This window comes from Tiliqua scincoides, chromosome 7 (genome assembly GCF_035046505.1).
Source record: "Tiliqua scincoides isolate rTilSci1 chromosome 7, rTilSci1.hap2, whole genome shotgun sequence".
NCBI classification, from domain to species: domain Eukaryota; kingdom Metazoa; phylum Chordata; class Lepidosauria; order Squamata; family Scincidae; genus Tiliqua; species Tiliqua scincoides.
This window is the reverse complement of record NC_089827.1, coordinates 5250397-5321175: the sequence shown is the minus strand read 5'-3', so window position 1 is coordinate 5321175 and position 70779 is coordinate 5250397. Positions and strand designations below refer to the sequence as shown.

General features: G+C 46.6%; 1 protein-coding gene across 1 annotated transcript; it reads left to right on the top strand.

Moving 5' to 3' along the window:
• The first annotated feature begins 10226 nt into the window (after positions 1–10226).
• CERK (ceramide kinase) lies at positions 10227–55391 on the top strand. The gene is made up of 13 exons (XM_066634031.1): positions 10227–10358; positions 25003–25116; positions 28167–28289; positions 30734–30859; positions 33881–33944; positions 35198–35343; positions 39639–39713; positions 41131–41283; positions 42783–42888; positions 44597–44667; positions 45885–46096; positions 48301–48509; positions 49616–55391. The coding sequence occupies exons 1-13, from the start codon at positions 10229–10231 to the stop codon at positions 49683–49685; spliced, it is 1599 nt and encodes a 532-aa protein (XP_066490128.1). The 5' UTR covers positions 10227–10228; the 3' UTR covers positions 49686–55391.
• The last annotated feature ends 15388 nt before the right edge of the window (positions 55392–70779 follow it).

The following is a 70779-nucleotide window of genomic DNA, read 5'->3' as shown; positions in this document are numbered from 1 at the left end:
CCGGGGCTGCAGAATGAGCCCTTCATAAAGAATATGACACAGCAGAACTTCCAGCTTTGGTGCAGAAGACAGCGGCCAAAATGATTATCGCGCTGGGGCACCAGGGCTGGCCTTAGAGCAATGTCACCTATGTTGAGACATTGGGCCCCACTCTGGGGGGGAGGCGCACTGGTGTGACGAGTGGATCTCCCACTGCTGCAGTCAATATCTGACAGCCTGGGAGGGCAGCGCGGCGAGCAGAGTGTGGGCTTTCCCACACTCCACCCTCCTCTGGGACTGAAATGAGCCTCCCAGTCACCGCCAACTATTTCCGGTGCCATGCTTTGCGCATAGCACCACGAGTGTCTGGCTTGCTGTGGCTGCAGTTGCTGCGGCTGCCTGGTGATTGGGGTTCCCCGTGTGAGCACCTCACATTGGACCCCGCTTGTTCTGAGGCGAGCAGCCCGGTGGGACACTTATGCAGAAAAGCTACAGGGTTTGAGACTCTTCAGTCTAGAAAAAAAGGTGCCTGGGGGGGGGGGGACATGATTGAGATGTATAAAATTATGCAGGGGAATGGATAGAGTGGATCGAGGGATGTTCTTTTCCCTCTCACACACCAGAACCAAGGGACATCCCATAAAATTGAGTGTTTGGAGCATGAGAACAGACAAAAGGAAATATTTCTTTACCCGGCGTGTAAATTAGTCTGTGGAACCCCTTGCCACAGGATCTGGTGATGCCATTTGGCATAGCCTTTGAAGAGGGATTGGGGAGATTTATGGAGGAAAAGCCCATCACAGGTCACAAGCCATGATGGGTCAATGCGACCTCCTGGTTTTAGATGTAGGCTATTTCAAAATGCCAAGTGAAATGCAGTTATCTTGTTGTCTTGTGTGCTCCCTGAGGCATTTGGTGGGCTACTGCGAGATACAGGAAGTTGACTAGATGGGCCCTTTCCCAGATCCAGCAGGCCACTTCTTACATCCTTTGCTACTGGAGCCAGTGTTCATCATCCTTAGCAGTAGGAACACATTAGATGGGAAGGCACGTTAGCACGAGTCGTGGCCTTCTGAAAGAACCCATGAACAACCATCCCCTTGACCTACAGCAACCAAAGAGGAGATGATGAATTATTTCTGCTTTCAAAAGAGATGGTGCTGGTTCTACTAACAGGACAAAACAACTGGCCTCCTTTGAATTGGCTGTTATTATCCTTTGAAGGAACACTAGCACTGGTTTCCCCAGAGGTCGCTGCTTATTGTTTCATTATGCGATTGTAATGAGAGATGCTGGAGGCCGCTAAGCAAGGTAGCTGATAGAAGAGAACAGCTGGGTCTCAGTAATCCCTATTTCAGAGATCAAGAACTGCATTTGTATAGCACTCCGGCTCTCTGTATGGTAGAACAATCAATCTAACCAAAACATGAGACTTGCCAAACAATCACCCTGATTATTCACAAGGTAGCAGTGGAATCAATGATAACATGCTGGTCTGTGTAATATCTACACCCCATAGCTATCACACCAGCCTGACAATGGTCCTTCCATGTGGTTTGAAGTAGGTCTTCTGAGCAAAATTGTCTGCTGAAATACAGGATCTTTCTGGGTAAAATACAGGTGCTACCCTTATTATTATAAGGCTTAGTTAATGGAAAGCTTTTGGGTAGGTTTATGGTGACAGAAGGTGAGGATCCCACCCTGAATTAATGGATTTGGATGTAATTAAAGGAATCGTATACGTCAGTTGTTCCCACCAGCCCATCCTGGTGAGACCTGACCAACAAGCCCCCAACCCACAGAATTATACCATGGACACACTGAGGTGCTGTGGCGTCTTCATGTGGAAGGACATCTAAACAACCACGTCACAAGAAATCTAAGCACTAGTTTTAACTAGTATTTAATTCCTGTGGCAGTTCAGGCAAAACACCACCCCACAATTAGATGTGGATTGTCTAAACAGGCCCCAAGAGTAAGAACTAACTGGTCTCAGAGGAGAACATCACTCATGTTCCTTCATGAGTCACTATTCTGAACAAGCTGTCTCTGAGGACCCACTCTCTCCAAAGACTGAGGGCCCAATCCTATCCAACTTTCCAGCACCAGTGCAGCCCCAAAGTAAGGGAACATATATTCCCATACCTTGAGGAGGCCTCTGTGACTGCCTGCCTGCCACAGAATACAGCGCATGCTCCATTGGCACAGTTGCGCATGCACTGTACCATAGATTAGGATTGGGCCCTGAGTCAAGAGATGAGTTTGTCAAATTAGAATTTAAAAAATACTCACTCGGGTAGCGTCAGGGACGCACTTTGATAAGTCGGGGAGAAGAACCTGGTGAGGCTTTGACAGATTTAGGGTTGGAACCTGAATTTGTGGAAGGCCTCAGGTTGAGTCTGGTTTTTGGGGGGAGGGGGGGCAGGTCAAGAGGTGAGGCAGTGAATCAGGATGCGTGAAGTAAAAAAATAGTTCTAGTCCTTGACTCAAAATACCTCGACCTTATTCAACAATATACTGAATACAAAACCCATAATAACAAATTGATAAATATGTGATGGCTGGCAAATGGAAAGGGGAGAGGAGAAAGCCCTGTAGACTTTCATGTGGAAGCCTCTACTCTGTGAGTTCTTCAAAGGAGCTTTCAGTCACAACATGCCGTGTGCCACAATGCACAGCTTGGACATGTCTGGTGTGTTTTGAATGTGTGCATGTACCCACGATAGCCCTGCCAAATTTTAAACCAATTCCTGTGTCTCTGGCTGCCGCTCCACCACAGCACATTGGCCAGTGTAGCTTATTTGCATGTTCTCAAAAGGTCTACCTGCCTATTTCTGCAAGTCAGGTTGCTGCTAGAGGCCCAAGAGAGATCCAGGGCAGTTTTATCTGGTCAGCTGGCAACCCTAGTCTACGGCAATAATTTCCATCCCTTCATCTTTCGGAGGCAGTGATGGCTAACTATGTGTGATGCTCCCAATGTCCTTAGACATCTGAGGCGAGCAGAAAATGAGAAAGAAAAGCAGCCTGCTCAGTCTATGTGCTGAGATGTCAAAAGGTGCCACGTGGAAATATCTTGGTTCTGCAGATTTTATGCAAGCCATGGAGCTCATTTGCATCCTTGTATCAGTGATTCGGACAACTTCATACGCAGCTGTCATCCTCTTTACTCCAATATTTGGACGAACTACAGAGCAAAGATTATTCAGTTCAAACACAGCCTGCTTTACTCAAACTATATCTGATTGTTCCAAGGCATCATTAGTATGGGACAACTCATTGAGTTTTCTGTTTACTACGTTGCATATATGCAACAGGGACAAAATGTGTACACCTGTGGGCTAGGCAAAAATAGGTTAAGGCTCTCCTTTAGATTTACATGGTACTTCAACGAACAACTGACAAGCACCAGTTGCAGCCATTCATATTAGCAATCAACCTGAAAATGAGATGAGGCTACAACAGTGGCGTAGCTAGAGGGGGTGCAAAGCACTACGTTTTGCAGGGAGCCTCGCCGCAGTTTGCAAACAGTCCCTCCCCTTTGGAGTCATTCTAAGTGGGGGGAGTAAAATAGAAGCAAACACAAAGCCTAGGTTAACTCATGGGCAGTTCCTTGGAGGTTGACTTCAACAAGAGGAGGCAACGTTCCACCCATATGCTACTAGCATCCTATAAAACTATAAAACTTATAGCATCCTATAAAACATTGTGGGCAATGGCTGTAGCTGAAAGGACTGTAGCAGTAAAGGATGAAATTGGTAACTGCAATCTTGCAATCAAAGGGTGGCAGAGCCAGCCTAGATTAAATTACAGTCAGTTCTCTTTATATGTGAATTTGCTATCTGAATTTGCTTATCCCTGACGGGCAGAATTACTACCTAGGTACCTCTTGTTATCCATACCTTTGTTCTCACTATCTGCTATGCAGAGACCTTCCGGATGCTGCAGAGACCATCAGAATGATGCGAATCTTGGACCCCTTTAAAATGGCCAGCAGAAGCCGCTGCCCCCCCAGTATACCCCTTGCACCTAATCCCATTGATCCCATAGGATCAATGGATCATTCTGTGCAAATTCACTATCCACTAGGGCTTCCAGGAACCTCACCCTAGCAGAAAACGAGAACTGACTGTATTTGCTTAACAAGCCTTTTCAGCCACTGGTTGCTCAGCTCCTGACATGCAACTGAAATACAGGACGCAATAAGGGCAAAGCAAGATGGTGCTTTGCCCAATTGTAGACTCAACCACAAAGTGACTGAAGCAATTAGTTTATCATTTGGGTTTAACCAGATGTGATGCTGGTGACCCTGTTGCTTCCCGGCTTGCACAACATCTCATTAAACCCTAATCGGGAGCTTACACTATCAAAGCAACGAGAAGGAAAACAGTTTCCAGGTTTCAGATGCCCTAAGTAGGTTCCCTGATTAGGCCAAGACGGGATAAATGGATTATATTGTGTGTTATAGGGAAGGATAATGGCATTAGCATCCTCTCTACATTTATTAGCTGCCTCTAGTGCTACGCACAGTTTCCCCAGAAAATCTAAACCTTGCAAACACCAATTGATTAGCTCTTTAATGCTGTGAAGAGCTTTGGTTAATCAGCTAAACTTCATTTCCAACACAAGCAACACAAGTTCAAATCATTTTCATTCCGTTCTCTACAGAGTGCCCTTCTGATTAACATTTTTGTTCCCTACACGATACCTTGGCATGGAAGACAGGAAAAATACCAGTTACTTCGGCATCTAATAAGGGGGAGAAAAGGCGAAGTTTAACGTACACCACAATATATGGCACAATATAAAATTGAAAGCTTGCATGCCCCCTAATTTAACAATGCTACCATGTTTTTAGATGGTCTTTAATGTGTGGTATGTCTAATTTATTGAAAACAGAAACAAAAAAACCCCATTCTACACTCTCTACTCTTAAGGCCTTAAGAGACAAAAACCCAACTTCAGACCACACAGGGAAACATCTCCATAGTAGAGATTGCCCACATCTCATGAACTTTTTCTTTCGAGCTCTGATTCATTCATAAGATATCCCATTTAGTCAGCAGTATAAAATTATGCATGGAATGGACAGAGTGGATAGAGGGATGTTCTTTTCCTTCTCACTCAACACCAGAACAGGGGACATCCACTAAAATTGAGTGTCAGGAGAATTAGAAGAGACAAAATAAAATATTTCTTTACCCAGAGTGTCATTAATCTGTGGAACTCCTTGACACAGGATGCAGTAATGGTGTCTGGCCTAGATGCCTTTAAAAGGGAATTGGACAATTTTATGGAGGAAAATTCCATCACAAGTTACAAGCCATGATGGGAATACCTCCTGGTTTTAGAAGTAGGCTACCTCAGAATGCCAGGTGCAAGGAAGTGGCAATAGGATACAAGGATCTTGTTGTTTTGTGCACTCCCAGGTGGGCCATTGTGGGATGCAAGAACCTGGACAAGATGGGTCTTTGGCCTGATCCAATGGGACTCTTCTTATCTTCTTATTAGGGGTTGGTCAGCTTAGATGCTGGCCAAGAGTCCATGTCCATCATAGAGTTCACCTGGCTAGGCTGACCCTTGAACCCAGTGCACCATCAAAGGGTGTGCAGGAGCATCCTGAGGGGTCCAGTCACATGGCTCTGTCACAGCACCCACAGTATCCAGGAGAACATAAGAACATAAGAACAGCCCCACTGGATCAGGCCATAGGCCCATCTAGTCCAGCTTCCTGTATCTCACAGCAGCCCACCAAATGCCCCAGGGAGCACACCAGATAACTAGAGACCTCATCCTGGTGCCCTCCCTTGCATCTGGCATTCTGGCATAGCCCATTTCTAAAATCAGGAGGTTGCACATACACATCATGGCTTGTAACCCGTAATGGATTTTTCCTCCAGAAACTTGTCCAATCCCCTTTTAAAGGCATCCAGGTCAGAATCTGTCACCACATCCTGTGGCAAGGAGTTCCACAGACCAACCACATGCTGAGTAAAGAAATATTTTCTTTTGTCTGTTCTAACCCTCCCCAACACTCAATTTTAGTGGATGTCCCCTGGTTCTGGTGTTGTATGAGCAGACATTGCACTGAAGACATTGCACTGAACATTTTGTTCAGCGAACAACTCTCTGAGCAGTGGTGTAGCTAGAGAGGGTGCAAAGCACTAAGGGTGCAATCCTAACCAATTTTCCAGCGCTGGCATAGCTGTGCCAGTGGGGCATGTGCTGCATCCTGCAGTTGGGGGGTACTCTTGGAGGCCTCCTCAAGGTAAGGCAGTGTTTGTTCCCTTACCTCACAGTTACATTGCCCTTATGTTAGTGCTGGAAAGTTGGTTAGGATTGCAGCCTAAGTTTTGCAGGTGCCTGAATGCGCCATGCAAGCCAGCAGCGGATGTAGTGCTGGGCAAATGGGGCAAATGCCCTGGGCGCTGGGTCCGTGTGCCTCTAGGACTGCACGGGAAGCCTCACTGAAGCTTCTGATATGGTCAGAAACTGCACTTCTGGTTTTCTGGAAGTGCAGTTTAAGACCATGAGGAAGCCTCAGAAGGCTTCCCCGGTCTGTCCTACGGTTCAACGAGGTTCCATCATGCTCCAAGGTAGGAGGGGGGCAGCTTTGCATATGGGGTGCAGCATCTCATGGGGGGGGCAGCTTGTATGGGAGATGTATGGGTTAAACCAAGTATGGAGTCCAAATATATTTGTTGTTACAGATTTCTTAGAGGTTTGGGCTGAACCAGTTGGTCTCCTTAATTTTTTTTCTCCCTTATTCACAAGCACAGAGCGTTAAAGACAAGAATGATCCCTTATCTAAACTAGTCATTTCTGAAAGATGTGCTCGGTCACAAGAAATTCACTTCTTCTTTTTGCTATGCAAACAGCTTTGAAAACTTGTTTTATTAGAAAGTGGTCTTCATCCTCAGAGAAATTACTGACTCCTATGAGTCCAACCAAAGCACCCATTGTAAAAAGAAGGTTACCTACATTTATCATGGCATCATTCACCAGATCTGGTTTTCTAATGAAGTGAGTCATGATGCCTTCTTGACCTCTGGTGTGCTTGAATTATGCAAAGAACTGCCATCCCCAGTAGGTTGATTACTATATTTCTGCATGAGTCACTACAACAGGTTAGCTCAGGGCCAACTCTTGGAAGAGGTCAGATAAAACAACTTGCACCTGTTCACTCTGCACCTGTCCCACTACCCCCATCAGCCCCAGTCACTCCTCATACAGCTCCCAATCTGAAAAAAGGCTGAGCCTGAGAACCAAGGAAGTGTCTGGAGCAGGGGTGTCCAAAGATTTTGGCAGAAGGGCCACATCATCTCTCTGACACTGAGTCAGGGGGCCGGGGGGGGGGGGAAGAATTCATTTACATTTCAAATTTGAATAAATTTACATAAGTTTACATAAATGAATATATTAAAGATGCTTATATGAATGAATGAAGGTCTTGCAATAGCTCAAGGCCTATAAAAGGCCTGGCACAAAGCAAGGCCAGCCTTTCCTTTGCTGCCACTGCTGCATCACAGACGTGAAACAGAGAGCAGTGGAGGAAGCTCTCATCCCACAGCTCACGCGAGAGGTCAAACAGTTGCCCTCATGCTGAAAGCAGTTGCGTCAAGCCAGTGCAGGCTCCAACAAATCTCCAGAGGGCCAGAGGCTGAGGGCCCCTGAGGGCCGCATTGAGAGTCCTCGAGGGCCGCAAGAGGCCTCAGGGCTGGGGTTTGGGCACCCCTGGTCTGGAGGAAAGAGAAGTTCCTTCCCTTCTCAACACAACACCAACCAGGGGACATCCATTAAAATTGAATGCTGGGAGTTAGGACAGACAAAAGAAAATATTTCTTTACCCAGTGTGTAATTAGCTTGTGGAACTCCAAGTCACAGGATCAGGTGATGGTTTCTGGCCTAGATGCCTTTAAAATGGGATTGGACAGATTGATGGAGGACAAGTCCATCAAGAATTACAAGCCTTGATGGGTATGAGCAAGCTCCTGATTTCTTCAGAATCTTCAGAATACCAGGTGCAAGGGAGTGGCAACAGGATGCAAGTCCCTTGTTGTCTTTTGTGCTCCCTGAGGCATCTGGTGGGCCACTGTGAGATCCAGGAAGCTGGACTGGATGAGCCTTTGGCCTAATTCAGCAGGGCTCTTCTGATATTCTTATGTATTCCTGCTAAGCATTCTGGTATCACCTCTTTGTCTTATGTTCTTATGCGTGTCATTAGTCTGTGCAACTCCTTGCCACAGGATGTGGATATGGCATCTGGCCTAGATGCCTTTAAAGGTGATTAGAGAGATGGATTGAGGATATGTCTATCACAGGTTACAAGCTATGATGGTTTGTGCAACTTCCTGGTTTTAGGCTACCCCAGAATACCAGGTGCAAGGAAGTCGCAACAGGATGCAGGTTCCTTGTTGTCTTTTGTGCTCCCAGAGGCATATGGTGGGCCACAGTGAGACGCAAGAAGCTGGACGAGATGGTCCTTTGACCTGATCCAGCTGGATTCTCCTTAGGTTGATCTGTATTCCTGCTAAGCATTCTGATACCACCTCTTTGTCTTATGTTCTTATGTGTGTTATTAATCTGTGGAATGCCTCGCCACAGGACGTGGTGATGACTTCTTGTGGGCTCCCGGAGGCGCCTGGTGGGCGAGGGTGAGCTGCAGGAAGCCAGACTGGGTGGTCCTTGGGCCTGATCCAGCTGGATTCTCCTTACATTCTAAGCATTCTGGCATCACCTCTTAGTATTATGTTCTCATGCATGTCATTAGTCTGCGGAACTCCTTGCCCCGGGGTGTGGCGAGGGTTTCTTGTGAGCCCCTGAGGCGCCTGGTGGGCCAGAGGGGGATGCCGAAATCCGGGCCGGGTGGTCCTTGGGCCTGATCCAGCTGGATTCTCCTTAAATTCTAAGCATTCCGGCACCACCTCTCAGTATTATGTTCTCATGCATGTCATCAGTCTGCGGAACTCCTTGCCCCGGGGTGTGGCGAGGGTATCTTGTGGGCCCCCGAGCCGCCTGGTGGGCCAGAGGGGGATGCCGGAAGCCGGGCCGGATGGTCCTTGGGCCTGATCCAGCTGGATTCTCCTTAAATTCTAAGCATTCTGGCACCACCTCTCAGTATTATGTTCTCATGCATGTCATCAGTCTGCGGAACTCCTTGCCCCGGGGTGTGGCGAGGGTTTCTTGTGGGCCCCCGAGCCGCCTGGTGGGCCAGAGGGGGATGCCGGAAGCCGGGCCGGGTGGTCCTTGGGCCTGATCCAGCTGGATTCTCCTTAAATTCTAAGCATTCTGGCACCACCTCTCAGTATTATGTTCTCATGCATGTCATCAGTCTGCGGAACTCCTTGCCCCGGGGTGTGGCGAGGGTTTCTTGTGGGCCCCCGAGCCGCCTGGTGGGCCAGAGGGGGATGCCGGAAGCCGGGCCGGGTGGTCCTTGGGCCTGATCCAGCTGGATTCTCCTTAAATTCTAAGCATTCTGGCACCACCTCTCAGTATTATGTTCTCATGCATGTCATCAGTCTGCGGAACTCCTTGCCCCGGGGTGTGGCGAGGGTATCTTGTGGGCCCCCGAGCCGCCTGGTGGGCCAGAGGGGGATGCCGGAAGCCGGGCCGGGTGGTCCTTGGGCCTGATCCAGCTGGATTCTCCTTAAATTCTAAGCATTCTGGCACCACCTCTCAGTATTATGTTCTCATGCATGTCATCAGTCTGCGGAACTCCTTGCCCCGGGGTGTGGCGAGGGTTTCTTGTGGGCCCCCGAGCCGCCTGGTGGGCCTAGAGGGGGATGCCGGAAGCCAGGCCGGGTGGTCCTAGGGCCTGATCTGGCTGGATTCTGCGGGCGTTCCTCTGTATTCCTGCCGGCACCGCCTCTTCGCCTTCTGTTCTTCTGCGCGCCCCGAGCCTACGGGACTCCCTGCCACTGGGTGTGGGCCCCGGGGGGGGGCGCCTGGCGGGCCAGGGGAGACGCCGGGGTGCAGCGGAGCAGGGGGAGGGCGGGGCCGGGCTGCCCTGGGCAGCGCACGCCCCCGCCCTGCCGCTGCTGTGCAGGCACTGCCAGGGCTCGGGGCTCCTCCTGCCCCCGCGGGCAGAGCCGGCTCGGGCGCGCCCAGCGAGCGTGCGCACCGCCCGCGCGCATGCTCCCTGCGCGCCGGGCAGCAGTCCGAGAGACGCCTGGTCCCGGCGCCGGCCGCGCTGCGCGGAGGATGCTGCTGCTGCTGCTGCTGCGGCGGGCGGGCGGCGGGGGCCGCTGAGGCCATGGGCGAGGCGCCGCCGGGCCGCCTCGCCTCCTCGCTGCTGCTGGGCCGGCGCGCCCGGGAGGTGGTGCTGGAGCGCGGCCGCCTGGCCTGGAGCGACCCGCGGCCGGCCCCGCGCGGGGCGCAGCAGGGTGAGTGGCGCTGGGAAGGAGGCCCCCGGTGCAGTCCCCGTCCGCGCGCCTCTCTGAGCATGGGCAGAGTGCCTCTCCTCCCGCCCCCACTGACGCTCCCTCTCCCTCCAGTGCCAGCAGCTCAGGGCACCGGGGATGTGCCGCATTCTGCTTCATGAGCAACTCTGAGCATGGGCAGAGTGCCTCTCCATCCGCCCCACACTGAGGCTCTCTCTCCCTCCAGTGCCAGCAGCTCAGGGCACTGGGGATGTGCCGCATCCTGCTTCATGAGCCTCTCTGAGCATGGGCAGAGTGCCTCTCCTCCCGCCCCCACTGACGCTCCCTTTCCCTCCAGTGCCAGCAGCTCAGGGCACTGGGGATGTGCCGCATCCTGCTTCATGAGCAGCTCTGAGCATGGGCAGAGTGCCTCTCCTTCCGCCCCACACTGAGGCTCCCTTTCCCTCCAGTGCCAGCAGCTCAGGGCACCGGGGGTGTGCCGCATCCTGCTTCATGAGCAACTCTGAGCATGGGCAGAGTGCATCTCCTTCTTCCCTTACGCAGACTGTCTTTTTACTCAGTGTCAGGTGTTCAGGACACCAAGGATGTATGGAATCATAATTCAAGGGCAATTCTGAACTTGAACAGAGTGCCTCTCCTTCTTCCCCTACACAGGCTCCCTTTTTTCCCCAGTGCCTGGAGCTCAGGCCACCAGGGGTATATGTAGTCGTAATTCATGAGTGACTCTGAACATGGGTAGCACACTCTCCTCTTTTGTAGGCTCCCTTTCCCCCCAATTTCAGGAGCTCAGGACACCAAGGATGTATGGAATCGTAATTATTGAACAACTCTGAGCATGGGCAGAGTGCTTCTCCTTCTTCCCTAGCCACCATCTGTGGACAGTTCTGGCTTTCATGAAGCAGGCATCACTCCCAGAGGAGGATTCCCCCCCCCCCATGTCCAGTCATTTGCACAGAAAGGCAACATTTTTTTCTGTGTTGGGGAGGATTGAGAATAATTGGAAACAGGCAAGCACAGAACAGTTACTCTGTATTGTGTACTGAAATATTGTGTACTGTATATTGTGTACTGAAGTGGTATATAAATACTGTTAATAATACTGAAAACTGTTTTGGTCCAAACTGATGGAGAACAATGCAAGTGTTGTGCCTGTGTGCGCATTTAATTGTGTGTGGACTGATGGGGGGGGGACTTTCAAAACTTGCACTTTTTGTACCTATTAAAAGTCCTACTTATGGGTCGAATGTGTCTATCATTGGACCTACTGAGCAAGTTATGACTTGCTTTGGAATCAACACACATTCAATTGTGCTGCCATTTATAGAAAAGTTCTTGCTTTCAGTAGACAACCAGAATCTGCAAAATGTTATAACTCTACTTGTAAGGGGCACTGAAAGCAATCCATGGAGACTTCTCCTAAAGAGGCTGGACCAGTCTTTGTTGCCACCCAATCTCTCTTTCCTGGAGGTCTTAGAGGCCTGTCAATTCCCTTCTTAGAATAAAAAAAGATATAATTTTTTGTCAACATTAAGTTCCAAGAGGAATTTAGGAAGTCTGTTTTGATGTTGCTGCTAAACTATTATGTACCATAGGGATGATTGGGGGGGGGCAAGAACCCTTCTCTAACAGAAAGCCCCCCTCCCATTGCTGTCCAGTTGCTGAACCATAAAATAGAAATTAAAGACTGCAGTCTTTGCCTGCAATCTTTACTGTGGATGGTAGTGCCATCAAAAGCAGTAAGACTTACTTCAGAGAAAATATGTTTAGGATGAAAGTCTTAATGTAAAACACAATTGTTCTTCTTGCAGAAATCTGACATCCAAGACAAAGTTCACCCCCCCCCCTCATTTTTCAGGTTTCCTGATTTGTGGGGAATTCACTATCCGTGGGGGGTCCAGGAACAGATTCCCTGAGGATACTTAGGGCCCACTGTATAATGCATGTTTTTGGCAGGTAAATATTTGAATTTCCATCAAACTGCTGCAAACAGTATTTGGACAACAGTTGCTAAAAGTTGACGGAATGCTGACTTCATCAGCATAAAGGAATCCGTGTTATATGACACTTAACAATTGGTCAGCAAATAAAAACACTTGACCTTGTAGGGTGTCAGCTTTAAACCCCCCCCCCCCCCGCACATAAGAATGGCCTAGAGCAGGGGTCTCCAAACATTTTGACCAGAGGGCTGCATCAAATATGCATGGTGTTGAGGGTCAGAAAAAAAATTTAAATATAAAATTTGGATGGAACTTAGATGAGTGAATAAATGAATGAATGGGCTCATTCATTCAATCTCCCTGGCCCTCAGAACACCCTCTAGACACAACCAGAGCATAGCTCTGGTCATGTAGAGTTGAGTGGGCCAGAGGCTTTCAGGGGACAAGAGGCTGGCTGCGGGCCGGATAGAGGCTTGTCGTGGGCCGCATCTGGCCCCCGGACCAGGGTTTGGAGACCCTGGGCTAGAGCACAAGCTTTTTCTCTTTGCAGTCTCTCAAGAGCTTGTTTGCACAATGTAGGTGTTGATCATTAGGCTCCATTGATCATCTGTGAGCATTTGTACTGACGTGGGCAAATATGTCCTGTGATCGCAGTGCCAAGGTCCATAAAAATTGTTTGCTGATGGTTGTATGAGTGACTGCCGCGCTTTGAACTTCATTGTCCATACAACTATGTGTGCACAGATCAGTATTTTTTTTTTTTTTTGAACTTGGAACTTTTATACAGCCAGAGAGGCACCAAGTTCCTGCCCGTGGACTGTGACTTTGTAGCAGCCTTGCCTGTGGCCACAATCAGAACTAATGACGTTGACAAAAAATGTATTGTGTAGGAGACCAACTCATCGAAGAAAAGCCAGCCAGTGAAATATCTTACGTTGTGTTAATTCAGTCTTGTCATTCAGTTGCATGATCACTTGTGGTAACAATTGCTATCATGCAACCAGATGTGTCCTCGTGGCCAGTCGCTCTTCCTACACCCACAGTAGTGCTTCTAGTATTTATTCAGGGCTGCACTAGGATAATTGTATGTTGCTTTTTTTGGTAACCACAAAAACTTCCCACGGGTTTTTCAAAGAAATGAAGCTCCCCAGAACCTAGAATTCACCTCTACTACCTTCCGCAGCCTCGGTCACTGCTAAACCAATGTACAAAAATGGTTACCGAACTGGGGCACCTCTCTTATATGGAAAGGCTACAGAGTTTGCGGCTCTTCAGTCTTGGGAAAAGACCTGAAGGGGGACATGATTGAGACATACAAAATGATGCAAGGGACGGATAGAGGAGTGTTATTTTCCTTCTCACGCAACTCAGAGCCAGGGGGACATCCACTAAAATTGAGTGTCAGGACAGTTAGAACAGACAGAAAATATTTTGTTACCCAGCATGTGATTAGTCTGTGGAAATCCTTCCCACGGGATGTGGTGAAGACGCCTGGCCTAAATGCCTTGTAAAGGAGATTGAACAGGTTTCTGGAGGAAAAGTCAATCACAGGTGACAAACCGTAATGGGCATGTGCAACTTCCTGGTTTTAGAAGTAGGCTAACTCAGAATCCAGGTGCAAGGGAGTGGCCACAGGACGCAGGCATTGTGCTTCCTGAGGCATCTGTTGAGCCACTGTGAGATACAGGAAGCTAGACTCGATGGCCCTTTGGCCTGATCCAGCAGGGCTCTTCTTATGTTCTTATACCCTTTACCCACAATCTTAACTCCAGCTAGTTAAGGAGTTAAGATCATGCAGGAGATCTCAAAACATCTCAGTTCAATTGCACTCTTGGCAGATCCTACTCTTCTCCTGCTCCTTGCTTGAACCAGGGACAAAGCACATATCTTACTTGACTCAGCTTCAGGTTTCAGTTGCCTCTCCCAGAGCTTCCAGTTGAGTAGCAGACAATCCCCCTACAGCAGCTGTTCCCTACCTTCAGGCGACCATGGATCACCGCTCCTGCACTTGGGTCAGTTGCACACCACGGAATGCGCAGCCACAGGAGGGTGTGGTGATGGTGTCATTGCACCATCGCTAATGGCTGCTGAATTGCCACGATTTGGGGCCAGTCAGAGCCAAGGGAGAACAAGGCGGCCCACACAAGGCCGGTGAAGTGACAAGCACATGGCGCTTTGCTTGTCTGCTGGCTGCCTGGCCCAGCCGGCTCACAGACCACCTCCTGTGCTCCCATGGACCACCTGTGATCTGTGGACCATGGGTTGGGAACCACTGTCCTACAGTGTGGAGGATGGCTGCCTGCCACCATTGGTGCTCTGCAATGCAGAGAGGTCCTTGGTGTGTAGCTTCCCCTCATTCCGCTGGTCTCGTCCCTTGTTTCCAAAACTTGCAAAGGCAGTGGCAGGCTTGTCAAAGTATGGCCAAGAAAGGCCTTTACTTTAACCTAGAATTTCAAGCCATTCTTCAAATGTATTTGGAGTTGGAACTCGTAGCCTTTGATGGGCCTTCCATACTTCTTCCAAGCCTGCTTCCTCATATTTTTGAGCAGGAGAAATGTCATATGAGTGATTTTCTGTGAAATAACTGAAGTTGGCTTAAACTCCATTCACATTTGACTTGCCTGGTCAGGGGCCAGGGCCTTCGGATCACTGTGGAGATTCAAGAGCTTCCTTTCTGCATAACAAACCCACAAGTCAAATACACACACACGTTTTTGCCACTGCTTATAGCAGTGTCTCATTCCTCATCTGGAAAAAGGGAATATTAATGACCTACCTCTCAGAGGTCTTGTGAGTGCTGATTTAAATATCTATATAGCTCCATCCTCAGTATCTGCGTGGGATCCGTTCCCAGACCCCCATGGATACCAAACCCATAGAGATCTGCAGGGAAGCCCTTAGAGGACCTTTGGACGTGGCCAGAAGTGCCTTTCAGAAAGCACTGGCAGGTCTTCTGAAGCATGGGGAGGTTGAGTCCAGGAGATCCTCTGAGGTCCTCCGTCATGGGCTTGTGATCCTCAGCGAGTCAAATCTGCGGATGATGAGGCCTGCCTGTACCTGAAAGTCTTATACAGTTTTTAATAATAATAATAATAAATAACATGGATTAGTGCTTTACTACAGGGGTGTCCAAAGTTTTTGGCAGGAGGGCCACATCATCTCTCTGACACTGTGTCAGGGGCCGAGGAAAAAAAGAATTCACATTTAAAATTTGAATAAATTTACATAAGTTTACATAAATGAATATATTAAAGATGAACTTATATGAATGAATGAATGAAGGTCTTGCAATAGCTCAAGGCCTTGCACAAAGCAAAGCTGGCCTTTCCTTTGCTGCTGCTACTGCATCACAGATGTGAAACAAGAATCAGTGGAAGCAGCCCTCATCCCGCAGCTCACGTGAGAGATCAAATAGTCACACTCATGCTGAGAGCAGTTGTGTCAGGCCAGTGAGGACACCAACAAATCTTTGGAGAGCCAGAGTCTCACTGGAGACTGTGGACTCCCTGAGGGCCGCATTGAGAGGCCTCGAGTTGCCACAAGTGGCCCCAGGGCCGGGGTTTGGGCACCCCTGCTTTAGTAGATTGCATTAACATGGCAAAAAGGTAACCTTTTCCTATTAAAGCTGCAAGGAGGGCCAGTCCAAGGAATCCTAGCACCTGAGGCAGCACACCAAATGCTCCCCCATCCCACTTACCTAACTGACTCAGGGCCCAGTCCTATTCAACTTTGCAGCACTGGTGCAGCCGCAAGAAGTCCTCTGTGACTGCCCCACCACCACTGGATGTAGTGCATGCACACCCCATTGGCACAGTTGCACCTGCACTGGAAAATTGGATAGGATTGGGCCCTCAGGCTGCAATCCTAACCACACTTTCCTGGGAGTAAGTCCCATTGAATACAGTTGGACTTACTTCTGAGTAGACCTTCCTAGAATCGTGCCCTTAGTCAGTGTCCTGGATGGAGTGGGGCACACGAAACATGCTTTCTTGAAATTCAGTGCTGTAATATTGAGCAAACGGACCATGGTTTTGCATGGGTCAGCAGAGTTCCAGCTGGTCTTTCCGGCATGCCTTTTCAAATTCCTTCTGTTGCAGCTTTAGAAATGGAGACAACAGAACTTATGCGAGCAAAGGGTTTTGTTGTGTTTTATCTTGTCTGTGCTCTTAAGCCATAACACCCTTGTGCTTTTTACAAAAAATTCATGTTCAGTTTCATGTCTGAATTGAACAAGAGGTTTTAAGCTGGATGTTGTATTGAAGTTTAAAAGCCGTTTGATGGACAAAGCTTCATTGCAACAGAGGCTGCCCCCGTAACCCGCCTCTTGAAATAGTCTGTGCCTTTTGATAATGCAGTCTTTAAAGGGGAAACCAGTTTCTTCAAGAATTCCCTGCCCCCATATTTAATCTCAATTTCCTTCTGTACTAATCCCAAGAAAAGTCTGGTCTGCTTCCTAGTACGTTTTGGTGGGTGACTAGTTCCAAATCTGCTTGGGCTTGATTGGAAAATAAGTACTTAAGTTTACTGTTGGATAGCGTCTTATTTAACGAAGCTGAGAATTTGAACTACTGTGTAACTTATTTAACCAAAACGTTAAATATTATCAAAGTAACACTGCTTTTCCCCCCTTGTACTGAGTGTAACGTTATGGTAAACAGGAAGTTTATTCTATAATCAGAAGAAAATTTAAGTAGAGCTATAAAAATCCTTAAATAGCAAAACATGACATTTCAGGTGGGGGGGGGAGGAATTCCTGAAGATAATATAGGTCTGCCCTTTTTATTTGCATGTTCAGATCTCTCAGATTTAACTTACCGTGGGTTCCAAACCCATGACGGAGGGCCAGACCTGAGCTCCTGGATGCGACTGGAGGTGTTCTCTGGTTGCGTCTCGGAAAGGTCTCCGGAGGTGCCCAGAAAGGCACCTCCAGTTTTTATGGCCTCTACAGAACATCTTCAATCATGTCCGGAGGTCACTGGATCCGCGGATTTGCTTATCCGTGGGTTTCAGTATCTGAAAGGGGTCTGGGATAGATTACTGAGGTTCAAAAGTATCTCAGAGCTGAATGTTATGACCCTCTGCTGAAGTAACCACAGTTTATTTACAGAAAGTGCAACTGTAAGGGAAGTTATCATTTTGTGTGTTCTCTTATATAACAGGGTGAGGTCTGGGTCAGGCCTCCCCACATTGCAAGAAGTGGTGAAAAGTGGTTTCCAGTGCAAACCTAGGTCTGTTTACTCACTGTGTTCGGTGAGATGTACCATTGTGCTAATACAGCGATTTTCAACCTTTTTCATCTCACAGCACACAGCACACTGACAAAATTGTCAAGGCACGCCATCAGTTTTTTGACAATTGACAAGGCACACTGTGTTGCTGGCATGGGGATCACATGCCCCAATAGCCCTATTTAATGAACAGGAACTTGACCAGAAAGAAAAGAATATCAGTGTGATCCATTGAAACTAGCGGAAGCACTAGGAAGGGAATGGCAACTCAAGGCTTGCTACTTGGCGATCCTTGGTGACTATCCCCTCCGGGTGTTGCTGCAGCCTGTTTCTTTAACTAGTGGAGTCCACCACGTCACCCAGCCTTTCTAGTTTCAAATTCAGTCCCGTCCCGTCCCCCCAACACACTTATGCTCAAAGGACTGGCTGTGTCTTTTCTTTGTGTTTGAGTGGATCCTGGCAGCTGGCCAGTCTAGGTTCGAGACCTGCAGATGCGATACAGTGTGGGTCAGGAGGGCTTCTCTGTACCTCCTGGATAGGCTGAGAAGAATCTTCCAGTCGTGACCAGGAGGGAGGCCTTCTGAGATTTGGGGAGACTGCATGAGGCATCCCCACACCTCAGAAGGTGTCCCAGATGCAACTGGAATACAGGGAGGGACAATGAGTGAATTTCATTATCTGTGGGTATCAGTTTCCTCGGGGAGTCCAGGAACAGATCCCTCCAAATACAGAGATTGAACTGCATTCCTTGCTTAGCGGTCCATTCAGTAGAATGAATGGTTCCAAACTTGTTTATGTTCTCCAAAAACCACTGAAAATATCATTTTATGTGGTATTTGGGTTTTGTTTGGTTTTTCCATGAAGGTACTAATTTACTCACATATATTTTAGTGTATAATTTGAAATTGGAGATCTGTTAATTAGATCTTCAAATTATGTGCTCCAAGAAGGGAGGATTGAGAGAAGAAAGGGAGATGATGGAATCTGTGTGTTTTCTTCAGAGACACAAGTGCACAATTTATAGAAAAGACTATTTGTATTTGCTTCTTTTAATTGCTCCATTAATTTATGTTGTTTGTGGAACTGAATTGATTCCCTTGGGCTGTGCTTGTTAGAGTAATAACTTTGGACTACAAAACTCATCATGAACTCAGTATTTTTTTTCTCTTTTTCATTCCATTTATACTTTTTAGGGCCTGATGCTTTAAACTGCATCTTATGCAAGCATTTGGAAACTTAAATGAAATTGGATTCCCCTAAGAGAGCAGGTGCCTCTCTCACACATTAAATACTCCCTGTACATACAAAACTAGCATGTCAGGAAAAAGGTTGCAGACCAGCTTTTCCCCTGTACTTCTAGTTATATATGTGTACAAACAAGCTCACAAAAGTTCCTCTCCAACAAACGTAGCCTATGTACTATGTGTGTTGGCATCCTTCAGTCTCGGAAGACTATGGTGTCACGCTCTGAATGGTGGTTCTGGAACAGAGTGTCCTCTCCAGTGCGCGAAGCCTGGGTAAAGTAGGTATGGAGGATAGGCTGTTACCCATGCAGCAAATCCCCCCCTCTACGTCGCTGAAATGGTCCAATGGAAAGGCAGAGGCCAATACGATTGGTTCCAGTGGCATCACAGGAGTTGCCAGAATGTGACTGTGTTCAGCCATGAACTGCCTCAGGGACTCCGGCTCCGGATTTTGCCTCGAGGTTGACTCCTGAAGCCTTTCCCATAACTGGATGTAGCCACAAGGCAGTGGAGGTTTGGGATCAGAGTTTTCCTTCTCTCAGATGAGCTGCCTTCCCAGGCTATCGAGTCCCATCTACCCGGTGGCTGTTTAGTCGCCCCTTACGACAAGTACAGCCAAACTGGGGGCCTATTCTTATCCCCAGCCCCCAGGGGGAAAGCCTATGTACTATATGGCTGTGTTTACTAACATTTGGTCTAAAAGGGGGGGGGGAGACCCCACTCAGGTTTCATGAGGTTTTCTTCCCCATTTGGAAGAGAGGCTTCCTAGGCTCAGGTGATGAGGAAAGTGGCTATTTGTAAGCTTGGTGTAGGGCAGATTGTATACAAGAGAACATAAAACATTCAGGACTCAATCCACAAATGCCCTTGGGCCGGCGCAAGTCCCCTGCGCCAGCCTGGAGGTGGCTTTTGTGCCACTGGGAGAGGAGGGAGACTGGCACACAGACATGTGCTGGTCTCCAGAGAAGAACATGGGCCCCATGGAGCCAGCATGCTAGTGAGTGCTGGCTGAGTCAGGCTGGTGGGGGGCAGGATGGGGGCATTCTGGGGCAGGGGAAGGGCAGGCTATGGGTGGCCACGCCCATGCGCAGGCTGGGGCCGAGCAGGTGGTGGGACCAGGATCCAGCACTTAGGCCAGATCATGCCCCCATTCCCAGGCAACTTGGCATAGCACCAGGATGCTCAGATCTACGCCACCTCTTTAGGTAGTGCAGAGCTGAGTAGACTCATTGGTCTACTAAACAAATTCCGCTTTCCCTGGGCTGAGCCGCAGGCAGCCCCAACCCCAAGCTGGATATGGGGCCTGCCCCTTTCAGTGCAGATTGTGATTGGGCTGCCCATCCACCTGCAGTTTGCAGTGGCATAACTCAGTAACAGTATTTCCCCAAGTACTTTTCTGACTGCAAGTTCCTGATGCAAGAAGGCTTCTGCTTCTTTTGAAAGCCTCCTTCTGTGTGGTTCTAGAAACCTTTTCCCCAACAAAAATTAATTCAGAAAACTTACTGTTGTGCTTGACCCCTTATTTTCAGTTGCACATAACAATTTCCTCTTTTTGTTCTAGGCCGTGACTACCCTGTCATATTTTCAACGTCTCCTTCCGACTTTGTTTCTCTTAATTCCTTAGTCACCAACAGCTTCTGCCATTCATTAGCCAAGCCTGATATATTTTTAGCAATATATTTTTAACAATATATTTTATGCAATTTCCCCTTGCTCTTCCTGTTTTGCTTCTCATTTCTTAATCACTTTTGAAAAAGCCGTTCCTGATCTTCAGAAAATCACAGAGACCTGCTTTTTCGCTTTCCGGATTAAAATTTAAAAGCAGGGCCAACACTGTGACAACATGCATTAATGGGAAACATCTAAATAGACTGGTTGAATCAAGATCATTTTTTCCCCCCTGCTCTACCATAGGGGGATCCTAGACTTTTTTTTTTCCTGCCAGCAAAAAAAGTAGCAGAAGGAAAACATTGTTCAAAAAACAATTCAGGGAAAGGGTTAAGTACCCTCACGCTGATTAGACTCAGCCCAAATTTGCAGTTCTTTGCAGCAGCATTTCAGATTTTTAAAAAAGGGGGGGGGAGGGAAGAGAGAGACATCAAATGTAGTCTGGTCCTTGCAAAACACACTAATTGAGCTGCATATAAATACAGGTGTGCACCCATGTCCGTGGGGATCCATTCTATCAATACCCAAACCACGGGGTTACGATACGGATGTGGGGAACACCTGTATTAATGGTGACCCCTTTGCGCCCTTTAACATTGTTTTAAAGCGTACTGGGTGAAGTTTTCTTGTTTTAGCAGGTTACTGTAAGTATTTAAGCTTACAGCGCCACAAGATCAGGCTACCAACAAAACTATCTCTAATGCTAAACAGGAAGCAGAAATTGGCAGCTTCCTTTCAGGCTGTCGGCAGCCTAATCTTGTGGTGCTGTAGCTTTAGAAGTAACTTTTCTGTTGTGAAACTGCCAACAGACTAAATTATCAAAGACATTACATACAGTGATTCCATTCTGGGACAAAAGTCTCCTTGGCTAGTGGCCAGAGGAGAAGACCTTTAGTCCCAGCCATCACCATAAGGAGCTACAAGACATTTCCAATAATCTCAGTTTCAATATCCTCCACACTGAGGTCTTGTTGCTGGACAACAGCCTACCTGCATACCAGGAGGATTGCCAGACCTAGATCCTGCCAAACATAGACCATGGCAGCGCAGCTCGAAGCTGAGTTCTGTGCTTCACAAACCTTGACAGCCCGGAAGTTCAGCAGTGATGTGTGACAGCAGCGCCACACATCCAGGGATGGCATTGCGACTGTGTCATGATGCCATGCTGGAAAAAAGGGGGTCCACGCATTGGTGCAGACCCCCTTACAAGGAATATAGCTCACAGGGAAGTACAGTTCAGCTCCTCAAAGACACTCCAGGGAGTTCCCTACTATTGTCACATACATGCCCCCCCCCCGTATCTGCAGATCTGGCATCCACAGTTTCACTTATCTGCGGATCCCTGCTGCTTAACTTTGTTTTGATTCTTACCACTAGTGCCAACGTTGAGTGTGTCTTGCTTTTACTAGTCATTATAACACGTACTAACAGATAAACAGGCAGGAAGCCTGTGCACTAGAGGGGACAGTTAATGTTTGGGGCCTGTATTTCATTAGTTTGGCCACGCATTGTGCATAGGGGCTTAGTTTCAGTTCAGGTTTGAGGCACCAAAGAGATTTCAGTTCCAGTTCAACGGGGGGAAAAACCTCTCTGAAGCTCTTTCTGGATTTGGTTCAACTGCTTGTTTTGCAATTGCCTCCTGGCAGTGGCCGCGACATGTAGAGTGACTCGTAGACGGTGGTCCATGGAGAGGGAGGGATGGGGAGGTGCAGAGGGGAAGACTGACCCGGTTTGCCGTCTTACAACTTGGATGCCAGACAGTTGCTCCTTTTACCAGGTATTGTGTGTGTAATGTGTCCTGCATAAGTGTGTTACCACAAGATGTGTTTGAACAAAGGGGCTTTTGCTTTCCTGGGAACTAATGCATCGTGGAGTCTTTAAATTGATCATTCAGGGATCTGAAACAGAGCTTTTTGTCAGATGTGATGTACTGGTTGCTCTCCATGCTAATGAGATCTCTCCGCGCTAATGGCTTTGTAGAGCAGCACTGCTGTTTGCTTGCACTTGGTTGTCAGTTTTGAAATAAATGGAGTGGAGCTAAGTGCATTAGTTTTATTCTTTTAAAAGTCCTACCTTTTGATTGCCAGGCTGTGCGAGTTTGCACTGCCTTCTTCTAGCAGAAAGCAAATCCGTATTCCAGGACCAAGATGGCAAAAGCAGACCTTATTCAACAAAGGTCAGCCATTGACATCTTCCTGTGACTCCAGTGAAACGAATTTCTGGCCGCCCTACTGTTTACCAGCCAGATTGCGACTGTTGGTCTAGAGCATGGGTCTCCAAACCCCGGCCTGGGGGCCAGATGCGGTCCGCGGCCAGCCTCAATCCAGCCCATGGCCAGCCTCTTGTCCCCTGAAAGCTTCTGGCCCACTTAGCAGAACATGACTGGTTCTGTGCTCTGGTTGCATCTGGAGTGTGTTCTAAGGGCCAGAGAGTTTGAATGAATGAGCCCATTCATTCATTTATTCACTCTTCTAAGTTCCATCTCTAATTTATTTATATAAATTTTATATTTAAATTTTTTTCCCGACCCTCAACACCGTGCCAGATATTTGATGCGGCCCTCCAAAATGTTTGGAGACCCCTGGTCTAGAGCAGCGCAGTCCAATTCTGGCAGCCGGAGAAGTGCATGACCCTGGTGTGACCCTCTAGCTGGGTAGACCCGTAATTAATTGGTGGTGGTGTGATGACATCACCGCCAATTACTCCCATGTTCTTAGTTTAGGGAAATTCTTGGGTTTGAATGCTGTTCTGATTTTTTATTTTCCTATGAGTTTTGTAGGATCATTTGTTACTTCGTTGGATACTGACCAAAATGTTTTAATAATAGATACTGTACATACATAGGTGCCTGGACTTGCTTAGCTTCCAGGTGGAATTACATCGGGTTCCTCAGATAATTACCAGTTTAGCATATTTAGAAGCAAGGGAACTTCCCATCCTTTGAGTTGGAGGAAAAACTTGTATCGGTGAAAGGCTGGGAAAGTTCTCTACCTGAGACCTTGAAGACCATCTACCTATCAAGGTAGATGGTACAGGGCTACCTGGACCAATGGTCTGACTCAGTATAAGGCTGCATCATATTTTCCCATGGGGTTAACCTCATTATAATGACTTGTCAAACAATTTCCTTTTTCCTCATCTCTCTGGTGAGGGAATTCTAAATTTTAAAGACAGAGAATCAGCCACCCAGTATAAACACATACTTTCCAATTACAGGCATCTCCTGTATCCATGGATCAGGTTATCTGCGGCCGTGTGCCTGCCTCCCCGTGCCCAATATCTATGTTTGTCTTTATTGGTTGTTGGCATCCTTCAGTCTCGGAAGACTATGGTGTCACGCTCTGAATGGTGGTTCTGGAACAGCGTCTAGTGTGGCTGAAAAGGCCAATCCGGGAGTGACAATCCCTTCCACACCGGGAGCAAGTGCAGTCTGTCCCTGGTCTGTCTCCCTGGCTATGGGCCTTCCTTCTTTGCCTCTTAGCCTCAGACTGTTCGCCAAGTGTAGCTGCCCAATGAGATGCAATGATCTCTCCCACCGTCGGAAGCAGCCCCTGGCGTCATGCTCTACGCCAATCGAGCAAAGACTTATAACCGGTAAACTGCTGCTTCCCGTGTTGTGCCGACGCCGTATGGCGAAGTTGGAGTGTCCTCTCCAGTGCGCAAAGCCTGGGTAAAGTAGGTATGGAGGATAGGCTGTTACCCATGCAGCAAATCCCCCCTCTCCACGTCGCTGAAATGGTCCAATGGAAAGGCAGAGGCCAATACGATTGGTTCCAGCAGCGTCGCAGGAGTTGCCAGAACGTGACTGTGTTCAGCCATGAACTGCCTCAGGGACTCCGGCTCCGGATTTTGCCTCGAGGTTGACTCCTGAAGCCTTTTCCATAACTGGATGTAGCCACAAGGCAGTGGAGGTTTGGGATCAGAGTTTTCCTTCTCTCAGATGAGCTGCCTTCCCAGGCTAACAGTCCCATCTACCCGGTGGCTGTTTAGTCACCTCTTACGACAAGTACAGCCAAACCGAGGGCCTATTCTTATCCCCAGCCCCCAGGGGTATCTTTATTACATTTGTGTGAAGCAAAAATGTGTCTTGCTTATAGCAAGACAAGCAGGCAGGCAGCCTGCAGGGTAGAAGGAAGACTAACTAATGTTAACTTTCTCCTTCCTGGTGATGATCACTCTGAGTCTCCACTCTAGCTTGTAGGCTGCCTGCCTGCCTGCCTGTCTTGCTGTAAGCTTTCTGCTTATAGCATTTGGTTAAAGTAAGACACTATAGCATCACATGAATATAATGAAGATAAGTGAAGGTAACAGGCATTGGGAACCACAGAGATAGGGGTTCCCCCTTTTCTGCAGTTTCCAGCGTCCACGGGGGATACATTCTCTCCCCCCACCCTGTGGATACAGCAAATTCAAGGAGGATGCCTGTAACGCGTTTTGAGAGCAATAACTTTCTTCAGACCCCCTTCTCAAATAGCCCCTGTTCTACTTACTTGTGTTTTATTCCACAGAGTTGAAGGCTGTTTATGCTGTTGTATCTCTCCCATGAATGATTTTTTTTTTTTTTTGGCAGAGTCTTGTTCTGTGCCCGTCTCTGAGATTATTGCTGTTGAGGAAACAGAAATCGATGAAAAACAATCCAATAAAGGAAAATGGCAAAAGATGGGAAAACCACACGCTTTCACAGGTAATACAACACCTCTACCCATTTCTGCGTATTTTTAACCATTTTAAACCAATAGGAATTGCTCCTTTTGAGCCATTAGGCTTTGCTCTGTGTGGAGAGCGTGGTATGACCTAAAACGAAATACAATGAAGGCACCCTTTGGGCTGCTTATTGCTGTGCACTTTTACTTAGGAGCAAGACCATTTGAATTCAGTGAAACTTTCTGAGTAAACATACTTAGGATTGTGCTGTTAGAAAACATATCCTCCAGGGGTGCTGCTCACACCTGGAGGTGCCACCCCCCCACACACTCAAAAGTCTTTCCCCCTCCCAAGCATTTCGAGGGTGTTACGAAAGCATTTTTGGTTTTCAGCCGAAAACCAGAAGTGACTATTTTTGGCCTCTGAGGGCCAAGAAAGCCACGTGCGATTTCCCCAGTCCTCAGAACACCTCTGGCGGGAAGCACACTGATACTATCAGCGGCCGACTAAGTGCTGTGCCGGGAGTGGATGGTGGCACAACGCCGCCCCCCAAACCTGGCACCCAGGGCATTTGCTCCCCCTTACGTATACCACTGTATGACTCCACTAATTCCCTAGATTTTTGATGGGATGCAGCAGAGCAACAACTAGCTTACTATGGTGTGCCTATATCCACTTGTTAGCGCTTGGTTACTCATTGGCTGTTTGGGCTGCGTGATGGAGATTACCACTGTGCCCCCTTTTGCTCAACAATCATAGACCATTTCCACCATGGCATGATGTCGTTGACATGACGGTGTGACATCATCAACATGATGGCATGACATCATCAACAGCTGCTGTTAGGACTTGCGCCTTATTCTCTTCCTTGCTCAAAGTGGCAAATGTCGGGGGGACATTTGAAGAGGGAAGAAGTCATTCCGCAAGACTCTTTCCATTTTATACCTTACCTTTTGGCCTCTTAGGGCCAGTATCTGAACTTTGCACTTTCACCATGCTACAGAGCACTGGTATGTGTCCGAAAGTGCACCAAAATGCAGCGTATTTCTGTACGTTTCAATATATATTTTTAATATAATGTGTTATAATGTTCAAAATTGATGATGGTTTCAGTACACTTTCCAAGATTTGCTGATGGCTTCACTGCCTGAAGCCAGACTTCAAACACATGCACACACAGACTGACAATTTTCACTCCTGTTTGATCCATTAAGCTATTACAGTTTCTTTCCTTGCATCTGCACTCCAGAGTACTTTCTAAAATGGTAGCTATTAACATTTTTTTGACAGGTGATTTTTCCAGGCCACAGAATCTTCCTCTTCTCCAAAGCAGAGAAAAAATGTGTTTAAAAGACACAGTTTTTGTTTTGAGTCACCCTCCTTGTCTGAGGCAAAACGACCAATATATAATTCATGTTGACTATCTCAGGAATGAAAATGAATCCCAACCTTTGAATAACAGCGAACAAAAGAGCAATACCCTAAGTAGCTTGAAATAACTCTCCTTTTCTCAGCTTCAGTCTTCCATCTGCAACGTAGGGATCTTAATACTTACCTGTCTTATAGGTAAAGATCTTCTTAAACTACCCCTCCCTCCGGAATTTTTTTTTTTTCAATGTTGTGTTTTTATTCCAAGGGTGCATTTTTATAAATTAAAAATTATAATCACTTTTTAAAATGTACTAGGTAGATGATATCGGGGTTTAGGGCCAGCAGGTGCAACCAGAGTCATGACCCATGCACCCCTATGATTTATTTTTTATTTTTTTGCAGATTTCCGAGTTTATTTTTTCATAGATTTCAGGGTTTTCTTTTAAGGAATGAGAAGCGCAGAAAGCAGTCACATGTTTTTATTCTGTTATCGCTGAATAAAATCACACCTCTACTTATGGGGTGGTTTTAAGCATTGCTGAGGGAATGTAGGTGAAGCATATTTAATACAGGTTGGGCATCCCTTATCCAAAGTAATTGGGACCGGAAGCATTTTGGATGTCAGATTTTTCCGTATTTCAGAATACTTGCATATACCTAATGACAGTGAGCGATCTCGGGGCTGGGGCCAGAGTCTAAACAAAAAATGCACTTATGTTTCATGTAACCCTTATATACGTAGCTTGAAGGTGATTTTATGCAGTATTTTTAATACTTTTGTGCATGAAACATTTTATTATTTTAGGCAAGAAAGTAAAAAAAAGTCATGTTGGTGTAGTGGTTTATGAGCGCAGGCGCTGGGCTTTGGGATGCTTTAGCAGTATTTGGTAACAATAACAGCCTCGGGCACACCTGCGGCTGCTGCACAAGAGCAAACTCTTGGCCTTGAATACGATAGGCGTCTAAAAGCCCCGAAGCCTGTCAACAAGACAGTGTTGTTAGAAGTGGCCCTTATCTTTGTCAAAGGAATGTTGTGGTCAGAGCCTAGCGGAAGCTCCTAGTAGAATCTTTCACCGACAGTAACCTTTTTATAATGGCAAGGGATTGCGACATGTTTAAAGTATAAATAAAGCAGGCAAGAGGTGGAGCAGACTCACTTTCATTCTGATTCTCATTCTAATTCTCCTTCTCATTCTAATGCTCAAATCTGCTCCAGCCTCAAGCCTTTTTCCTGCATTTACATTCAGACCTGTCTCTGTTGTCTAATTCTTGCCATGGCTTCTTTGCCACGCCAAAGCAGCGTCATGGGCTGCTCCTCAAGCAGCACTGAAATGCTACATGTTGGCACTCAGAAAAGTTCCCTTATCCGCAGGGGTTCTGTTCCGGAACCCCCGGTGGATAGCTGAAACTGTGGATATGGCGAACACCAGTTCCTGAGACCTGTACCCTCCGGAGCCGAGGGGAGCCAGAGGGAACACACATGGGGAGGTCCCACAGACCCGATCCGCAGTTAACTGAAACTATGTATATGGGATCCACGGATATGAGAGCCCCCCTGTACTCAGTATTTTAGAATTCCAGATAAGGAATGCCCAACCTGTACTGTCAAGCCATGTCTGAATTGTGACTGTTCTACACGGAGTGCTTGAGCATTCTTTCTATAGAATTCTGCCTCTCTGATGGGTTTGTGCTTGTGGCTTTCTGTATGTGTCTTTGCAGTGCATTACGTGAAAAGAGCGCGACAGCACCGCTGGCGGTGTAAGGAAGTGACATTTTGGTGCACCGACGAGCAACTTTGTACTCAGTGGATCCATGCACTAAAAGAATTACTTGATTTACAGAGTAAGTTCTGAATGAGGATGCTACTTCCTAGGCCATCAGTGCAGTTGCTTGAGTAGTACAGATGGGGGGAGGGTGTAAACCAAGTGTGCTCGACCTCAATAGATACCATGTGACTACTTGCTAACAATGGTGGAAGCCGTTTTTGTCTGACTGTGTAAGATGCAAGAAAAAGAGAAATGCAGGGGTCAGACCGGCTGCCTTTTTGCAAGCTCACTGATGCTCTGTAACTTTCTGCACCCTCCATCCCCAGCAGGGCTGTTGTGAGAGGGGTGCTCTTTACTCGGTGTCCAAGTCTTTCTTGGCCACAGGGAAAGAGGGGTAGAAATAAAAGGGGGTGTTGCCAGCCCCGAACCGGGATCCCCCAACCAGACCTCAGAGTTCAGCAGTGGGGTTGCTTCCCCCTTCTTCTTCCTCCTTTGCTTGACTCCTTCCCTGGGCTTGCCCCAGTCCCAGGGGAGCAGGCACAGAGCAGCCTTCAGGACAGCCTGTCCAGGGACCTCTCATCACCAACCCTGAGTGCCTTATGTAGTCCTGGCCACTCCCCTTCCTGGGCTCTCACCTCCACCTTAAAAGGCCAGCATCGCCCCAAAGCAGGGAGGCCCTCATCCTGCAAGAAGTAGCCAAGGGGCAATTTACCTAAGGGCAATTCGTAGCATGTATTTTAACTCAGAGGTAAGTCCTGCTGTGTTGAATGGGGTTTACTCCTAAGAAAGTATGCATAGGATTGCAGCCAATGCACACTTTCCTAGGGGTAGAACTGCACTGGAACTCAGGATGTATGCCCCCTCACCTTTAATCATGTGGGGAGTGGCCTGTTACCTAAACAGGCCCACCCATAAAAGATCATTCAAACAGTTTTACTATGGGACAGTGTGTTCCACAACAAGAATAGACAGAACTGCTTTTTTACAGTAGGGAAAAAACAGGTCCTTGCTGATAGTGAATATCTTTAAGGCTGCAGCTAAGTCTAGATCTTACATGCAGGACAATGAATTGGTAGAACTAGAATACAGCCTCATTATTCATGGGGGATCCATTCCAGGACACCACCACCACCCCGGCCCATAGATATGCAGATCTGTGCCACTTCTGGTTTACTTGTCAAACCTGAAACAGCTTTCTGATGCCTCTGGCAGGGCCTTCTAAGTGGCTTTCCCTGGTATCCATAACATCCTCAGTAAGTCAGATCTGCGGGTGCCAGATCAGCAGATACCAGGGATCTACTGTATACCATTCACAAGTGAGGAATCTCATTTTTGCTCCCCTAGGTTAGAAAGCAACAAAGATATTTCCCTGCAGTTAGAACACTGGAACAGCAGGGAGAGGGGTGAGCTAGAATATTTCTCCGTTAAGCTAGTTTTCTTCTTGCGGGGAGGTTTTTATGTGGGGAGGCATTGATATAGAACAGTCCATTCTACCATCTCATTGTGCTGCACGGGTAGACCAGTGGAAAGTATGTGAGCGTTTCACTGCTATGTACATGACCCTGGTAATCTGGGCAAAGAAACATTAAACACTCCCTGTAATGGGAAAGTGTGTTTCCTGTTCCTTCACCTCTGTCATTTCTCCCTCTTGCCTGAAAAGGGAAAGAACTGAAATTGCAGGGGTTTTTATTCAGGTCTTGGAGAGAAAATGGGAATTCCTAGGAGAAAGTGATTCTTCAACCACTATTGGTCTAGGAACTACAGAGGTTCCTGCAAACTCGCAGCAACCCTGCGATTGGCAGGTGCACTGCAGGGCTCTAGAAGGTGGCACCCCACTGCTTGAGAGTCTAGGCATTAGAGTCCAGAAAGAGTTGATAGAGTAATTTATGGAAATACCCTGTGGTGCACAGCTGGTGGATCAGCCAGAAGGAAAAGAGAAGGCTCATAGCTTAGTGGTAGGGCTCATCCTTCACATGCGGAATACAGTTTCAATCCCTGGCATCTCCAAATAGGTGCTGGCTGAGAAAAACCCCTTCCTGAAACCCTGGAGAGCTGCCGCTAATCAGCATAGACAATACTGAGCTAGACGAACAGTGGTCGGGTTCATTTAAGTCAGATTCTTATCTCCACTGTGTTCCTGTGAGTTTACTATAGATGTGAGAGGCAGAATGGTATAGTGGAGAGAGTCTCTGACACGGGCAGCCCAATTCTAATCTGCTGTGATGCAGCAGGGCCAAGCTGCATCCTGTTTGCAGATCAAGAAGGCTTGAGGTCTCCTCGACGTAAGGGCGCATTCATTCCCTTATCCCAGCAGTCTCCAAACTGGAAACCACTGTGTCCTGGAAAAGCACTCCCCATCCCGAGTGGCGCTGCATTTCTTTCAAGCTGATCTGAGCACAGGGATGGAGAATAGTAAGCACCGCCCTCCCTTGTTTGTAAAGAGAATGTAATAATTCTGATACAGGGAAGAATAAATGACCATAACCACTTGTAGCCAATTTTTGTTGTTGTTCTTGGCAGCCTCTAGACCAAAGCACTTGCTTGTATATATTAATCCATTTGGTGGAAAACGACAAGGGAAGAGGATATATGAACAAAAAGTTGCTCCACTGTTTAGCTTGGCTTCCATCTCCACTGATGTTATAGGTGAGTGATGTAATATGGTCCCTTTATCATGTTCTGAGTGACAGGCAGTGAATTTCTGAAAAGCAGAATTTATCAGGTATGCTTTTCAGAAGTAACCACATCCTGAATAGACCTAAGGCTTTCTTCTTGGGAAATGTAGCATTAAGTAATTTTTCAGAAGTTTTTACTGTGAATGTTGACCCCAAACAATTGCGTATTGTCATGACAAAGTTCCATTGTCTCTCCCTAGAGCCCGTGGTTACCATGCCCCATTTCAGGGCAAAGTTGGGTACTCTTAAACCCATTGATTTCAGTGGCCTTAGGTGTGCATAGCTGTGTTCAGTGGCAGACCATTATTTTAGATTGGACAAGACCAGAATGCTTATTAGATTCTTTTAATCTCTATTGTATTTAACATTTAATTATTGAACAGAATAGGCAGATATTTTCCCAAGTGATTGCCCCCGTTGACCAGTCTCCATTCTTGCCTGCCTGCTGGAAGGAAGATTATTTTGCTTCTTCTTCAGTTCAAGACATGGAATAGAGAAATGGCCTTTGACTGCTTGTGGAACTTTCCTGTCCAGTTTGCATCTTGGGCAGAACGAGCAAAGCTGTCGGAGCAGCTTGAAATCCATCCTCCCTTATCTGTGCTTATGGACATTTTGAACTGGCTTCTTAGGCCTAATCAAGTAGATGAATGGAGATTGCCCTCTCGCCATTTACATGAAATGTGTTCATGCTAAATCAGTTTGCCTAATAGAAGAGAAGGATAAGTAGTACTATTAGTTCCTGGAGATCTGATGCCAATGGAGTGTGGTGCGACAATAAACCCAGCACTCTCACTTCTAATGCTTTGAAGACATTGCAGTAGCAGTTGTACTCAGGCCCTGCCCAGGGGGAAACGGCACATTAAATTCTGCCATTTCTGGGCATTGTCATATACATCTTGCACATGCCCTGCTGCCCCTCAACCTCCTTCATGTCAGTTTAGAGCAGCAGCTCCCAAACTATGCGTCACGCTGTCCTGGGGTGCCAGGCCTCTCCAAACAGTGGCTTGGTGTGCTGGGAAGAGCTCCAGCAGGCAAAAACTGCACGCTGAGAAAAGCTCTCCTGCCTGCCCCGGCCCTCTCACTGCGGTTTGTGAAGGCACTTCAGGCTGCCGAACCTGGAGTGATTGGTGATGATGGCATCCTCAGTCACTCCTGGGAGCTATGTGCTGCAAACACAGGGGGCATGGTTGTCACGGGTGCCTGCATTTTGGGAACTGCTGGGTTAGAGATGGTGGAGGAGGAGGAAGAGGGGTTGAGAGCGGTGGTCTTCCTGATGAAGGAACGGAATTGCTCCCCCATTGACCACAGACTTGCCCAGTGTACCTGTTTCCTCCTCAGTGCTCTGCCTTTCTATGTTTAGTGACAGAGTGACAAAGTGGGGCAGGAACAGGGAAGCGGAGGGGTAAAAGGAGGGCATTGCCCTCTTCTGGTTTCCTTAGTCTACTCTACCACTAGGGTGGCAGAGTGAAAAGGAATGGGTAAGGGGGTAAAACAGAGGCCAGGTGAGATGGCCATGGAAGTGAACTTGCCTACTCCCATCGGCTGCCCACCCCACCTCTTGTTGTTGAGCTGCGCAACCCACCACCCCTCTCTCTGATGTAGATTTTGCACTTGTGACACCTGCTTAAGGCACCTCCAAGCCCACAGCGCAGACCATTTCGGTCACTTTCATATTGGCACCCATCTGTCTAAAGGCAACAAATGCATTTGGTTGTTATAGGGTTGTAGTGTTTCCTAACTGGGCAAAGGGGCACTTTTTCAACTGGTGCTCCTCTTATATTTAGCAGAAGAAGAAGATCTGTCCCTCTTCACCAGCACAATATCTTTTCTAGTGACTTTTTAATTTTATTTTATTATGAGCGCTTTGGGGACATGGATCCATTTACTTCTTTAATTTTCTCTGTAAACCACAGTGAATTTTTTGTTGTTGTTGTTGTTGCAAAGCTGTATGTAAATGTTCTTAATCATAATAATGAGTGATTCAGCAAGTCACTCTGCTGAGAAATGGGTGACAACCCATTTTTCTAGCTCTCTGCAATGTGGTTCCATAACACAAATATAATACTTTGTATAGGAAAAGGGGCATCGCAACACCAGCTGGCACTGAAAATATTTGCCGAAGCTTTTATCAGCAGTAAAACTCTTGCTTTCTCTCCCCCCCTCCGCGCACTTCTGTCTGCCATCACTATGCTGAGAAGAAATCCTGACATCAGACAGGCCTCCGGATAACTTGCTGAAGGGCTTCCAGCAAATAAATAACTTGCTAGAGATAACTGAAATAGCTTAAAAAAAAATTTTTTAAGAAAGCAGTGGTGCAAACTCCAAGCATTTTACAGCAAGATTGTATGTGCCAAGTTCTTCCTGTATTTTTCATTTTGAATCTTGTGAATCAAGCTGCATTTTAGATCACAGTTCTTCTCCCTCCCCGCCCCCCACTTCATTTTAAGTGGGTTGCACCTGCTGGTTATTTTTACACTGTATCTCAAACGAGTGCTTAATACCGGCTTTCTTATTTTGTGTTGTAATGGTCAGTTTTTGCCGCACAAAAAACCCTGATAGATATGCCTCAAGAAAAAGCAGTCTCTGGCTGTGACTCACAATGTGCATTCTGGATGCAATGTTGTCTTTTACTGCAGTCCTGTCCATTTTAATTAATAAGCCTTGTCTGGATTGCATCATGTGAAAAAATAAAAAAAAAGTAAAAATTTGATGGCATCACAAGGTAGCCAGAACTGCACACCGGATCTGGTGTGATGAAAATCTGGCTGTCGATTTCTCCATTTCCTTCCATCCCACACTCCCTCTGGATGACTTGAGCTGCCTCGTTGCCTTGGACAGATTCATAGTTTTCAGAAAAGCGACAAGAATCAACACTAATAAATGAGCACCAATAGTGACCAACCTTCAACAACCATTTAGGTTTATGGAATGATTATAAATCCCTTTTTGGCTACAATTTCTTAAGCTGCTTCTTCATTCTTCCCTCCCATAGTCACTGAACGTGCAAATCATGCAAGGGATAATATATTTGAAGTTAATCTGGAGAAATATGATGGGTAAGTTATTTTCCTCCCCTTTAATCTCTTTTTGGAGATAGGACGCAGGCCTGACTCAGGCAATCATTGAAAACATGGCTTAGTCTAGGTGTTCCCAAACTGTGCAGTTCCATGAACCACCTTGTCCTCTGCAATGGATTGTGGTGGTACTGGGGGCCTCTCCCGGCCCAGCGACCATTTGGAAATAAACCAAAAACTAGAGGCTTCTGAGGGCCATTCTACAGAGTCCCATAGAGTCAGTCACCAAGCCATCAGTAGGAACGGGGCTTAAGGAATAGCTACTATTTGGAGCCAAACCAGCAAACGGCCAGGTGGGAGGGCTCTGATCGTGACCTACTGTGCGTGGGCTCGCGACCCACCAGTAGACTGTGACATACTGAGAAGTGCTGGTTTAGTATATCATAAACTTGCTTCCCCACATCCTCCAAGCCAATTCTCCCAGTAGACAGGAACAGGAAGTTCTGTGGCCCTGCCATTGGCATAGGTAGATATACTCTCCAGTCTGTCCCTCCAGCACTATGCATCTGCCTGACATCTTCTCACCCACCTGGGTCTGTTAACACACAGTCAGCCACGTCTGGGAGGCCCTCTAAGGCACAGACTTGGCATTTGCCAATGCTCAAATCAGCCAACACGGACCCCACAGATAAGGAGGGCCACTGTATTTTGGCAGGAAGCAAATTGCTTACTGCCCATAGGTACACACATTTGGTCCCTTTTGCGTATATGCAGTGTTGGGCAGAAGTGGCTTAAAATGACTGTGAGAGCCCGCTGAGAATCCATGATAGCAACTCAACACAACTTCTGTGTGATATTTGTGTGCCAGTCACCGTTCAAACTGGCCCCGTTATGTTAAGTGTTATTTAAATTATGTGGGTCTTTCCCAACAGGTTGGCAACTTCTTTCGCAGTGTGTGCTCCATCTCAGTGTCTGCCTTGCATTCTTGGTTTTTGTTCAGCCGACATTTGTGATGCTACACACACCGAGAGAGGAAAAATTGTTTTACAGTCTCTGTCTCTCTCACACACGCGCACGCACAGAACCTGTGAACAGCTTCTGCGCCTGAAATTACATTTCTGGGGATCACTTCAGGTTCCAGTCTTAGCTTTAAAAACCAGTTTGCGCAGCTCGATAGAGGAGTTCTGAAAACAATTAATGTCTATCAATTTAACAGTCTATCTATTTGGGTGCATTTGGGCACATTTCATTTATTGACCGTTGGCATGTGTATATATTTGTGTGTTTCCTGGCAGTGTTGTTTGTGTTGGTGGGGACGGAATGTTCAGTGAACTGATGCATGGTCTGCTTGGAAGAACCCAGAAGGAGTCTGGCATAGATCAAAATAATCCCCAAGCGCCATTAGTCCAGTGCAATGTAAGGATTGGCATTATCCCTGCCGGTAAGATTTGCAACCAAGGTTAACTTTCAGCATACATATTAATTTATTGAGGCTCCTGTAGTAAAAAAAAAAATGCATATTTTGAGAAAATTTAATATCCTATTGGTGTGGTACAAGCACGTTAACACAGGGACCTCAGCAGATGTTAGCAAAAGAATCACAAAATTAGAATGAATTGTCACATGCTGCACAACCCTCTTGCTACCTTCTTCTGTATAGAGTTGAACATGTGAAGGAGAGAGTAGCAGGGTCACTAATGCTGGCCCCATCCTCGATCCCTGGCACAATTCACCTAGTAAGCATCGTGAAGGTCTTAGTAGCGGAGGGGGCTGGAGTAGATGTGATTCTGTTTTCTCTTCCCCTGCACATTAATTTGTCACTGATACTGTTGTGGCTCGAAGAGCTTTACTAGGAAGTACAGTTGGTGCTTGTTATTTGCGGGGGATCCGTTCCCTGATCCCCTGCAGATACTGAAATCCGCAGATAATGAAATCCATGGTCGGGCCTCACTGAACATAAGAACAGCCCGTCTGGATCAGCCCAAAGGCCCATCTAGTCCAGCTTCCTGTGTCTCACAGCGGCCCACCAAATGCCCCAGGGAGCACACCAGATAACAAGAGACCTGCAAGGCTTCCTGGGAATTGTAGTTTAAGAACATAACAGCCCCACTGGATCAGGCCATAGGCCCATCTAGTCCAGCTTCCTGTATCTCACAGCGGCCCACCAAATGCCCCAGGGAGCACCCCAGATAACAAGAGACCTGCAAGGCTTCCTGGGAATTGTAGTTTAAGAACATAACAGCCCCACTGGATCAGGCCATAGGCCCATCTAGTCCAGCTTCCTGTATCTCACAGCAGCCCACCAAATGCTCCAGGGAGCACACCAGATAACAAGAGACCTGCAAGGCTTCCTGGGAATTGTAGTTTAAGAACATAACAGCCCCACTGGATCAGGCCATAGGCCCATCTAGTCCAGCTTCCTGTATCTCACAGCGGCCCACCAAATGCCCCAGGGAGCACACCAGATAACAAGAGACCTGCAAGGCTTCCTGGGAATTGTAGTTTAAGAACATAACAGCCCCACTGGATCAGGCCATAGGCCCATCTAGTCCAGCTTCCTGTATCTCACAGCAGCCCACCAAATGCTCCAGGGAGCACACCAGATAACAAGAGACCTGCAAGGCTTCCTGGGAATTGTAGTTAAGAACATAAGAACAGCCCCACTGGATCAGGCCATATAGGCCCATCTAGTCCAGCTTCCTGTGTCTCACAGTGGCCCACCAGATGCCTCAGGAAGCCCAGAAGACAACAAGAGACCTGCATCCTGGTGCCATCGCTTGCATCTGGCATTCTGAGGTGATGCCAGAATTCCACAGGAGCTCTGGACGCAACCAAAAGTGTTCTGAGGCCCTCCAACCAGGGCTTGCGATCCGCGTCAAGGCAAATCTGCAGACCACAAACTTGCGGATGATGAAGGCCAACCTGTAGTTGAAGTAATAGAGCCATCTTGTGCACCAGTGCTCTTTTCCTTCTTCTTTGCAGGCCAGTTGTACCCTCGAATGTGCTTATTTAGGGTGGGGAAAGGGCCATGTTCACCATGGTCCTGAAACCAGGACCACAGTCCTGCATTGTTGTTCCCATGTAGTCAGGAGACTTGAGGCCTGATATGTCAGAGCTGGAATCCAATCCTGCACTACCGTACGTGTGATATTGCTGCCACGCATACACAACACCGTGTGTACACGGACGCTTAGTGGATCTGTTGAATCAGGCTTTGTTTTGGCTTAAAGTTGTCTGTTTTGTCCTTTGTGAAGAATCAACACATTGTCCGTGGTGTCTGCACATTCTCCAGGATGGTCTTTTCTCAGGATGGCTTGCTCTTAAACAAACCTTCGTCCTCGAATATACAGTGGGGACCTCCTTATCCATGAGTTCGGCATCCATGGATTTGAGTGTCCACACACGCCGAGCCCACACTGCAGACAGCCTCCTGGACATGACCAGAAGCCACTTCCCATTCACACTTGTGACTTCCAGTCATATCTTTCTCATGACTTAAGTTGTGTGCTTATTCTTCCTGCACATTATTTTGGTCTAGTTCTCAGTAAGGTGCTAAATCACCTTGCATTCCTCCTTGCATACAGAAAAAATTCCCTGCACACAGCAAACTAGCTGTCAGGGAGAAGGCAAGGGAGGTTCCATCCTAACCTCACTTTCCTGGGAGTAAGTTCCATTGAACACAATAGGACTTACTTCTGAGTAGACCTGTTTAGGATTGTGCCCTAAGTCTCGTAGTGCATTCTTTCTTACTCATCCCAGGACAGCTGCCCTTGAAAGCTGAGAACATCAAGAGGGCAAACCATAGCGAAGGAGGGCTCCATTGGGAGCCATTGGGGTCTCACCTTGCCTTCCCTAGGGACTCAAAACTCACAGATATTGAGAACAATGTGGGTTTTGCAGCCATACGTCCAAACCCCCCACATGGAAGACTTCAAACTTCATGTGTTAAGAAGTGAAAAGGTTGGAAAGAGGTACTCGAATATTCCATGTATAAAAAGCTCACAGATGTCTCACAGAGAAAGAAACCCCCATTGGCTTTGCATCCAAGCACATGCTTATTCCATGGGGAAAGCCCATTTCCCATGACAGTTTTTGCCGCTTTTGTCTGGGCCTGAGAAACCTGTTTTTGAGACCAGGATGTGTGTGTGCTATCCTGTGTACTGCCTGGGATGCCTTTTCCTGTACTTGCAGGTTAGTTGGAGAGCAGCATCTCTGTGCATGTGTTCTGCCTCACATATAAGTAATGATTATCTAGTCCTTGTGCATCCAGGATTTGGAGGCAAGGCTTCTAGATCAGAAGGTATCAGCTCAAGGCCAGCTTGTCCCTTAGATTGCTAACCAAGCACCAAAATGTAAGTGGCTTTTAGGAGTTTTATACGGATTGTTGGCTCCCCAATAAATGAGTTTTCTCCACCTTTTTTTTCTGCTGCCTTAAAACACACCTTCAAATCGCATTATGAATAATAGTGGGTCCTCTTTATCCTCAGTCTCGGTAGTAGTGGATTTGATTCAGAGCGGATCCAGAGCCTGTGCTGGAGGGCTTCAGAGGAACTCTCAGGTGTGACTGGAAGACAACCAGGAGGTCTTCTGAGTCACGGGGAGGTCACAAATGGCCTCCCTGCTCCTCAGAAGGCCCATCAGAGGCTTCAGAATGGTACTTCTGGTTTGCCAGTAGGGCCCCCTGCAGATTTCACTATCTGTGGAATTTGGTATCTGTGGGGGATCCAAAGGTTCACTGTATTGTGTTTATCAGAAAGGAATCAGTATCCAAGCCACCCATCAATCAAATGAAACTGGGGCATTTTGGTGGTTGTCAGGCTGTGTCCTTGGCATGTCCTGTCTGGGCTGGAAGCCTCGCTTCCGCTTTCCCTTGATTTTAATTAAGTTGCAGAGGAGTCGTTGACATGCAGTGAAGCCTGCCATATGGAGAGTGACCCAAATTGCTCAGTCTGTTCCTCTCCGTTTAACGGCACTCATCCTGCCAGTCTGCCTAACAAATCAAAGTTTTGCTTAAACACACACAAAACCTAATTCTTTTGTTCCGCTCTTGGCAAACAATGCCAGCTTGACAAAAGGATTTCCAGTGCGGTTCTGTAACAGTGGATCAATGTCCCCCCTACGCCTCTCTAGAAACAGTGCAATGACCCTTCCTGCCTGTGTTATCAAGCGGACTAGAAGAAAGCAAACACTGCTGGTAGTTTTTTTTCTTTATTTTCTTTTCCCCGTCACACTACATAAAATGTTTAGTGAGAAAAAAGGGGGGGGGGAAGTTTGCTGGATGGAAGGGGAGAAAGTTTTCTATTTGGCTTGGCCATTCTCCAAACAGCATATGATGTTACCAGTGGAGTAGCTAGAGGGGGGCAAAGCACTAAGTTTTGCAGGCACCTCAACGCGCCATGCAAGCAGCTGCTCCCCGCTTCCCTTCGGAGCCATTCCGAGCGGTGGGAGCAAAACGCAGGCGAATGTCTCCGGTGGGTTCTTCAGTCATCAGAAGGGGGCAGTAACTTCAGGGAGCTACTTTACTAAGAAGGAGATGAGGAAATTTGCTTGTTTGAGCTTCCTTCTGCTTGCGCTTTTTAGAATATAGAAAGCTGTATCCTATAGCTATAGGTGAGAAACGAGGATAAACATGGGCAAGAAGTTATATACCTATCTGGAAGGAAATGACTGTTCTTGTTGCCTGTCCTTACCCTGTTGTTCAATTATATAGAAAGTAAAGGCCAATTCATGTTCCAGGTTCGACAGACTGTATATGCTATGCAACAGTTGGCATCAATGATCCAGTAACATCAGCTTTACATATCATTGTGGGTAAGTTTCCAACTCAGAATTTGTTCCCTGTTAAGAAATGACAGGGCCCAATCCCCCAGGGCCGCAGTGCTGGTTTACCGTGTGCTACCCTGGCAACGGCTGTCGCAAAAGCACTTCACGATGGTTGAGCAGAAGCAGGCACTAGTTCAAAGGTGAGCATGGGTGGGTGCTGGTCTCTTGTGCCAGCGGCAGAGGTACTGGCCCTGGGGCCAGTAAGTGCACTGCTAAGTGGCACAGAGGCAGGAAAAGGTGGGGAGTCTTAACGGGGCAGGGAGAGGGTAGCAAAGGGGCTGGGCGGACTGGGCCCTGGAGGGGATGGGGGTGATAACAGAGGCTCCCACCAGATCCTATCCCTCCACTCAGGCCCGATCCACCGACATGGGGCCGCACATGCCTGTGTCTGCAATTTTGCTGGTGCAGGCCCAAGAAGCCCCATAGCAGCTGCTGGGACTTTCCCCAGGGCAAGGGGAACAAAAAGCCCTTTACGTCAGAGGAGACCAGCAGCAGTCTTGTTGCCCGTGCTGGATGCAGAGGTGGCCATTTTGCTGCCGCCACATCACAGTGCGGGCACTTTGGTTAGGGCTGAGCTGTCCCTGAGATGCTCAGCCTCTTTAGTCAGTTGTACACCAACTTACATCCAGTGCATATACTTGACTGAAGTTTATTACAGCCACCCCTGGGGGCTGGGGATAAGAATAGGCCCTCAGTTTGGCTGTACTTGTCGTAAGAGGCGACTAAACAGCCACCGGGTAGATGGGACTGTTAGCCTGGGAAGGCAGCTCATCTGAGAGAAGGAAAACTCCGATCCCAAACCTCCACTGCCTTGTGGCTACATCCAGTTATGGGAAAGGCTTCAGGAGTCAACCTGGAGGCAAAATCTGGAGCCGGAGTCCCTGAGGCAGTTCATGGCTGAACACAGTCACGTTCTGGCAACTCCTGCGACGCCGCTGGAACCAACCGTATTGGCTTCTGCCTTTCCATTGGACCATTTCAGCGACGTGGAGACGGGGGATTTGCTGCATGGGAAACAGTCTATCTTCCATACCTACTTTACACAGGCTTCGCGCACTGGAGAGGACATTTTGTTCCAGAGCCACCATTCAGAGCGCGATACCATAGTCTTCTGAGACTGAAGGATGCCAATGATTACAGCCAGTATCACAGCCATAAACACACACTCAAAATACCAACAGCCCCTTGTCTTGTTTATAAAGCCAACAATTGTAACTCCTTGTCAAATTTATTGTTTCCAGAGTCTACACTGGACTCCTTTTAATTACTGCGTTGGTCAGTGCAGACTCTGATAGGCACAGACTGTTGCATCACAAACATGCTGGTTTTTGTCTCGGAGTAACTCTGGATTTGCGCATTAAAACAGTATAACCATCTTATAATCTGAAATGTCTCTTGCCGGTAGGAGACACTCAGCCTCTGGATGTCTCTTCTGTTCATCGCAACGGCACCTTTCTGAAATACTGTGTATCATTATTGGGGTATGGTTTTTATGGAGACGTGCTAAAAGACAGCGAAGAGAAGCGCTGGATGGGTGCTGTCCGATACGACTTATCAGGTAAAAGGTTCCTGCCTTTATGTTTTCTCCATCTTTTTGTATAAACCTAGACAAAAACAAGTGACCAAGGGCCCAATCCTATCCAACTTTCCAGGTCCTGTGCAGCCGCAATGCAGCCCCGAGGTAAGGGAACAAATGCTCCCATACCTTGAGGAGGCCTGTGTGACTGTCCCCCCCAACGCAGGATGCAGCGCAAGTCCCATTGATGTAGTTGCACCGGCCCTGGAAAATTGGATAGGATCGGGCTCTAACACATTGTAATCTTACCAAAATATGATTTCATTAAAAGTTAATGGTATGGTATTTAGAAAACATTTTAGGCACCTTCCAATATAATTCAAAAGAAGTGTGCCCTGGTATCTGCATGGGTTCTGTTCCGGAACTGCCACGGTTACGTGAAACTGTGTATACCAGGGAACGCCTCCTACCCCCCAGAGGCAAGGGGAACACTTTGCAACGGCGCAAGGCCCAGGCATGCTGGAGGGAAGGTAAGTCCAGTGCAGTGGCAGGAGGAAAGCAGGATGGGGCAGAGTTGGGCAGATCAAACCCAGGTGGGAGGCAAGATTGGTGGCACACACCGTATCCAAGCTCCCTTTCTGAACCTGATTCACCTGCACAGATCAATGCGGTCTTGAGCCAGCAGTATCGCTGGCCTAGGTCCAAGTTCATTGATCCATTGCTGCTTCTGGGGCTTACCCTGGGGCAAGGGGGCAAAGCCAAAACTCCCCCTTTGTAGCCCAACCAGTGCTGCTGAATCACCACCCGGGGACTTGATGTTGTATTGGGCTTTAAGGGTCAGTTCCCACACATTCCTTTATCCGTGTTTCTACTTTCTCATGAGAATTTCTGTCCGTGGTGAAATACTGCCTCTTGTCATTGTTATTTATTATTAATAATGATTATACTGCTGTTTAATGCAAAAGAAAACCAAGCAAAATAAACAGAGCGAAATAGGTTTTTAAAAAAATGGTTTCCTGCCCCAAAAGTGCTCACACTCTGCAAAAAACACAAAAGGGACACCAGCAAACAGGCACTGGGGAAAAAATTATTTCTTGGCAAGAAAAGGGACAGTTGCTCATCTCCTACTAGGTATAAGAGAAACACCACTTAAAACGTTATTCTGTACCCAGTTAGCAGGCGTCTGGCTGTAGAGAGTTTCTTCACTAGCCAGATGCCCTCTCAAGCATTGGGTTCCTGCCTTTATTTCTGACCTGGCTCCAGGGCTGTGGCGATCTGGGTAGTGGTGCTGGGAAGAGGCAAAGCACACTGTGCATGACTCTGTCTATCCCATGTGCCTTTGGGTCCCTTGTAACGCAAACAAGCCAAAAGAAACGAAAATGGTCGTTTTTTTGCCGCCACCGAGGACAATGAATTAAAGGATGTGAACAGGGAAAACAGAAGTTCTGCTTTCAGTTCTGTAGGAGAATTGCCAGGAAGACAACTTCAGCGCTGGTTAACCAAAACTAATCATATCTTCATTCTTTTTTTCCTCCTCAAAGGTTTCAAGACCTTTCTCTCCCATCATTGCTATGAGGGAACAGTATCCCTTCTGCCAGCAACACACACTGTGGGATCTCCAAGGGATAAAAATTACTGCAGAGCTGGGTAGGCTAAAAAAAAGTAGTTTGCCTTAAAACCTATTGATTTTCAGCAGATGTGCGCTAAGGTGTATAGCCTAAAACGGAGTACGTGACTCCTAAACTTTAAGCCAAGTTTTTAATTCATTTTCTGTACCAGTTCAGCATTGAGATATTATACCTTAGAACTGGGAAGAGCTAGAATATTCCATAAGTTTGACACTAGCCTCTCCTCAAGAGTGCATGGCATATCGCAAGCAGAGAGATGGCTCAAGCAAGAAAGCCAAGCCGCACGCAGAAGGAGAAAGCAAGGCCTCCTCGTCCTCTGTGGGACCAACAGCAAATCTGAGGGGGGGGGGGGAGTGGAAAAATACCTTTCCATTTCCATATTTGGCAGTTAGTCAGATCCTGACACATGAGCAAAACCATTAATCAAACTTTCTGAACAAAATTATACAAAACTGTTTGTGGCCGTGCTTGATACCCCAAGTCAAGGGCATACACGCAGCGCGCGCGCGCGCGCACACACACACACACACACACACACACACAGAGGGGCTCATAAACTACCCAGACTATCCAAACTATTTTTCAAGCTCAACTGTTTCAAGAAATCCTCATAGTTATTTGGTCCCACAACCGGCATAGGAAAATTAGTCCTCCATTTTATAATTTCAACACTTAGGAAATAACTGTTAAAAGAAATTAAAGCACAACCTGATTATGACACTTACAAACTGAAGCAACAGATTTTAGACTACTAAAGATGACTATAGAACATATGTAACAGGGCCAACCCACTAATGGATGTGTAGAGCCAGCCATGACACACACGCAGAATGACACACGGCAGTACCTTGTATTCCCCCCCCCCAGCTATCTCATTACCCCCTCTTACCAAACTCCACTGCTGCTACTTACTTGCAGCATCATGGCACACAATAGGGGTGCTGCAGGATGTCCCCAGCTGTCCATCCTACCTGTTCTCTGGGTGCTGCCATCCTGAATCTCATTAGATCCAAGACAGCGGTGACCACCATCTTACAAAATCTTGCAAGATTTGAGTGCTACCATCTTGGATTTCATAAACCAAACCAGGAAAAAGAGGCTGTAGGATGTTGTGACCTGGGTATTTTGGGAACCACTGGATTAGAGAATTGGCACGGTAGTGGGGAACACATGGGTCTGGCTTGCATCTACCATTGTCCTACACACAGATACACAAAAGTTCTGGCCCCTCTGGGGAATACAGAATGGTGAGTTCAGTGAGAAAATATAGGATAGTATTACAAGGTCAAGCAGACAGAGTTAGTAGAGTTAGTAACTTGTTTTAACTCTTCGGAATCTATAGAACTTTACTGTCTTTGTGTAACCCTTACATCTGTTATAGCAATGAGATGGAGTAAGTGATTTCCACAGTAATATCCACAGTGATTTTAAAAGCAAGTCAATAATGTTTAGAAAGAGAGCTCGTATGTTCACCAAATCCCCAACACTGGGAAAATGTAGCTTCAAGAAGCAAATGGCTCTCTAATGTAGAGTTCATTGAGACTGTTCTAGTAGATGGAACGTGAGCTTTGCTGCTGATTCAGAGGAAATGAATTTAAAAGGTTGCTCGCAACAGACTAAGCTTGCCACAGACAATCCAGTCCAAGGAGTGAAATGTTAAATGTAGCATTGAGTCAGCTCCACTTCCATGACACAGAAGGAATCCTGATCATCCTCTTGTCTTTCAGATGCTGCATTTGCAAACAAAGTAAACAACAGCTGGAGGAACAGCAGCAGAAGTATGGGAAGGAAATCAATGGTAATTTTATACTATATGCAAAACTAGAGAGTAGATTTTCGCATTGGCTTCTAATGAGTTTGTTTCACGGTTAACTAATATTAGGGCAGACTCCAAATTCAGTTGATTAGCTCATTCTCTAAACTGAAAACCGAGAGAAGGCAAAATGCATTTTTCTGACCTCTGCCTTCTGTAATGTTCTGAATATCATCAAAGGCAGCGGCTACGGAACACCTCAAATAAATCTGGATTTCATTTGTCTTGATTTTTTGGTTTCAGTTTACTGATCTGCAGCCAAATTTCACTGTAGTCAACTTACATTATCCACAGTTAAAGTGTGGCCATGGGAAAGGGGTGGGAAAGTATTATATAAGCCAGTGGTTCTCAACCAGTGGTACACCGGGCAGTGTTGGGTGGCATGCATAGCACCCGCCATCCAGCAGTGAGCTCACAGTGGCAATAGAAAGTTAGAGCTGGTGGGCAGAGCTCTAGCATGTGGTTTTCAAGCACAAGTAAAAGCTCTCCCGCCCACCTTGACCTTGGAAGCTCCCGTCGCATCTCGGGACCCCAAAGTAATTGGCTATGACGTCATTGCCAGTTACTACCAGTGGGTACCTCCGAGGAAGTGGTACGTCGGGGAGCAGCATTGAGAAATGCTGATATAAACAGTTCCCACCCAGAAAGAACATGAGCGAAGATGTGTCCTAAGATCTAACAAACACCAAATCCCTGCCTATGGAGTTGCTGCAGTTGACTGAACAGCCGCTGCTGCTGTTTAGAACGGGTTATACAGTGGTATCCCCTTGGTATCGCAGGGGATCAGTTCCACAACCGCCCCGCTGATACCGAAATCCACAAATAACAAAGTCTGGGGGTGCACCCAGCTCTCCAATTCCTTACCTGGGGGCTGGCTGCTCCTGACCTGCCAGCCTCTTCTGAAGCCTCCCAGATGCAACTAGAAAGCACTTCTGGTTTTTCCAGCAAACCAGAAGTGCCTTCTTTTGTGCCAGGGAAGTCCCCTGAGACCCTCCAGCAGTGGGCTCAAGATCTGCAGATATTCAAGTCAGTGGAAGCCAAGCCCGTGGATTAGGAGGGCCCACTGTCTTTGAAAACATTTCCCCCCCTTTTTTTAGTGTAGCCTGTAACGTGTGGTAAAATCCACAGTAATGTATAAAATATATTTGCAAGCATGGCTGGGTTTTCTTTTCCTTCATGAGTATACCTGTTTATGTTTTCAGAGGATGAAGAAGGAAGAGAGTGGAAGGTGGTTAGAGGAAAATTTCTAGCCATCAACGCATCCACTATGAGTTGCGCCTGTCCGCGGAGTCCGGGCGGCCTCTCACCCGGCGCCCACTTGGCGGATGGCTCTGCAGACCTCATTCTAGTCCGCAAATGCTCCCGATTGAATTTTCTGAGGTACCTTGTAAGGCACACTAACCAGGATGATCAGGTGTGTATTCTTTCCACACAACTGTAGTATTGTCAAGAGTTCAGTTGAGACAGAATCCAATACAGATATGAGACGATTAAAGTTCTTGGGGGAGGTAGCTTTAGGTATAACTTACAGAAAATTTCAGATAGAGCATAAGTTTCTGGATACAGGTCAGCAGCGCTTAGCAATGCTCTTACCAGCGACAGTCCACATATGCGACGACTGCCACTGGTCACTGTTCATCCCCGAAGCTGAGGGGAGCTGCACTCCCCTCGCCTTCAGAGGCTTTTCTGAGCCTCGCAGAGAACCCGTCTCTGGAGGCTCAGAAAAGCCTCCTTTGCCTTCAGGGGTTTCACATAACGTCAATCCTCACTTGACGGGGGTGCTCGTCCGCATCTCTGTTGCTAAGTGATGCACAGCTGCACATCTAGGTTTACACCAGAATTCTTTCCAACAATACTAGAATTGCCAGCTGCTCCTATGAAAGGGATTTCTGTACTATTGATGTCTGTGAGGCAGGGAAAAGGTTTTCAGGTCTGGTAAAGCATTCAGGGCCCAATTCTAACCCACTTTCCAGCACCAACATAAGGGCAATGCAGCTCTGAGGTAAGGGAACAAACATTCCCTTACTTTGAGGAGGCCTCTGTGAATACCTCCCAACTGGTCTGGAGGGCAGGAGGTCTGGTCTAGAGGGTAGAGCCTCCATTTGCCTGAAGATAACATCCACAAGGTCGCCAGTTCGAGGCCAACGGCACCGTGCGACCTTGAAGCAGCTGACAAGCTGAAGCTGAGCTATTCCATCTGCTCTGAGCGTGGGAGGATGGAGGCCAGAATGTGAAACCAGATCAGAAAGAAACATCTGGACTGTTGTAGTTCTTGAAAGATAGAACCTTCTTTCAATTGTAAAAATCCCTATTTAATAAGGGATTTAAATAAGCCTGCCTATGTAAACCGCCTTGAATAAAGTCTTGAATAAAGACCAAGAAAGGCGGTATATAAATACCTGTAGTAGTAGTAGTAGTAGTAGTAGTAGCAGTAACTGCAGGATGCAGCACACGTCCCATTGGAACCGCTCTGCCAGTGCTGGAAAGTGGGTTAGGATTTGGGCCTGTGTGTCTCAAACCAGGGATTCTGGTAGTAAGACTCAAGCATTTTATTCTCTGCTTTCTTACATCTTGCCACATATTTTTAATGTACTGTTTGTATCCTCGGTATCCTCAGTCACGTCCACAAGGTGTTCTGAGGCGTGGGGAGATCGTGTGTGACCTGGAACACATCCTGGGCATTGCCAGAAGTTACAGACACGAACCGGGAGGCCCTCTGAGGTGTGGGCGTGGCACCTACAGATGCTCAAATCTGCAGGTGCCGAGTCCACTTATGGGGGTGGGGGCGGTCCCACTGTACTTCTCAACCTCTTTGGATTTGAAATGGAAGAGGGAAACTGAGCGGAAGAGTAAGTGTGTTGAGGGCAGGGATGCGCTGTTTCCCTCTTCTATTTTGAAGCTCAAGAGTGGTGGAGGAATAGCTGGAACACCACTGGGTAAGGGGGCAGCGTATGGCACCGTTTGGGGCATCGGCCGACCCTGTCATCCAACCACTGAATAAACATTGTTACATGCTGTCACTGGAGTCAACATGACCAGAGTGAACATTGCTGTGGCTATAAAAAGCGCATCAGCTGCACATTCTCCCAGGTGCGGTTCTGCCTTGTTGGATCAAGGTCCGAAATTGTAAACACGTTTGTATTTTAAAAGCAGTGGCCAAAATTCGTAAGTGCACTTAGATCCATCTGAAATCAGTGCCTTAAATCAGCAGTCTCCAAACTGGAGACGGCTGCCCAATGGGAAAGGTGTCCCTGAAACAACCGGTGCTTACCGTTTCACTGGAGAACCGTCCTTCCCTGCTGCGGATCTCCCCCAGTCGGAGTTCTAGCCCGCCGCACCTGCCCAGAGATTCAGGCACAGTGGCTGCTGGGGCAGCGGGACCCAGAAGTAGTGGGTTGGAGCTCAGTTTTGGGGAGATCAGTGGCGTGAAGGACGGCTCCCCGTGGAACAGTAAGCACCGTTCAACGCAGGGGAAGGAAAAGGCAGGGCTCTGGGAAAAGGTAGCCTAATTCTGTGTTGGATTGTGCTATGCTGAGTATATTATATGAAGAAATGATGCCTTTCGGCTGATTTTTCAGGAAATAAAAGCAGTAGATTAATTCTTTTATGTCTCTGCAGTTTGACTTCAGCTTCGTAGAGGTGTACCGTATCAGGAAGTTTCAGTTCATGTCAAAGAACTTTGAAGACAGCGACGGCGAGGCCAGTGACTTGCACAAGAAGCACTTTGGCCAGTTCTGCAGAGACCATCCTGCTTGCTGTTGCACTGCGTCCGGCAGCACCTGGAACTGCGACGGAGAGACTCTGGATAGCTCAGCGATCCAAGTCAAGTGAGCATCTTCCGTCCCAAAATGGAGCTTTCTGCCTAGGCGTGCTCAGGGCTCGCTTGCTCAGTAGTTCTCTTGTTGACGTGGCTGTCAAAAATGGCGACGGTACTTCCGCAGCAGGCCTGGCCTTTGATAAACCCATAGCCAAGATTTCCCAGATTGGGGAAGACTGGGAAATGAGACATTTTTTAATCTCTTTGTCTGGAAGTTGTGTGAAGAGGCTCCAGCTTTGGCTGGATTATGCCTAAAATGTTGAATATTGCAGTTGTAGAAATACAAAAGCAATCACCCTAAATATATATATATATAATATATATAACATTATATATAATATATAATGGCCCTAAATATATCTGCCTTACACTTTCTGGGAAATCTGAAACTAGTTTCCCATAACTCTTGAACTGCCTGATACAGAGTCAGACCACTGGTGCATCTAGCTCTCAGCCCAGTCCTAACCTGCCTGGCACAGCAGGGCTGATGGGCCTCTGCTGTATCCAGCACAGGTTAGGAGGAGGCTGGAGATCTCCTTGGGGTAAGGGGATACTTTGACTCTTACCCTGAGTAATGCTCCAGCCTGCCCATGGGGCTACTCGGATCTGTGCCAGCTAATTGCTGGAAGAGTTTTCAGTCACTGGGACAGGAGTTAGGATACAGTGGAGGCCTGCTTTCCCATCCCTACCCCCTTGTGAACCGCCTCCTCCCAGCCCCAAAACACCCCAGCTCCTTTCTGCCCTCCCACCACCCGCCTCTTGCTGTTCACTCACCTCCATCATGGCTGTTTGTCAGGATGCAGTGCCAGAGATCTGGCACAGGCTTTTCCGCCCGGGCTGCTGGCTCTTGAGTAGCCATAAATGTGCTTTATGGCATGTTTGCGACACTCTTTGCCAGCATAGCACTCGCGCGCTGGTGTAGCTGCAGGTTAGGATTGCACTCTCAGAATTCTCTACGCAGGCTGATAATGTCTCTCCAGGGTGTCACCTGGAAGCGGGGGCAATCGTTCCCCATCCTAAGTGGAGATGACAGCGATAGAACAGAGACTTTCCCCTGCTAAGCTAATGTGGTGATGATGTAAAGATTTAGCGGGATGCCATCTCTTTGTCTTGCAGGGTTCACTGTCAATTATTGAAACTCTTCGCAAGAGGAATGGAACAGAACTCCAGGCGTGACGCTGTTTAGCAGAACAATTCGCGGTAGTCAGCATCCCTCTGTGAAAATGAAGCGACAGAAGGTCACTTCCTGGACCATTAAGGATTTTCAGGGAGGTTAATAAATATTTTAAAATGGAGTCTATTTTTGTGATTAAGTTTTACTTTTGGTAATATTAATTTGTGTGAATGTCAAAAAAATTTTTTTAATTTAATGCAAACCAGACTATTATTTCAAAGTAATTGAACATGTGATACCCAGGAACGGTAGGGAAAAGACTGGCTTACATGTTCATAGTCAGTGTTGATGTGTGTGTGTTCTGTTTTTGGAAATAGCAAAATTCTTTGGCTGTACTGCAATAATTTTGGGTTCAATCCAGTGACATTACATTGGTGTGAGTTTTGCCGTTGGCTTCAGATTTCCACCCTAAATGTCACTGGGCAAATAATATTCATTGATCTCCCAACATGGGAGTTGATCAGAGTAGGTTTAAAAAAAATCCTGAATTATAAGTACTTTGTAGCTGTGTGTGATTTAAGTTCTCATAAGGTAGCAATGTCCTCGTGTCGTCGCTGACTTCAGTTTCTCCTTAAACAACAGCAAAATCATTCATTACTTCAGCGTGACTGTAGTTTGCAACTTATCAATGCAATTCAAACACATATTCCTGGCTTGAATGTAATAAGACTTTATAGATATTTTAGCAAATGGAAGGGCACATCTGAATACAAAAAAAAAAAATTGTAGCTCAGAGAACAGCCCCAGTTTTTCTCTTTAAAGGGAAAATGAGCTCTTCTGTAGTTCCCAAGAGGAGTAAGAAAACGGGGTAGGAAAACAAAATCTGAAATATCTATTACAAGGCACCAGCAGATCCACTTGGGAATGTATTTCAAATGAAAACAAAATGTTTTCTTCCCAATCAGAATGGTTTTTGTGGTGGGACTTAGACCTGGAAGATCCAGGTTCAAATCCCCTCTCAGCCATGTAGCTTCCTGGGTGATTTTGGCCCAGTCATTCTCTCTTAGCCTCCCCTACCTCACAGGGTTGTTGTGAGAAGAAAAAGAGGGGAGGAACCATGTACACCACCCTGAGCTCCTCACAGGAAGGGCGATATAAAAATGTGAAAAAATAAATACATCAAATCAAAAGCCAGTTTATACAATCAGCAGAATCAAGTGATAAAATCATTCTTGGATGCTTTTTAGAAGGACAACTGTAAACAATTTTTTTTTATTTTCCTTTTCATTGGGCTTGATACTTCTTGCTGCAACTGAACTAGATTTGCTGATAGTTTTCATTTGTTCCAGCAGTGGGGCCATAGGTCAGTGGTAGAATGCTTGCTCTGCTTGCAGAAGGTCCCAGATTCAATCCCTTACAACTTCAGATAGGGCCAGGGAAGACCCCATCTGAATCTCCGGAAAGCTGCTGTCAATCAGTATACCCATTCCTGAGCTGGCTAGACCAGTCTGACTCCATAGACAGCTGCCTCACCTGTGTTTTTTGTGTGGTTTTGTTTTCTCATATTGTTCATCAACTTAAACCTGAAAGGGGTTGTTGGCAACCTTCAGTCTCGAAAGACTCTGGTATCGCGCTCTGAATGGTGGTTCTGGAACAGCGTCTAGTGTGGCTGAAAAGGCAGATTCGGGAGTGACAATCCCTTCCACATTGGGAGCAAGTGTAGTCTGTCTCTGGTCTGTCTCCCTGGCTACGGGCCTTCCTTCTTTGCCTCTTTGCCTCAGACTGTTGGCCAAGTGCCTCTTCAAACTGGGAAAGGCCATGCTGCACAGCCTGCCTCCAAGTGGGCCGCTCAGAGGCCAGGGTTTCCCACCTGTTGAGGTCCACTCCTAAGGCCTTCAGATCCCTCTTGCAGATGTCCTTGTATCGCAGCTGTGGTCTACCTGTAGGGCGCTTTCCTTGCACGAGTTCTCCATAGAGGAGATCCTTTGGGATCCGGCCATCATCCATTCTCACAACATGACCGAGCCAACGCAGGTGTCTCTGTTTCAGCAGTGCATACTGATTCCAGCTTGTTCCAGGACTGTGTTGTTTGGAACTTTGTCCTGCCAGGTGATGCCGAGGATGCACTGGAGGCAGCGCATGTGGAAAGCGTTCAGTTTCCTCTCCTGTTGTGAGCGAAGAGTCCATGACTCGCTGCAGTACAGAAGTATACTCAGGATGCAAGCTCTGTAGATCTGGATCTTGGTATGTTCCATCAGCTTCTTGTTAGACCAGACTCTCTTTGTGAGTCTGGAAAACGTGGTAGCTGCTTTACTGATGGGCTTGTTTAGCTCGGTATCGAGAGAAAGATTGTCGGAGATAAAACATTAACATTTAATAGATAAACAAACATTTAATAGATAAAGCTTTCCCTAAACTGTACTGCTTCAAGCTACAGGTGGGCAAGTGCATTTTTGAATGACTCCCTCCCCCTGCAAACAAACAGCTCCCCACTGATATTACTCTAGAACATTGGAAAGAAGGTTAGGCTAAACCAGTGGTTCCCAAACTGCACCACAACACCTGAGGATCCTGCAGGAAACTCACAGGGGAACTGGAGGATGTCTCTGGCGATCTCTTCTTCCCAACCAGGTGCTGCCATCTTGTCGTGCAATGTAAGATGGCAGCACCCAGGAGAGCCAAGAAGAGGCTGCTATGAAAGAAGGGTTTCCGTGACCATGGTAGGCTTGGGAATTGCTGGGCTAAACCCCTATTCCTGACATGCTGGGTTACTATGCATGTTTTTGTGAAAGGGCGTTTAAACCACCTACAACCTGACGTGGTTTCCTATCCAGGAAAAGCAAAACAACATCTGTATAAAGCTGGTATGATGATGTCTCCCAAGATTGATACAAATTTTAGTTTCATTATCTCTTGTGACACAGATGGCTTACTCTGCTGTTGTTAAAGTTGTTCCTTGACACTCATGTGATATTGACAGTGCACTGCCGATTGTATGAATTGACCTAAAGACAATGGTATCATCTTCTTTAGAACCAAACTTATTCTTACTACTAGAATAGAAATTCAGAATGCTCAGGCTGCATCAGCGGTGTGACAGTCTGATGATGTAGCCTGCATATTTAGCAACTACTGAAATCATGTAGAGATGTTAACAAGGGGATATTTATTTTGATGTGTGCTATCAGGGGACGAATGGCGTTGAATGAAGTCACAGGCTCTCCTTGCATACGTGCTTTTACAAGAAAAGAAAATGCTTCAGAAGGCCAGGTGCAAGAGAATGGCAACAGGATGCAGCTTGTCTTGTGAGGCATCTAGTGGACCAGTGTGAGATCCAGGAAACTGGACTATGTGGGCCTTTGGCCTGATCCAGAGGGGCTCTTCTTTGTGTTCTTATGGACTCCTTTGTAAAGACTTGACACAATAATGGAACTGTGTGTGTGTTCATGCAAGTGTCACTCAATACCCTTTGGCGGGTGGGTTTTACATCGTGTTTGGACCAAACTGCTTTGTCTTTCAGTCAGTCAACAGTCAACAAAACCTTTATTAGGCATAAACATTTGATAGGTGAAGACTCTGTAAGTTGAAAGAAGTTGTCTTTCAACTTACACAGTAGGGAGCTTACTTGAGTACAATACTTCCTAGCTTTCTTTTTCTTTCGATTGCATCCTTTCCTTGAGAATATTCCACTTCACTCTCATTCATTCTGAACAGCTAAAGCAGCAGTTTTATTAAGTGCACTTACTAGGAAGCAAGTCCCACTGAACTCAATGAGACATAACTTCCAGATAAATGCATATGCTCTTCAAGAGTCCCGAGTTTGTTTGTATCTTCTTAAATAACTGTGAGATCCCATTTGTATACATTACAAACCTTGACAACTATTCATTATTCTTCCACTGCAGAACTGATGCAAATAAATGGATTTTTCGTGGAGACCTATGACACTCTCCACTGGAATTCTCCCTATTCAGAACATAGCAATAGTTTGGGGGAGAGCAGCCAATGGACGCACCTCCCGTTCATTGTCACAAGCAGTTTCAAAAAGCGTTTTGCTCTTCCCTGAGTGCTTGGAAATTGTTCCTGAGCAAGTAAATGGAAAATTAGTTGTTGACAGCGCACAGTTAATGACAGCACTATGAGTGACCTTGCAAAAATACTATTTTTGTTGCTAGCATCTGATTAACCAAGTGAGCAGAGCTCTCCTTGCCTCCAGATGGTGGGGGCATTCCCTGGTATCTACAGTTTCACATAACTGCGAGGGGTTCTGTGGGCGTACACCCATAGACCCTGCCAGGCTCAGAAGAACTTCTGGAGGCAAGGGGAGCTCTGCTACCCTCGCCTCCAATGGGGGCTCGCGGGGGGGGCCCCACGGACCCAGTCTGCAAGCATCTGAAACCACAGATAAGGGATCCGTGGATATGGGGGGCCCACCCCCATTCCGTTCTGCTCCTGCAAAGCTAACACCATTCTCGCCTTCCAATAAAGTCACCTGGACTTGTTATATTTTAGGCCACACTTAACTGACAACTGGTTCTGTGACCTGGAAAAAAATTAAAAGACTGAAAATAAAATAGTTCTGTTCAAGGGAAAGATAATTTGCTTTAAAGAATTAGGACTTGTTTAGAGCTGTGATTCTGGAAAAAGTCAGGCTTATTTGCATACATCAACTTATATAAAAGCATGCAAATCTCAAAAATGGCCAGTTAGCCAATAGTGACACTGAGCTTCAGCAGAATAATAAAAAAACCTTGTACAGCAGAATGTCTTAATTTTTTTTTTTTAATGCTTAGCAAGAGGTGGTGACAGCCAATAAGATATAGTGGTTCACAGACTAGACTTGGACCAAGAATGCCTGGGTTCAAATCCTTACCCGGTCATGACTAGTAGCCCAATTCTTTAGAAGCCCAATCCTATCGCTATCCTGCTATAACATGCAGCTTCGCCAAAACAGATTGTGCTGTGGGGGGTGCAGTCAGGTGGCTTGGGAGAGGTAAGGGAAAATATTTTCCCTTACTGCCCTGAAGACCTGCACCAGCTGTTGCATGTCCAAGGAGACAAAGGGGCTCTAGGGTTACCCTTTCCTGCCTCTGACATGCCCCCCCCCGCCCCGCAGGCTGAGTGTGTGCTGTATCCAGCGCAGGGTAAGAGGTGACTGCAATGCAACTCGGAGTAGGGGAATTTGTTTCCCCCTACCCCATTTAGCGCGGCAGCCACCTCGATGGGGCTACTCGGATCTGCAACAGCAAAATCACACAAACTTACCCCCTCTGGGGCAGGATCCAGTGAAGGGAGGCCAGCACGCATCCTTGCACCAGCCTTCCCAGCTCATGAGTCTCTGCACATGTGCCTTGCAACTCATACGGGCCAATGTAAGGGCCTTACGCTGGCTGAAGCTCCCTTTAGGATGCTTTCTGTTTGCATTGCCGAAGCACAATCCATGCATAAAGTAGCATAATGTAGCACGTTCCTCCATTCTTCTTAAGAGAGCGCCATACATAAGGTGGTGTGGTATGTTTCTTTGGGAGTAAACACACTTGAATTCAGTGGGGCTTACTGAGAAGTACCCCTGCATTGAGTGGGCTGCATGTGTCTGCTTAAGGCTTAATTAAAATTGGGAATGAGCACCGAACATGGTTGGCGGGAGGGCTCCACGCTAGTTTGTTGTGGAGCTTTGTCACTGTCGATCTTGCTGGCTTCAAGATTGAGAAGCGACATGTTGTTCTTGTGCGCCGCAAAGAATTCCTCTGCAAAATAAAAAAGTCAAGTCATATTGCAGACATCTGTGTGTGTGTGTGTGTGTTTCTCAGTTTGTCTTTGAGTCTCTGTATATATAAAGCTCGTCCTGCTTTGTTGGCAGCAGGAGCGGTGCTGGGGATCAAATCCACCAATAGGCCCTACAGTCCAATTTTATTAAAGAGTCCTATAAAAGTGAAATCGTGGGACGCCTTTTCATTCATTAACCTTATTGTTTTTAGCCTCCATTTAACATGCAACTTCCAGAGATGTTTAAAGTGGATATCTTATTATAATCCCTCAAAGTCCGATCCTAACCCCTGCTTCATTCCTCCCCTTCATCCGCCTGCTCATCTGCCCTGTGCCCCTCCCGAAACCTGCCAGTCCTGTGATTTTGGTGGGATCATCCACTCAGCTCCATGCCATAGTGCCAGAGCAATGGACTCCACTCCTGCACTGCATGGTTGAACTCCGTGGCAGCCACGCCAACCAGGAAGCACCCCAGCAGGACGAACTGTGCCCCTGCTTAGAGGCCATTGATGTGTGGTTAAGTCAACCCAGGTATTTAGACCTAAATATTTTATTTATTGACTTCATTTGTACCCCGCCTTTCTCCCCAAAGGGACCCAAGGCGTACAATAATCATTAAAAACACAAAAACATGAATTAAAAGCAAGAGATTCCTTTATATATATATATATATATATATATATATATATATATATATAATCTTATACATGAATATATACAGTACTATATACAGTACTTCTCCTTATGTCAGCTCTGCCCTTCCTTGAGGGCTGTTGATACTATCCTGGAAAGGCGATACTGTCATTATAAAACCGCGTATCTTACCAGCCCAGTCCCACTGCATCATGTAACTAGCTGGTTTGCTCGATGTAATTCAAGGCTATCCTGAATTGCTGGCAAGTTGCCTCATGATTTTATATAGTTTCATAAACTGTCAGGAATGAGGATGTGTCTTTCAAAAGTGAAGATTACAGTGTTCATATAAATGTTCAGATGCATTTTGATTTTCAGAGTTATCTATCAAATCCACATGACACATTGTATTTTTCCACATCAGAATGGCTATATTACAAATTACTGCTGGGTTCTGAACAGTTTGGAAGCGGGAACGATTAAGAGCCCAATCCTATGCATGTCTACTCAGAAGTAAGTCCCATTATAGTCAATGGGGCTTACTCCCAGATAAGTGTGGATAGGATTGCAGCCTAACTGGGATTAGTTTGAGTAGCAGATGAAGAAAATATGCTTTGTCCCTCTCATATATATGATTACAGGTAGGAGTGTAAATGTAAAGTGACTCAGGGCTCAATCCTAAGCAAATTTCCATGTGGATCATGGGGATAATTTCTCGCTTAGTACAACATTTGTCTCTACAGACAAATGCTGTACAAAAGGACAAGTGTGGGATCAAAGATGGAACTTAGAATCACATAGGCTCAGGAGTAGGATTTTCTGACATCCCCTTACTCTCTACAAACATGCAGACAGTTCTCGTCATCTTGTCTCAGGGTTAGGTTCCTGAAAACTCCAGTGCATCGCAAATTTGTGGATAGTGAACCATTGATCCAATGGGGTCGGGGGAGGGGTACCTTATCTGCCAGCGAGAGACCCTCAGGAAGCCAGCAGAGACATTAAGAAGGCAGAAGAGACCTTCCCAAGGCAGCAGAGACCGCGGATAGCTGAGAACGCATCGCAGGTAGAGCAAAGTAGGTGTGAATCTTGCTCCCCGCAGAAGGAAATGTGTGGATTACAAATCTGTGAGTAGCCATGATAGTATTCATGATAAATGTGAAGGTAAGGTCTGAACAAGGTCTTGGTTGTCACTGAAAAGCAGATATTAAAATCCCGGTCTATCTTTGTATTCCGCACATTCAGGGCACTGACCATAACATTTGGACAAGCAGATCACTAGCTTGGATAAAATCAATATAGAGAGATATTATACACATCTATGATATCTTATAAGGCTCATGTTGCCCTATAGCTCCCTCTGCTGAAAAATTCCCTTTGAGATCATTGCATTTCAATGAACAACCTTTTCACACAGTGAGTGTGAAATTTCTCAAGAAAGAAAACACCTTTACTTTTTCTCTGAATCCCTATCACATTAGCCCAATATTTCTATCCATTAATTTATGCTTCCAGCAATCGTACATTTTAATTTCTTTTCCCAGCCTGGCTTGCCTCTTTCGAACCTATCTTTTCCGCTTCCTTCCTTCTCATGCTGGTTTCTCTGCCTGCTTACTCACTATTCACTTACTACACACCATCTCCATCATTTATAGTTGGGCCCTGATAATGGTTGAAAGAGGCATGCCACAGTTTCACCACTCTCACAACTGTGGTTGATCACATGGAAAGGTACATAAAAGCTTACCTTTCTATCCTGGGAGAGATTGGTCTGGATAAATGTGGAGTCAGCCATTCTTGTTACCCAGCTATGCTTGTAAGTGATCATTCATTATGTACTGGAACACCCAGATGTAACTGATGTCCCTGATTCCCTATTGACTTATAACCTCTCATGCTTCTTTCTTTTCGTACCTTAGGATCTGGTGCGCCAGCCAGCTCCTGTTTTCCTTAGCTCCTACTTATTTGTAGAACTTTTGTAATTATAGGAACATTATTGGGGAAAAAATATTTTAATTTTTTTTTTTAGAAACTTCTGGGAGTTTTCTTATTTTCCTGCAATTCTATACAACATACCCTTAGAAAGTATATAGTGGGCACTCAGTATCCGTGGGGGATCTATTCCTGGACTGAATTCCACGGATAATTAAATCCACGGGGGGGCGGAGGCGGTGTAGTACCACAACAACTTACCTGGGGGCTGCACCCTAGCCCTCCAGAGGTTGCACTCTACCTTCCCATGCCTCAGAAGGTTTCCCAGATGCAACTAAAAGGCCCTTTCATTTGTGTCTGGGAGGTCCCCTGAAGGTCTGCAGCCTTGGCTTGTACATATTCAAGTCTCAGATGCTGAGCCCTTAGATAAGGAGGTCCCACGTACAGCCCCTACTTTTCATTTGTGCACAATCTGTTTTTAATATTTCGTCTTCTCATTTGCAGACAAACAGGAAGATTCACAGTAGAATGAATGCAAAGCTTTGAGAATGTAACACACAACACACATAAAACAGTGTATCAGTGGATGCAAATATTGAATGTGGATGTCATGCTGGTGCTGTCAGCATCTCAATGTCATTGGCGCTCTGACAACCTTTGATGGTATCACGTCTTTCTAGTACAGAGGTTCTCAAACATTTCAGCACTGGGACCCACTTTTTAGAATGACAATCTGTTAGGACCCACCAGAAGTGATGTCATTGACCAGGAAGTGATGGCCGGAAGTGGCATCATCAATTTAGGCTTCAGACCTATGCCCTGATTAGCCAAAGGTCCCATTACATAGTGTGCTCATGCTGTTATTAAGGCCTCCTCCCTTTCTTTTTTCCCCATTTGTATTTATTTTTAATTAACACACACAGACATACAAACATATAACATACATTTAGGAGTGCTAAATACCATATACCATTACTCATTAATCATACTATATCTCCTAATCCACTAAACATCTACTTCTGCTTCTTACTGGTTTATCCATTTATTTAGACAATATATACTAAATTTTCCCTAATGCCCTGTACTATATCTTCTAAATTTTCACTTTCTATCAAACATAAACTTACTTCAATTACTCATTATATTAAAACAAAATAATCTAATTACCAAAATATAACAACATATAAAACAATTCTTCCATCTACTTCTAACTCTTCTACTCATTTATATATTTCTTATATCAAATATAATAGATTTTTCCTAATTCCCTATAAAGTATTTTCTAAATATTCACTTTTTAACATTTAACATAACAGCCACCTATAAAACCATTCATCCACATGCGAACATTTCCAGCTATTTTTTCTAATTCATCTTATCTTATCTTAAAAGATCTCTAGGGCCTCTTCAGCCTAGAAAAGAGACGCCTGAGGGGGGACATGATTGAGACATACAAAATTATGCAGGGGATGGACAGAGTGGATAGGGAGATGCTCTTTACGCTCTCACATAACAACAGAAGCAGGGGACATCCACTAAAATTGAGTGTTGGGCGGGTTAGGACAGACAAAAGAAAATATTTCTTTACTCAGCGCGTGGTCGGTCTGTGGAACTCCTTGCCACAGGATGTGGTGATGGCGACTGGCCTGGATGCCTTTAAAAGGGGATTGGACAAGTTTCTGGAGGAAAAATCCATTATGGGGTACAAGCCTTGATGTGTATGTGCAACCTCCTGATTTTAGAAATGGGTTATGTCAGAAGGCCAGATGCAAGGGAGGGCACCAGGATGCAGGTCTCTTGTTATCTGGTGTGCTCCCTGGGGCATTTGGTGGGCCTCTGTGAGATACAGGAAGCTGGACTAGATGGGCCTATGGCCTGACCCAGTGGGGCTGTTCTTATGTTCTTAACTACAATTCCCAGGAGGCCTTGCAGGTCTCTTGTTATCTGGTGTGCTCCCTGGGGCATTGGGTGGGCCGCTGTGAGATACAGGAAGCTGGACTAGATGGGCCTATGGCCTGACCCAGTGGGGCTGTTCTTATGTTCTTAACTACAATTCCCAGGAGGCCTTGCAGGTCTCTTGTTATCTGGTGTGCTCCCTGGGGCATTGGGTGGGCCGCTGTGAGATACAGGAAGCTGGACTAGATGGGCCTATGGCCTGACCCAGTGGGGCTGTTCTTATGTTCTTAACTACAATTCCCAGGAGGCCTTGCAGGTCTCTTGTTATCTGGTGTGCTCTCTGGGGCATTTGGTGGGCCGCTGTGAGATACAGGAAGCTGGACTAGGTGGGCCTATGGCCTGATCCAGTGGGGCTGTTCTTATGTTCTTATCTCTCCTGATAAAGATCTTCAGATCGTCTTTAGGCCTGCAGTTTTTTGGGGGAAAACAGTCTCTCAGGAGCCCCTGGAGACATGTCTGTTCATCCACTGCTGGCTCCTCCTCCCTGCCCTCCTCCCTTCCCAACACCCCATCTTCCCACCTATTCAGGGTAAAGCACCAGGCCTCTCTTCCACTAGGAGTCCACCCTGCCCAGCAGCTCTGTACCCTGTGTTTTCAGCTCCGTATTTTCAATGGCAGCTGAGCAGGTGCTATGCAACCCACCTGGAACTGGCTCACGACCCACCTAGTGGGTCCTGACCCACAGTTTAAGAAACACTGTTTAGTATGTTCTGAAAGGCATTCCTGTTTGCTGTAAGCAGAAATATCCTTTTTATTAAAAATAATTGTCTGAAGTCACCAAGGAAACAAGAAATGGGAAGCATTGCATACTCATGGTCTTTTTAATTATCCCCCGTCCATTCTCCATTGCAATTTTTTGAAAACCGCTAATCTTCAGCCATGGTAAACGTACAATCCATATAAACATCCAACGTCCTTCCTCTCCAGTGTTGCTAGGTCACAAGATATGTATGAATATGCTTTTTGCAGAAAATAGGATTATTATGGCGCACAACGTCCTGAACATTGACTGCCAAGAGGTGACTTGTGAACAATGGGATCCATAATCCCTGCAACACTTGCCTGAAGAGCATCCTAATGTTTTCAAGTGCATTTCATCAGTGGCTGTGAACTGTAAATAGAGAGCTGGGTGCTACGTTGCCAAAGAGGCTTTGTGTTCTTTGTGATGAGCACGGACATTAGAAAAAAGGACACATCCCTAATAAGTATGAAGATCTTCAAGACGAAATGAGGCAGAACAGAAGATCCTTAAAGGGTATGACGAAGTATCTTTCTTGCCGCCCTTGGGGGAAAGAGAGGGATAGAGATACTTAACAGGGAAAAAGGTGTCCATCAAAAGAAAAGCCTCTCCAAATGTACTCAGTGATGCTTTGAAGGCAATGGCCACTGGTGTGTTGATTATACAATCCAAGCAGATTCTCCTTTGAAGCCTTGAATGTGTGAGCGCGCTGTTACCCAAGTGCTTTGAAGTTCAAGGGAGCCTTAATAGAGCCTTTACAGCCACAAAAAATGCTAGCACCACAGAAAGCAACCTGCTTTTCTCTCCTCTTTAGACCGCCACACAATGGATAAAACCAGTTAACATGACGGACAAATCCGGAGCACTTGCGCAAGAAGTTGCTTTGATTTCAGTGGGGACGCCTGGAGCGGCTTAGCGGAGTCATATCAGCCAGGGAGTAAACCAAGTCACGTTCCCAGGCTAACATTCAGGTAACATAAATATTTGGGGAACTGGCAGTGCATAGTAGCTAAGAAGAGACTAAGCTACGAATCAGAACAACATCTCTGCTATCTGGGCAAGAGGCGCTTTTTCAAGTGGTGCACCTCTTAAATTTAATATGGGGAGAGTAACTGTCCCTCTTCACCCCAGCAAAGTGACTTTCCTGGTGGCTGTTTGCTGGTGTACCTTCTGCATCTTTTCAGCTTGTGAGCCCTTTGAGGGCAGAGAGCCATAGATTTTGTCTTTAAAGCACTTTGTCAACTTTTTTATTGAAATCATGTATGTAAATCTTCTTCCTCATAATGATGATGACAACCAATGGTGGGACCACAAAATTGAAAATGCTGTTGAAAATGAAGATGCAAAAACAGATACGCAGATAATCCTATACATGCCTACTCAGAAGTAAGTCTCATTGAGTTCAATGAGGCTGACTCCCAGGAAAGCTTGCATAGGATTGCAGCCTAAATCATACAGTACATAAACAGACATGACTGCTGTCGAGAAGTAAACAAGTCAAAAACATGGATGTAGCAATACCAGGTGACAGAAGAAGAAAAAGAATTGGGGGGAAAAATAACAGAACACAAAGATTTACAAGTAGGAATTGAAAGGTTGTAGCTGAAGAAGACCAAAGCGATCCCAGTGGTGAGTGGCAATTCTAAAACACCTTGAAGTGCGCCCTAACTGCATAGGTTCATAGGAATTACCATCCACCAACTGCAAAAAGCAGCTTTACTAGGAGCAGCTTACATCTTGCAACGATATTTATAACAGCAAAACAGGACAGAAACCAGGCATTCCTGGTCCTTGGGAAGGACTTGGTGTCTGGATAAAACAAACCGGTCGATAACACCTGTCTGATGGTGTGAAAATCACATCCTCTGAGGATCCTCTGAGAAGGCACCCAACCAGGTTGTAATGGACGTAAGCCATTTACCTGATGCTTCGTCCCTAGCATCAGGTGGAAGGTTACTGCCTCTACAGATGAATGACCCCTAACTGTAGTGTGAGAAGAGGGCTGGGATTGTTAAATTGTCAGGGGGAGGGGAGATCCCTCTGCTGAACCATATCTATCAATCAATCAGTTTGCAGATGCCTTTGCAAAATGTGACTCCTTTTCTGAATTTTCTTTCAAGAAATCATGACAGTTCTTTCTGAGCAAGGCTTATTTTGGAGGAAAGACTCTTGGCTCTCTGGAGAACGGGAACCTATTCAGCTGTAGTTTGAATAATGCTTTTTCTCTGATCTACTTGGGACTAATAGATTTGTTATTTTCAGGATTGCATTTCGACTGTCTTTTCTTTTTTTTTAATTGGTTTTACACTGGCCATCTTCCAGTGTTCTGGAATGGAGTACAATTTTAGGGATGTGTTACATATTCTAGTTAATAGTCCCTAGACAATTCTTTGATAAATGCTTTCTGGCCAAAGAGACTTGGTCAGTTGTAATTTGTAAATTAACTAATTCCATTAACTAAAATTTCATCCTTTGTCTCTTTTATTTGACAAAGTGCCCAGGGCAATTTAGAGCACAGAAAATCCTACCCTAATTTGTCAAGGGCCTCACTCCATGCAGTAGCGTAGCTAGAGGGGGTGCAAAGCACTAAGTTTTGCAGGGAGCCTCACCGCACCGTGCAAGCAACCCCTCCCCTTCAGGGCCATTCTGGGCCGCTAGAGAAAAACGGAGGCATATGCCTGGCTCCGAAGGGGAGGTGGAGCGGCCGCTTGCATGGTGCGGTGAGGTTCCCTGCAAAATTTAGTGCTTTGCACCCTCTCTAACTACGATACTGACTCTGTGAGCAGGGTGACCAGATACAATGGAGGACAGAATACCTATACCTTTAACCACTGTTTATAAGAGGGAATTTGGGCAGCTGCAGCTCAACATAGAAGAGTTTAAAAAGCTGCACCTGCCCAAATCCCCTCTTCTATACCGCTATACCTCTTCTAAACCTTCCATAATGGTATAGGCACTTTGTCCTCCATTGTATCTGGTCAATCTGTCTATGAGTTACCTACCATAAATGCAAATGCAGCTACTTTGGCTATGCCTAGCACTTATTTGAATGCACAGTGCCACAAGGTTTCAGCAAACAATGTTACGTTTTCACGGCAATAGAGCTCTGCCCCTACGACGTTGAATGCACTCCTTTAATCTCCCTGCAAAAATGCAATGGCAGCCTTGCTTTTTCCAGTGGTTTCACACCACGATCGAAACAACAGAGAGGGGAAGACTCTGTAGTGACGAGACACAAAAGAGGCATCTCCGTTTTTAAAAGATTCTGTTTGCTGAGAAAACTGTGTGCAGCAGCCTGTTTAATTAACTGTCTAGCACTGACAAAGACAAACTCCCCATTCTTTATCGGTGTGTTTCCTTGTATCACAATTAAGCGGGTGTACTTATTGTAGCACAGAGACAAAGTAGAGTTGAAAGCTAGGATCGTTAAATAAAGAGGCATGAAAAATCAAGGTGTACGTAAGGCGCAGACACATGAATGCATTTTTAACGGAAAGCGATTACTGGGGCCCGCTTACTATCCTGGTGTGCTATTAACCATTACTGTGCATGACAGCTCCCCTTGACATCCACGCATATGCATGTATAATCAGAATCCATTCAAAATGCAGAGAGTGGGACTGAAAGGCAAGGCCAGAGCAAACATTTCAGGGCAGTGCCGCCAATTTCAATCACTCTTTGGTGCCGATTACCTGCTTATTAAGAAGTCCAACAACTGGCATTTGCCCCATGGGCAGCCCAGGCCTATCCAGGCTTGGGCTACCAGGTGAGCGCATTGCAACATCAGAACACACTTCCACTGTCACAAAATTGGCGACAAACTGGGTTTCTGCAATGGGTCTAGCAGAGACAGTGTGCCAGGTGTCGCTCCACTCCGCCCTATATAAAACTGATTTTATTTCAGCCCACCAAAATGTGTAAGGTACACACCGTGGCCCTTGTACTGAAAAGTTTGGAGATTCCCTGCCTTAGGCCAGCGGTTTTCAACCTTTTTCAGCTCAAGGCATCTCAATTGACAATTGGCAAGGAACACCATGCTGCTCACATCTCCCAATGTTTATTTTTTATCCCCCTTACTAATGACCCTTCAACTAATGACCCTTCCCCAAACTCCCATGGCACATCTGCAGAGCATTTGTGGTACCATTCGTTGAAAATCGCTGCCTTAAGGCATATATTAAGAAGCTCTTTAGATGGGAGCCTAGGGTGAGTAGTCTGCAATCTGTGTGGTTGTATTGGAATTGCGGAAGATATTACCGAGGAGATAGGGTGTGGTGTCCACAGTGCCCCTTTGCTCTGAGTAAATGCAGGATTAAAGCCCAGGTGGTAGCTGGAGGTGTGCTAAGGAGATCCCTCAGGTATATAGGGAGCACCTGAGGCAGAAAGGGTGGTGGGTGATAGAAGGAGTGCAGGTTGGAGAGGAGACTAACTTGGCTTATTGAATTGGGAATCAGACTGTGGATTGTGACTGGACTTTGGCTTTGGACTTTGATTTGGATACCCTGACGGATTGGACTGACTTACCTGGAACCTGACTTTGGACTGTAACTTGGCTTATTGGCAACTCTGATTGATTGGACTGGTTTACAAGGCCCAGTGGCTTGGGATTTGGCAAAACAGTGATCAACAAAAACAAGACTTTAAGCTTGATTGCATGGAAGCCAGTCAACAGTGAATGGGCACATGCCTGTGATTTAAACTTGTTCCCATTTATTGCCAGCATGAATCAGACTTGCGTTGACCAGAGGACCTACTGAGAGAAGGATTAAAACCACAGCGTATAACAACAACAAAAAATGAACGTCTTGAGACTAATCTATAATTCATACTTAGCATAGGCTCTCTGAACCACCAAGTTATTGCCTTGTTGAATAATTACCTCCTTTCCCATTTTCCTGTTGGAGAGAAAAGCAAATAATGCAGAAGGTACTGTGCAATGGAATGTTATGCACAGATTGCCTCAGTCCAATATATACATGAGAGCACTATGATTAAGGACAATCAGTTGGCAACCTTCAGTCTCGAAAGACTCTGGTATCGCGCTCTGAAAGGTGGTTCTGGAACAGCGTCTAGTGTGGCTGAAAAGGCCAATCCGGGAGTGACAATCCCTTCCACACCAGGAGCAAGTGCAGTCTGTCCCTGGTCTGTCTCCCTGGCTATGGGCCTTCCTTCTTTGCCTCTTTGCCTCAGACTGTTGGCAAAGTGTCTCTTCAAACTGGGAAAGGCCATGCTGCACAGCCTGCCTCCAAGCGGGCCGCTCAGAGGCCAGGGTTTCCCACTTGTTGAGGTCCACTAAGGCCTCCAGATCCCTCTTGCAGATGTCCTTGTATCGCAGCTGTGGTCTACCTGTAGGGTGCTTAAAGGTTTGATATGATAAAGGGTCAAACCCTGCGTGCATGGGAAACTGGAAAAGTTCTGTCAACAGGCCCCTTCCTTCAGTGGCGTCACTAAGGTTTGCGTCACCCAGTATGGGAGGCCAGTGTGTCAACCCTATGATGGACCTCCTCCCATGCAGTGGGTGGGGCAATACCCCAAGGGGTGGGCGGGGTGATGTACCGCCGCACCCCTGTTGGGGTTTTTTGTGATATCTTTTGATAGAATAGAGCCATTTCAACTCAGGTTGTTTCATTGCATTCTGCATGAAATTACACATCGATTGATATATAACATGATGGTATTATTCAAATATACCAAGTTTTTAAAAATTTTGGTGAGTAGTGGTGTCACACACCCCCATGCGTGTCACGCAGGCGACCCACACCTTCCTAGTGATGCCTTTGCCTTCTTTCCACATGGGCAAATCCCTGTGTGCTACTCAGTTGTGCATCCACCATCTTCATCAAGGGTCCACTGAACTTCTTGGATGTGTCTATCAAGACAGTTGGAGATACGGAGGTGTCCTCATCTAGAATCACTAGTCACACATTACAACCAAAGGTGGCTTCTAATACCTACCCTTGTTTTCATAATTCACTATCATAATTATCCCAAGGAATAACTTAAATCTAAAAAATTGAATTTCAAGACATATATACATAAAGTATCACAGCAAGCTCAATTTAGAAAAAGTACAGAAAGGTTCATCTCATATAAAGACCCTATCAACCCCCATCTGTACGTATGACACATAATTTCATCTTTGCCATATCCTGTCAGTGGGTCCCAACAAGAAACAATGAAAATAATTTCTCATCATAAATTGAAAAGTAAGATCTTTAATTTGGGTTTCCAGATTAAGGGCCTTTCCACATGTGTAGATACAAGTGAGCTTCGCTAACACACGTTCACAAGCATACATGAAAAGCCACTTTAAACATTTCCACCTTAATTGAGACAGATGATTTTTTTCAAGGACCACTGCTTGTTTACAACTTGTCTGGCAGGTCATCAACTGTTGTTCAGGAGTTGACATGCCCCGTCTCAGAACCTGAGGGGGGACATGATTGAGACATACAAAATTATGCAGGGGATGGACAGAGTGGATAGGGAGATGCTCTTTACACTCTCACATAATACCAGAACCAGGGGACATCCACTCAAATTGAGTGTTGGGAGAGTTAGAACAGACAAAAGAAAATATTTCATTACGCGGCGTGTGGTTGGTCTGTGGAACTCCTTGCCACAGGATGTGGTGAGGGCATCTGGCCTGGATGCCTTTAAAGGGGGATTTGACAGGTTTCTGGAGGAAAAATCCATTACGGGTTACAAGCCATGATGTGTATGTGCAACCTCCTGATTTTAGAAATGGGTTATGTCAGAAGGCCAGATGCAAGGGAGGGCACCAGGATGAGGTGTGCTCCCTGGAGCATTTGGTGGGCCGCTGTGAGATACAGGAAGCTGGACTAGATGGGCCTATGGCCTGATCCAGTGGGGCTGTTCTTATGTTCTTATGTAGCCAGGTATTAGTCCAGTGTTTCCCAAACTGCGGGTCACAGTCTGATTGTTGGTGGGTCCTGAAACTGACAGGCTGATAGCTGACAAGGAAACTGTATTGAACCCCATGGAAAGCAAAACTGAGCCACAGGTGCGCATTTAATCATGAGTAGGTGAATGTACCTCAGTCCATTTGAAAAGGTAGGTCAAGAGGAACACAGCACCACCCAGAATGGTCTCAATCTGATGAATGGAGCACCCCAAAAAACACTCGATGAACTCAGGTGCCAAAAAATACTCAAGAAGGACGTTCCCGATAGAGGGATATTTTGAAAAGTAATGCTAAAAAGTTACCTTGTTACCAAGTTGGATCAATCAGCAGTGGTTTGTGTCTGAGACTGGCATCCCTCGTCCATATAGAACCACAGTGGTTGTGTCAGCCCTGAGATAACAGCTCTTGAGTCTTTGGCTGGCCAAGTTGCAGCCAAACCAATGTCTGCTTTCACATTGAGCCTGCCTGAGTTCTACATGCTGGATTTACAGCTCCATCCAAATGCCAGGCACATTTGCGGGACTTAGCGCTGGCCCAGCTCCGGAGCTAGCCCAGCACGAACCTATGCTGGGCAGGCACCAGTTGGAGGCCGGGGTCCACCACCTGGCACTCCGTGCAAAGCTCTGGGTGGAGAGAGGTAAGACAAGGCATGGGGGGAGGTATTCCAGGGTGGGGGGAGGGTGAGGACAAAGCATGGTGGGGGGGGGGAAGGTGGCAGGCCCTACCACCATAACCTGACACCCCTCCCAGCCTGGGAGTCCCGACACGGGTCATGGGTCTCCTCGGATCTGCGCCTGCTCAAGAGTGGGTGCAGATCCAAGGATACCCATCAGGGTTGCCTGGGGTTTACACAGAGTAAGGGAGCCCCCTTACCCCAAGTAGACCCTGCTCTGCTTCCCAGCCCCACTGGATGCAGTGGTAGCCATTTTGGCAGCCCTGGGAGCTGGGAAGCATCGGATTGGGCCCTCGGTCAGTTATGCAGTGAATATGCACGTGGTTCTAGAACTTCAAACACCCAAGAGTAAAATTGATTTACTCAGGAGGCAAGGAGTCCGTGTCACACAACCAGAAACGTGACCCGGGTACGGTGTTTGCCCTTCCGGCGCGGTTTTTCCGCCACGGTTTTATCTCCCTTCCAAACAGGTACGGTACAGTTCTCCTAGCAACACAGTCGAAGGGGCTCGCTGGTGTCAAACTGAGATGGCTGCACACTTTGTCGCCCCCGTCGAAATGTGGCAGCAACCTTTTCTTTCGCTCGGTTCCCGTCAAGACAACCTCACTGCAGGCAAGGCTGTTAATTAAAATGCAGCGAGGCAGGGACCTGCTGGGAAATTTCGGCTCTTAAATTTCTATTCAGGGCCGCAAAATGGCTAGATAGATTTAGCTGCCAATTAGCCACAGTGCTGGTCCGGGTGAATCAGTCTCCGAAACGGGCGGGGCACCCCCTCCGACAATTTAAGCTGCACATTCCATCTTGCCACCGAATGCCCAGATGCTCACCGTGGTCAATCAAACACCTGCATTCGCTTGTAACTCTGCACCCTTGAAGAAGGAGGGAAGGAGGGGGCTGAGTGAGAACCCCCGACAAGATTCATCACTTCACACAGCCATTACACTCACGCTATTTCCCCCCCCAACCCACCCCCCTCGCTTCCTTGCAAAGCATTTCAATTACTCTTCGACAACACTGGTGCAAAAAGGTTTGTAAGTGACTTTAAATTCAAATCTGCGCTTTTGGGGGGGGAGGGAAAAAGCTCTGAAAACAAATCTTTAATGCCCAAGTTAACTCTTCCTTTTTATCAGTTCGATACATACATGCATTCTTTGTCTGGGTGCATGCACATCAGTGGTATAGCTTGAGGGGGTGCAAAGTGCTATGTTTTGCAGGGAGCATGCAAGCAACCCTTCCCCCTCTCCTTTGGAGCCATTCCAGGCGGTGGGAGCAAAACGGAGGCATTCTGTGGAACTCCTTGCCACAAGATGTGGTGATGGCATCTGGCCTAGATGCTCTGAAAAAGGGATTAAACAGATTTCTGGAAGATAGTCTTGTTATCTAGTGGGTCCATGCGCATAAAGGAAGGCATAGCGATAACGGCTCAATACGTTTCTTCCGTCCTCAGTACCGAACCTAGCAAAATACAAGGCAAACCCCTGGCTTTTTATAGCCTTTAACTCCCAGTGTATAGCCTTTATAGCCCAGACTTCCCGTGACTGGTGCAATTGGAACCTTAACTAGAGGGCCAATCGGATGGTAGGATTTCGATCCATCACCCGATTGGCCAGAACTTACATTAACTAGAGGGCCAATTGGATGGTCGGATTTCGATCCATCACCCGATTGGCCAGCCATAAGTCTGGGCCAATCAGTTATGCAGGATTTCGATCCTGCATAACTTACATACATAACAGTCTATCACAGGTTACAAGCCACGATGGGTAAGTAGTAGAAGTAGGCCACCTCAGAATGGCAGGTGCAAGGGGTCTCTTGTTGTCTTGTATGCTCCTGGAGGCATCTGGTGGAACGCTGTGAGATATAGGAAGCTTGGCTAGATGGGTCCTTGGTCTGATGCAGCTGGCCTCTTCTTATATTGATGTAAGAATAGGCCCTCAGTTTGGCTGTACTTGTTGTAAGAGGCAACTAAACAGCCACCGGGTAGATGGGACTCATTAGCCTGGGAAGGCAGCTCAACTGAGAGAAGGAAAACTCTAATCCCAATCCTCCACTGCCTTGTGGCTACATCCAGTTATGGAAAAGGCTTCAGGAGTCAACCTCAAAGCAAAATCCAGAGCCGGAGTCCCTGAGGCAGTTCATGGCTGAACACAGTCAAGTTCTGGCAACTCCTGCGACGCCACTGGAACCAACCGTATTGGCCTCTGCCTTTCCATTGGACCATTTCAGCGACATAGAGAGGGGGGATTTGCTGCATGGGAAACAGTCTATCCTCCATACCTACTTTACCCAGGCTTCGCGCACTGGAGAGGACACTCTGTTCCAGAACCACCATTCAGAGCGCGATACCATAGTCTTCTGAGACTGAAGGATGCCAACAGAATTAGTGGAATATAGTTTCTGCAATGATCCTTCTCACTGCCACAGCTTGCTTTATAGTGCATGCATCTGTCCTGCGGGCAGTAGTCGATTTAGCATTGGGATGAAAATTTCCTTCACGCATCTGTTGGTCCACCCTCAGAATATTTAAAGAACCTTTGATATTGGC

What these genes read in the sequence shown, in the direction of transcription:
- CERK (XM_066634031.1), top strand. Translation starts at nt 10,229, where the DNA reads ATGGGCGAGGCGCCGCCGGGCCGCCTCGCCTCCTCGCTGCTGCTGGGC. An exon ending in CCCGCGCGGGGCGCAGCAGG is followed by an intron (nt 10,359 to 25,002) that starts GTGAGTGGCGCT and finishes TTTTTTTGGCAG; the next exon opens with AGTCTTGTTCTGTGCCCGTC. An exon ending in AGAATTACTTGATTTACAGA is followed by an intron (nt 28,290 to 30,733) that starts GTAAGTTCTGAA and finishes TGTTCTTGGCAG; the next exon opens with CCTCTAGACCAAAGCACTTG.